We start from the raw sequence: 71,510 nt of genomic DNA, 5'->3' as shown, positions 1-71,510 counted from the left end.
ATATGAGGGACGCACAACACTGTCTAACCCAGAGGTTAGCGGTGTGAACTTACACCCTCAAGGACCCTTGTGCCCACAGACGCCACAGCAGGATCTACCACATTAATGTGGTAGAATCTGGTGAAAGTATGCGGCGTAGCCCAGCTAGCCGCAGTACAAATATCAGGCATCGAAGCGCCCTTAAAAAGGGCCCAAGATGTAGTCAACCCTCTAGTTGAATGCGCAGCTACTCTACCAGGTGGGGGTAAACCTGCACCATTATATGCAGTTGACACTGTGTCCGCAATCCAGTGTGACAGATGCTGCTTAGAGAGGGGCTATCCAATAGTCTGTGTACCATAACAAACAAAAAGCTGGTCCGATTTACGCAAAGCTTTCGTCTTAAGTACATAATACCTTAATACCCGCACTGAGCAGAGGAAGTTTAGCCTCTCATCCTCCGATGAAGTAAATGGAGGCGGATGAAAAGACTGCAGTTCCACCGATTGGTTAATATGAAAAGCTGTGATCACCTTGGGGAGGAAATTGGGGTTGGTGCGCAGCGAAACTCTGCTTCCATCCTCCCACACACGCATGCAGGAGCTGTGCACGGACAGCGCCTGCAGCTCACTGATCCGCTTAGCAGAGGCGATAGCTAAAAGGAAGGCTGTCTTCATAGACAGGTACTTCAGCTCTATGGAGTCGAAAGGCTCAAACGGGGCATTTGTAAGAGCCTCCAGTACAATGTTAAGACTTCACTCGGGAAGAACAGACCTCCTAGGAGGATGTAATCTCCATGCGCCTTTAAGAAAGCGCGTAGCCAAAATATGTGCACCCGGGGACATAGAATCTACGGGGGCATGACAAGCAGATATAGCTGCCAGATACACTTTTAACGTGGAAGGGGACCTTACAGCGTCAAGCAATTCCTGCAGGAACTGCAATATAACTGGCAACGGGCAAGTAACAGGGTCATGGTTCCTAGCCAGGCACCAGGCTTGAAAACACTTCCACTTGTAGGTATACACCGACCTAGTGGAGTCTGCCCTAGCATTCTGCATGGTGCTCACAACCGCGTCCGATAGCCCTAGGGCTAACCAGCGGTCCCTTTCAGGGGCCAGACCCACAACTGGAACCTGCCTGGATCCGTGTGCCAAAGGGAGCCCTGTGCCTGAGTGAGGAGATCCAGACGAAGCGGGATCTCCCAAGGCTGGCCGTACAGCAGCTGGCACAGGGTTGCAAACCATATTCTCCTGGGCCACCTGGGGGCCACTAGGAGGACTGATGCTTTCTCTGACCGGACTTTCTCCAGAAAAGCCGGCAACAATGGTATAGGAGGAAAGGTGTACAAAAACGCTTTGGGCCAAACGTGCGTTAGGGCATCTATGCCGAGTGGACCGCCTAAGCATTGGAGGGAGTACCATAGGGGGCAAAGTGTCGTCTCAGCCGAAGCGAGTCCGACCAGGATCCGCGGACTCCCCTGCCCTCTCAGACTGCTCCCCAACCTGCGCCTTCCTGAACAGTTCCCAAATACGCTCCACCGTCACTCTGACGGATGCGGACCTCTCCTGGAGAGGAGATCCGCTGCCAAGTTCGCCACTCCCAGAATGTGCGTTGCCCGCATGGACAGCAGGTTAGCCTGGGCCCATACTAATAGCCTGAAAGCTATGCGATGCAACCCCGGAGACCGAAGGCCTCCCTGGTGGTTGATATTCGCTACTACTGTTGTGCTGCCCGTCCGGATCAACACATGTGTGCCGCTCAGCACTGGAAGAAAGTGCTGGAGAGCAAGGAACACCTCCTGCAATTCCAGCATGGGGTGCCCAGCGGTCCGACCAGGATCCGCGGACTCCCCTGCCCTCTCAGACTGCTCCCCAACCCTGGTTGGAGGCGTCTGTTGTCACCGCTTGGCGATTTAATACTACTCCCATTTGCACCCCTCTGCGCAGGTGAGAGGGAACCCTCCACCAGCATAGGGCTGCTGAGCATGTGTGAGACACAGTCAACCTGCAGTGTTTGTCGCGTTTGGCGTTGAGATGAAATGCATTGAGCCACGCTTGCAGCGGGCGTATGCGAAGCAGACCCAGTTAGATCGCTACTGTGGCTGCGGCCATCAGACCCAGTAGTTTCTGGCACACCCTGAGGGTTACCTGCGATCCCTATAGCTGCTACCCTGTCATCCGAATAGCTGCTACCCTGTCGTCCGACAGGTATACGCGCATTGCATTGGAGTCCAGCCGGAGCCCCAAATACGTGGTGCATTGCACTGGTGCGAGCCGACTCTTTGCATCGTTCAAGGCTAAACCCAGTCTGACCAGATGCTCCGTCACAATTGCTGTGTGGGCTAGAGCTCCCTCTCGAGACTGGGAACAGATCAACCAGTCGTCGAGATAGTTTAAAACTCTGATCCCCTGCAGCCGCAGGGGAGCCAGTATAGCGTCTATGCACTTTGAAAATGTACGTGGAGCTAGAGAGAGACCGAACGGCAGCACAGCAAACTCGTACGGGTTTCCTTGAAAGGAAAAGTGCAGAAACTTCCTGTGCTCTGGACGAATGGGAATATGAAAGTATGCGTCCCGTAAGTCCACAGTTGTGAACCAGTCGCCCGGCCGGACAGACTGGAGGATGTGACAGTGTGTCAGCATTCGGAACCTCCTTTCTTTCAGAAACCCGTTCAGGAGCCTCAGATCTAAGATGGGGCGAACCCCTCCATTTCTTTTGGGTACCAGAAAGTATCTTGAGTAGTACCCCTCCTCCTGGGAGAAGGGGTCTACTCGACGAATGGCTTGCTTGCGCAGCAAGGCAGCCACTTCTTCCTGAAGTACCAAGGCCTGAAAGGGGTCTGGCACGAAGGTGCTTATGACACCTCGAAAGGGAGGAGGTCCCGAGCGAAACTGAAGCGCATAGCCGGTTTGCACGGTAGTGAGCACCCAGGTATCTGTGGTGCAAGCGCGCCAGTACTGCAGCTGTTGTGCCTAAAAGGGGGTCTGAGGCCGCCAGCATTCAGGGGCCCTGCTGGGGCTGCTGAGGCTGGGGCTGAGCAGTTTGGGGTGAGCGCGTAGCGTGCTGGCCCTGAAAACGACCCCTGAGACGCTGGTATGTGGATCGACCACGACCTGCGTTTCCTCTACCTGCTGGTTGGGCTCTGTTACCTTGAAGGCGATGCCTTAGGTCACCCCGCGGGGCTGTGGGGACTGGAACTGTTCTGGTAACAGTTTGAGTCTGGGGAGCCCACCAATGGCCCAACCTAGTCCACGCCGGAGCGCGGGGAGGGAGCAGTGCAGCCACCTGACGGGAAGCTTCCCGTTCCCGAAGAGATTTCTGCAGAATCTCTTCCACAGCTGGCCCAAACGTATGTTCCGGGGATATGGGCGCACCCAGCAGCGCAGCTTTATCTGCGTCAGGGACCCTGGCTTGTGACAGCCACAGCTGTCTATGTGCCACAATTAAGCCCGCCAGGCTTCGGCCCAGGGCTTGCCCCTGCAGACCGGAGATCTGCAGCAGTGTATCGGACAGGAGACGCAGCTCTGAGGCCACCGGCTCCGGAAGCGGGGCCTCGCGCAACACTCCATCCAAATACGCAGTCAGCACACTCACTGTGTTAGCCGAGCGGGTTGCCTGTGCCTCTGCTGTGTACACCTGCTTTAAATGCGTCTCTGTCACCCTGCACTGAGGGTTAGGACACATCGGGTCTCTAGCGAGCCCCCCCACCGGCGGGGCCTCACCAGGGCCGCGATGGTGGAGTCTACCGGGGGAAACCCCGTCAGGCCAAGCTTATCTGCGCCCTCCAAGGAGGAGAGCGGTGTAGCCTGCTTGGAGACGCTGGGAGCCGAAGCTGGTCTATCCCAGGAGGAGCGTACTTCCTCCACAAAGTCTGGGAAGGCTGGGAAACACTGCGGGTGGGGATGCTGGCGTTACAGGTCGTACAGGCATGGAACCCCGGCATGGGTCTGTTCATGTGCATAGTTCCCATTTTTTTATTTTTTATTTATGGGGGCTAGTGAGTAACAGGCTATGCCTGCACTGTTTACCGTGCGGCACCACGAGGTATGCGCTAGTGGCACAGTGCCTACGCAACGACAGCAACGTGCACAGCACTGCTTGCCTTGTCGAATGTTCCAGTGGGAGCGTAGACTGTGTACCCTGCACTCTGTGCGTAACTTGACTAGGAAGGAGTAACGAGCACCTGCGGCTGACTGCACATAGCGCTGTGAATATCGCTCTGCGTATACTGCGTACTGGGGAGACACCAAGTACCGTGTTACGCTGTACTCCTATGCTGGCGTTGGATAATACGCAGCCTGCATTCAAGAGAGAATCAGGCTATGCATGCACCGCGGTACCGTAGCACCGGAGAGGACGCTACACAAAGTGCGTACCCAGACCGCGTGGTCAACACACACACCTGGTCAGCACGGAGCGTATACCAGGGGCGGACAAAGGCCGAAGCCGCGGTGGGTGAAGTTCTTTCAGCAAAAATGTAACACTTTTTATAAGAAGGAAGGAAAGTGAGAGAGAGTACACCGAATGCACACGAACCGACTCACCGCAGCGGTCAGGTTCGGCCGGCGGCTCCGCTTGGACGGGGATACGGCAGTACCTAGCCCCAAGGAAGGGAGCGCAGCTGGGTCACTCGACAGCGGGGATACGGCCAGGCCTGGCTCCGAGGAGGATACTTGTGTAACTCTCAGGTAAAGACAACTCACTCGCGGGTGACTGCACAGACAGCCGCTCACATACGACAGACAGTAAAAAAGAGAGCGGCTCACCAAGGGGGGCTGCTGAAAGACAGAAAGATAAAAGAACTTGGTCTTTTTTCAAGAGTCGTTGATTCCAGGAAAGCGGCAAGCCAGCTTTCAGCATGAATGCTAGGGAAATACAACTGACCCGATTCGACTCGAGGGCTCTTCCTATCAACACGCTCAGTCTAGACACAGAGGTCCTACCTTACCGTCTTGAGAAGGAAAAAGAGGGAGATCTTCCGGTAAGTGACGGTTTTGTACCTTCGGTAGGCGGGACCGAGTGCATCATCACAGGAAGGGGCCTTCGGCAGCTCTGATATAGAGAGGTCAGTATTACCTACCTCTAGGGCAGGGAATATCCCATACTTAATGTTGGTGGTCGTCTTCGACTTGAAAGGGAACATGTATGCATTGATACCTGTACATTTGTTATGAAATGTAACATGTATACATTGTACATTTGTTGTCCAGTTGATATCTTTTGACCATGCGTTTTGCTTAAAAGGTGTGTAACATTGTAGTACCACTGATCAAGTGTTTTACAGTTACAGACAACGTAGTGACTATTCGCGTATCAAACATTTTCTTTTTTGACAGTGAAAATAAAGTAAAAGTAGTAAAACCAGAAGAGCACAAGCAAGTACAGCAAAGTAAAGTGCAGCCAGTAACACAAGGTAAGGACTGTGTTAGTGTCAATGAACTAATATGGGTTCAATACCTAATCTGTATATATTTTGGGTCAGTATGGCTGCTGAAACCTCCCCCTCCTGTGCATTAGAATGAACCCTGAACTAAACCTTCACAGAGACTAGAATAGAAATCATTGAAACGCTTCGTTTGGCATTCACGTGACTTGCTTTAAAATGTATCAATTGAATTTAATGATGTTGTTTTATGTTCTTTTAAATTGTCTCGTATTAAAGTTTGTACTTTTTCTGTAGTTTCAAGCTAGGATTCCCAAATGCAATTACAAGACCCCCATTGCACAAAGACCACTTTTCCTAATTATTTGAGTAGCTTTTACCCCAGGTTGGATTGCTTACACCTAAACACGCACACTTATTTACAGAGCAGTTCTGGTCAAGTGCTTCACAGGACATCATGGATTTGCTCAAGAAAACCAAGACGGATATTAAAGCCGGTAGGTAATGCTGTCTGTGTAATGTAAACACGTACAGTATATACCCAGTATGGTCTTCTAGCCAAGCTTTTCCATGTGTGTTCAAATCTTATTAGAACAGCATCGCTCTCACTATCATTCAGATGAAGCTCGTCGATCTTTTAGTTCACTTCCTGTATAGCAAGTGTTGGTAGCGGTGAGGTAATTTTAAATTGGAGGCTTGCTGTAAATCTTGGGGTGAGCTTCAGCCTGCTATGCTGTCCTTATTGATAAGGCTGTATTTATTTTTTTCATGGTTTCTCATTGCCGTGTAATATGCAGTTCCCTTGAAAATGCCCATTTCTGAAGGCATAGTGTAAATATACATACAGTATATTTATCACTTAAAAACAAATCCAGCAAATGTTGCACTGCATTTAGGAACCTGGCAGCCAGTTTAGTTTACTTCTGGTAAATGATTGAACACACATTGCATAGAGCTGCACGATTTCTTTAAAATGTCTCCAACGAAAAAGATACCAGATCAAAAATATGTCTGTAAAGATTGCTCTGTCCAGTACAAGAAAGGAACATATTACGTGTCTGTTGGTATTTTTAAATGTGTTTATTTATTTTGTTTGACAATTCACTGATGCTGAAAATAGAATGTCTTTAAATTCTACAATTTTGCATTTACTGTTTTTCAGGTAAGCATTTACATATTTAGGAACATTTGTGGTGTAGAGAAAATTATCAGTTTTGAATGGGAAAATGCTATTTTTTTCTGCTTTAATAAATATTATGTTTAATCGTGAAATACCTATTGTTATACCTTGAAATGCAGTGAAATAAGTCATTTTTACAGTGTGCAACAAGAGCTGGCAGAAACTAAAACTGTGAGTGTCTGTGTCTTCAATGTTGTAGTGCAGGTGACACTGTCTGTTTCATTTAAAGGTACATAGCAAGAAGAGAAAGACAGAGCTGTTTGTGACCTGTCTTTTGAAATACAGGATAGCAAAACAGGAGAAAGACATTCTTGCTGAAAGGGAGGATACAATTAAAGAAGAGCTGAGAAGAAGTAAAACTACAGAGAAGGCGCCTAGTGAGGTGTGACAGTTTATCAGATCAGCAACATGAGCTGGGTTGATTGGGTTTATATAGGCACTGCTATATGAAAGTTCACAGCTGCTGCCTCAAGTAGAGTATTTAACTTTCAATATTAACTTGCCTCCACAGTGCCACCCAGTGGCCCAGTGGTGTAAACATAGTTATGTGCAATGGCTCCAAAAACATTCAATAAAAAGCAATATTTGGGCAATAAAGCAAATATAAATAATTAAACATCTGTTGTTTCAGGATTAGCACACCAATTAAACAGTTATGGTTATTAACTAATATCAAGATCATGTTAAACTTTTAAACTGTTGATATACAGTATATATGGGACTACAGCATTGTAATTAAACCACTGATTGTGTGACTTGTGGTCCTCATAATACATGGGGTCCTGTGGTGTCTCCTGGTAAACTGTAGACATACTGTCATGAATTTGAATGTTGAAAGAATAGTTTGTCTGTCCTTCTGTAATAGGAAGAAGTGAAAACTGATTTTAACAGTTTTGAGAAAAAGTAGTCTTAGCGCAGTGGCCTTCAACAACGTTGTTATTACTAATGCGCCTCTCCTCAGTTTTTTACTGAGGGCCACTAGATGTGTGTAGACCCTAGATGAAAGTTTGCAATAGGACTATCTTTACATACTAATAAAAAGTAATACAAAAAAACTATGGTAACTGTCTGCAGTTCTTTGATGCTAACAGCAGTTATCTTTTTGACTGTTGTCTGTCTGTTTTTGTTGTTTTTGGCGTTTCTTAAAAGCTGCTATAAGGATACTGGCATCTTAATTAAAATGTAATCCTGTTAGTTGTGGTATTAGTTTTCTAAGTTTCTGTTTACAACCGTGCCGTAGGTACAGGCTCAAGCAAGCATCCTCGAAGCAGAGAAGCAGCAGGACCAAAAGGAGCTGAAAGCTGTTAAAATGGTAAGAAGCTAAACATTTAAATACATTTCCGTATTAAAAAGCAGGGCCAGCGTTTAAATATGACTGTCTTTGTTCTTTACATCATGCCTTTCGTGATTCCCTGTGTGTCTCTTTCTGTTTAGGAAAAAGCGATGTTGCAGAGAATGATTGCATGATTGATCAAACATTAGCATTTTAACACGATATTACAATTATACAGATAGAAAAAATTAGTCTTTTGGAAAGCAATAAAAAAAACACAGAGGAAAGCATCCTGAAACGTGCTTGTGATCTAACTGAAGAAAAAATGGAGAATATCAGGGCGACGGCCAGCGTTACAGAACAAATCACGTACCCTGCTTCTGTAGTTTCTTCTCAGGCAACCACCCCAGACTTGCCCATCGCAGTACTAAAGTAAGATTGATACTATCCTTTATAAAGATTACTGTGGTCCACCATAGTAAAAGTTTAGACAAACCCAGTAAATATAGTGAAAGTTAGGTAAATCATTGCAAATAATGACGTAATTGCAGCTGCAGTTTACTTCTGTAGCTTTGTCTTTTAAATATATGCATATTCCATTTTTAAGTATAAAATAGAAGCAAAAAAAAACCAAAGCTAATGATGTGTAATTACACATCCCGTTTTTTTTTTTTGTATGGTACTATAGTGATGGTCGGAAAAGCAGTAAAGAAGAACAAGATTTTCAGATTCAGAAGGTAACGAAGCAATAGTCATCAATTGCTGTGCAGGTAATTCATTTAATCATTTCCTGTGTATTTTCAGCCCTCATTATAGAGGTGGTGAGGCCATTTGGGGGCAGTTATCTCTAAAGCATCCACTGGAGTCACATTGGCTAAACCGCTGTCTGAATTCTTGTTCTGAAATGTGCTCTTCATTGCTTCTCTTTCCTCATGCGACATGTTGGTCTCAATACATATACCATATTTATTGTTTACTTCTTACATTTTTGTGAATAGTTTATCTTATACAATGGCCAAGTTAATGTAATGTTAGTTCAAAGGAGGATAAAACTGGAATTACATTTAAGAAGAGTAGACAATATTTCTCCATTACTCCAGCGTATGTGATATAATGGTACCACTTCAAATTCATCATTTTAATTATGTGTTTTTTCCGTCAATGTATGCTGTTCTCTGGTGTCATACCAGGCCAGCAGTGTAAAGAAGATATAAATGACCAGAACTCAATTGTAACTGCCGTGTAACAGATAGATATGTGACCAATGGAACTCATTTTGATTCTGCAGGAAAAGAAAATTGCGTTGCTTGAGAGAGAGAATGAAATGCTTAAGGAGCAACTGAGCAAATACTCAAAGTGAGGTTGCTTTAATATCATTACCTTGGAAAAACTACAAGTAAACTGGAGACATTTTTCAGCTTTATGCATTTATCGGTGTCATGTAATATAAACAATTATTTGCTGGACAGAGTAAAATTGTATTTCTTCTGTTAAAACAGTAATAGTAGTTCTATTTTAAAGTTTATATTCTTTTTTTTTTTGAGAAGCTTTGCTTTCGTTAAATATTTGTTTTATGGTTTTTAGTTTATTAAAAATATACAAGTTATTTCATTAGTCTGTATTTCATTGGAAGTTGACATATCTTAACCCCTCCACACATAAGATGAAAATAAATATATGTAGGATAAATTGTTATGTTTCAGAAATCTCTGAAGTAGCAAAAATTCTACTCTGTGTGTAGTAAACTGTATATTATAATTCATAGTCAGGTAACAACAGAATTATTTTTTTGTTAATTTGGGAGACCGGTGTCATGTCTGAGAGGTAGTGTCCATTAAAAATGAAAGCAAAGTAACCAATGGGAAGAAGCTTGCTGGAAAGTTATCAGTGAAGAGATATAAACAAGTTCAGAAGAGGGACCAGTCAGAGGAGCTACAGACCACAGCTACCAGCACTAAAGAGTCTGAGGCAGAGATGAAAACTGCTGAGGCAAAGGAAGAAAGTACCAGAGAGGCAGAAACAAAGGTATCAAAAAAGCTAAAAGAAGTAACCGAGGAAAGACCCAAACAACCAAAGGTTAAGGATGAAGCAGAACCCAAAGAGGTCACTCAGAAAACAGGTACTCAAGAGAAAGCTGGTGATTCCAGAGGCAAGGGTGATCTTTCGAAACTCGGGGAGAGACAGAAAAGAAAAACAAGTCTTTCTGAGCAGGAGAGTCCACCTCAAACAAAAACCTCTCCTGCATTGGAAGAGAAAGCGAAAGGAATTGCCCCACAGAGTGCAGTGCCTGTGGATTCTGTAGTCTCACTTGAAACCATTTCGTCTGACAGAGACGTGAATCCAGCAGTGGAAGAAAAAACTAAAGTAATTTCACCAGAAACTGCAGGGCTTGAGGAAGAATCTCAATTTGAAAAGGAAGAAAAAACTTCAGGACTAACTAAACAGCTTATAGAAACAGAAGAATCTCATAAACTGAAGGAGAAAGCAAAAAGTGGAATGTCTTTAGAAAAAAAAGAAAAAGGGAAAGCAGGAGGAGATGTTTCGAAGCAAAAAAAGGAAAAGGTGGAAATTCCACTTGAGAAAGAGGAATTTTGGGATCAGAAGGAGAAAAAGACAAGTGAAATCCTGATCACAAATATAGAAAGAGAACACCAGCTTGATAAAGAGAAATCTCCTGTACACAAAAAAGAAAAGGACGAAATTCCACCAGAGAAGAAAGAGGAATCTCGGGAACAGAAGGGAGAAAAGACAAGTGAAGCGAAAGAAAAAGATCTGCAGGCTGATAGAGAGAAATCTCTGGAACACAAGAAGGAAAAAGACCCACTTGTGAAAGAGGAATCTGAGAAACAAAATGAGAAGAAAATTTGTGAAACAGAAAAAGATATTCAGGCTGAAAATGATAAAAAGGAAATCTTGGGAAAGGAAGGAGACGAGTGAAAAGAAAGAAACAGAAAGGATGCTGGATGGAAATGGAGATATCTCTGGAACTGAAGGAGAAGCAAAAAGGGAGTGTCCCAGAACGTAAAGAAAAACTGAGCAACGTTCAGAGTGACTGAGAAGAAACCCCAGAACCATTAGCTGCAGTAATTACTGATCAAGAGCCTAAAGGAGGCGAGGAAAGCAAAGAGAAATACGAGGGATGTGTCCAGAGCTCGGTTTCAATTGAACACTCAGAAGAGGAGGAACAGTTTAGAGCAAGCCCTGAGAAGACGAGCATTGCCAAAACCAAACAACCAGCAGAGAAAGAAACTGGTAGACAACATGTGGAGCAACAATCCACTGCAGAAAGACAGGCTTCTTCAGAACTGGCATTCCCCATCGCAATTTTAGTAATGGTAGTGTTTTTTTTTGTTTGTACTTTTTTACTTTTTTTTCCATATGGTGATAGTTATTTTTAAAGTACAGAGCTAACAATATAATTCCAGTTGATCTTATTTAATATTTATTGCCATCATTTCATAGCTCTCACATTCTCCTATAGGAAACACGCTCATGCTGTTAGATAAAAATGATCAATTTTTGAGTCAGTCAAGATTGAAAACATGTCCTTCATAAGAACAGTGGAAGACATGTAAATGTGTGAAGCTTCTGGGAGTTTGAGTTCTGCTAAAGGAAATACATAGCGAACATTTAGAATGTCTACATCTAGACAATGTGAAGAAGCTATAAAAAAAGCCAACAAAATGCTTGGATATATAGTCAAAAGTGATGAATTTAAATCAAGGGAAGTAATGTTAAAACTTTATAATGCATTAGTAAGACCTCACCTAGAATATTGTGTTCAGTTCTGGTCAGCTCGCTACAAAAGGATATTGCTGCTCTAGAAAGAGTGCAAAGAAGAGCGACCAGAATTATTCCGGGTTTAAAAGGCACGTCATATGCAGACAGGTTAAAATAATTGAATCTATTCAGTCTTGAACAAAGAATTCTACGCGGCAATCTGATTCAAGCATTCAAAATTCTAAAAGGTATTGACAATGTCGACCCAGGGGACTTTTTCGACCTGAAAAAAGAAACAAGGACCAGGGGTCACAAATGGAGATTAGATAAAGGGGCATTCAGAACAGAATATAGGAGGCACTTTTTTACACAGAGAATTGTGAGGGTCTGGAACCAACTCCCCAGTAATGTCGTTGAAGCTGACATCCTGGGATCCTAACAACAAGCTACTAACAACCAAACGACCAAGATGGGCCGAATAGCCTCCTCTCGTTTGTAAACTTTCTTATGTTCTTATGTAAAATCGGTGTAAATGTGATTGTGTAATGTGGCACCAGGTCATGTAAGTTTTCTTTTCTAAGTTTAAAACTAGTATAACAAGCAAAACGGAAGCAAGCCGTTGCGTATGTACGCGCATGTCCTGCCTGCGCCATTCTGAAATGTGCAATTATTGAACAGCAAGTAAATGTCGAAACATCCACACGATGAGCACTCTTAAAAGAAAATGTGCGCTTATCAAAAAAGATGAACGTTTACCAGAACCAACCCAAAAAGAGCTAAGTAAAAATAGCCGGGCAAATCGTTTCCTTAAATCCTGTAGCAGGCAGGCACAGTACGAACAAGGGAACGTCTTTCGATTTAGAATGGTTTAAACAGACTCATGCTAAACACAGGTAAAGATTTTTTTTAGGTACAGTATTTGATTTTTTACAGTAAATCCAGCACACGGTTGCAAAGTGAAACATATCAATAATGTGCAAACGTAGTGTGATCTGGCTGTCTGGAAGCAGAGATTGCATGCAAGCATTTGGTTCTGAATCAGTCACTGAGGCTCAGTTTGTTTGTTGGTGCATTCTTGCAATCATATAAATAATTATATTTAAATATGCAGTTGTATAGATATGTTTGCAGACATATTGGCCTTAAATCTTATTAGTTTAATATTGATCAAGGTTTTATGGATCAGCGAAGAGTTACTGTTACTATTTCTGCAGTATTGAAGTATTTAAGTATTCTTTGCAATAAACTTGTATGTATTTATTTATTTTCAGATATCATCTATCTTTCCGAACTTCTTGTTATCTCAGTTATCGCTTGCCACCCTGAAAGACAGCATATTTATGTGAGAGAATCGCACAGAACGCACACAGCAGGATATGTAGATGATATAAACTCCTTAAGCAAAACCCTTACCCTTTCATACTTGTATGAAAACAAATTCCCATTTAAAACAGCACAAAGGTCTGTAATACTTGGCTTGTCAGAAGTAATTCCAAAGCAATGAGTTTGGGATAAACAGAACTCTTGCAGACCAGGATTAATATCTTGGATGTTTCCTTAGGTAAATTAGTCCGAGATTGGAGCTGATCGGGTCTGTGAAAGAAAACTTCAGCTAGATTGAACCCAGGCCTGATGAAAGGCACGGCTTGGGAATGAATCTGCTGCACCGCCATGTCGCCTTCATTTAATGAACTCCGTTTGGTTGTCTCAGTGATTTCTGAAATGTTCTTACCAGCAGGTGGATTCAATCATATTGAAATCGCTGAAGAGCAAATCTCTTGTTTACAAGAAACTTCCTGTTTCTGTAAGAACTGCAGAGGTCATCAGATTAAGGATGCAACTCTCCTTGTGTTGTAGACAGAGGAACTAAGCCCCAATGTTATGATCAACAAGAAGGTCACATAAAGAATATGAAGAATAGCCTTGTCAAGTTATTTGTGAAACTGAAGCCGCTGATTTTACAGACGGTTTGGAGTTTGTTTTTTCAACAAACTATAGTCAAAGCTTATCGAACTGGACACATAGTTGTTATTTAATGGGTTTTTAGGGGCAGGCATTTTAAATATCATAGCATCATAAATATCAAAGTAAAGCATGGAAGAGGTAGGCATTGTTTGGGTTCCCACTTGCTTTTCTCGCAGCATGAACTTGGACTTGATTGCCTCTGTAGTGACCGTCACATACAAAGTGGACCCAACACTCATCTTGGTCTTTCTCTTTGCACGTGTGAGCGCTGTCGCTCTGGCCTGCCTGTGGCAGCTCCCTTCGGTCCTCCACCAGCGTCAGGTTGAAGTAAATACAGTCGCTGTCACACTCTTCATTGGTTTTACCCTTATTGAAGACCCTGCAGAGGACACATGCCCTACACAGAACACATTGCAGTTAGCATATTGCCTGTGTGTTAAGAATGGAAATACGATTTTTTGAGAGTATAGGTTGAATTGTTATGTGCAGTGCACAAGTTATTTACGATAGGCAATGACAGCCAGCATATTTTGTTAGAAGCATCTAATCACATAATCAAAATTGGTAAATGTATAAAAAGGCACAAAACACTGATTGCAATAACTTTATGTACAGTATGCAATATACAGCTGCCTTATGCCCAATGTGCTGTTATTGTTATTGGACTGCCTTTAATTATAGTTTAAATCTAAAAAGTAAGCCACTGATAACAGAATGCAAGACAGGGTTAAGAAGGGACTATTCACTGCAGTTTCTATTTTACAAATGCTCTTACTCTGATGAGATTGTTTCTAGTTCTTTCTGACAAGCTGGAGGTGGTTCCAGTAACATGTTGTTAGTCTCCTGGCGTTCAGCCAAACAGATCCAAGCTGTTTGAAAAGAACATTTCAGAGATGGTGTCAGAAGAGCGTTTTTACACATCAACAGGGTATTATATAAAGGATATTTACTGTGTCCCTGCCACTCTCTGGGCTACCTCACGCTCCCCAAGTGAACGCCTTAACCGCAGTGCAAAAGGGTCCAGCACAACTCGTTCATCCGTAAATTAAATAATTAAACCCTGTTATGTTATTTTTTATCTCTAATTCTTGATATACAGTGTATATCACCATCTAGTGGTGGACAAACAGTTCCATATTCCTTCGAATTTAAGAAACACGTTAAACCAATTTTTTCTTCTCAAAAATGGTCTGCGTCTTAAATTCGAGCAGTGATGCGTATATTAAAATTGCCAACAAAGGATGTGACTGCCCGAGTACACAAACAGCAACGTAACTGAGAAAAGACGAACCAAAATGATACTGCCCGATCTCGAATCATCCATTACATACGGCATCCATTTACAAAGAAGTGTCATTCGCTTTTACAATGTCAGCGTTTCATTATTAGGCTCTGTTCTAACAAACAGTACCAGTGTGGACAGATCGGAAATGCCAAGCAATACCACAGTTGACAAAAAGGGAGAAAAACAGATGTAAGTAATCATGACTGGAAATGAGAAGCAGTGCATAACTGTAATGATCTGCTGAATACATCAATTTTCTCATATTTGTAAATGCATCTTTATTTGGTGTTTTATTTTTTCCTCAACTTGAGGGTGGGAAATTTGGTCTGCATCTAAATTCGAAAGAATACGGTACTTGTTTCTAAAGGAATTCATGTGCTTTTGTGCATCTTTTTTGCTGGTGGCAATACTTGCATTTTTGCACACATAAGTGCTAAATTTGGAATACTGGCTAATGGTGTACTGTAAGACTGATGTTCCTACAAGTAATATTGCTGTTAAAAAGAGGCTAAGCTTTATACAGTGTGGAGTAGTGGTTAGGGCTCTGGACTCTTGACCGGAGGGTCATTGGTTCAATCACAGGTGGGGGACACTGCTGCTGTACCCGTGAGCAAGGTACTTTACCTTGATTGCTCCAGTAAAAACCCAACTGTATAAATGGGTAATTGTATGTAACCCAACGCTTATAAAAGGGTTTACCAGTACAATTAGCCGTTCCAAAACCTTTTTACTACTTTGCAACGCCTTCTAGAAAATATTAAAGTTCACGGTGACAATAGATGGTTTTTGAAAGATTGCTCAATCTTACAAAATGCTGCCCTCTAGTGGATGCTATAGACAACAACATTCTAGTCCATCACCCTGTTTCTGACACCACCCCCCACCCCCATTTTGAACATCTTACTGGAGTTGCTCTCAGATCTTTGGCAGAGCTACTTTCTGATAAATGTAAAAAAGACTGCCCTCAGTACCCAATATTGTTCGATTGAATGTGATCAATATCAAATTCTCATAGAATTTTGTGGTTTTCAATTTATGGTTCATGCATAGTTCTTTTTTTTGGTGTGATGCATGCGCTCTCTTCATACAGAAAACAGATACTGTGGCCCGAGACCTGGTCTACTGAAACCAAGTTCCATAGAGGTCAGGCAAGACCTCAAATGCATGCCTTAAACAAACAAATACAATGTATATCAATAAATGTTTATAGCACAATTTGAGTGATTCTCAATATTTTCATATTCTCCAGAAACTCTTATTCTCCAATCTAGAATGTTAATACCAAGTTTCATGACCATTGGAGAAGCAGTTCATGCAAAAGTGCAAGTGTGGCATGCAGTTGAGCTGCTGTATAGACAGAGACAAACTCCCGACCCCAAGTCAGTACTTGCTTCATTTAGCATAAGTTATTGAGAATATCAAAGTCCCATGACAACTGGATAAGTGGTTCTCCAGATATATGGAAGAATGCATGTGCGACACACAGATGGGCAGATAAATGTACAGACAAACCCACACTGTATAGAGATCTACCCAGAATACTAGTGTCTCAATAACAGTGATGTGAATATCAAGTTGCCTACTGGCAACGTGTTCACATGCCTCCACTAGATCTCCGTCACAGGGGATTTCATGCCTAGCAGGGGATAATGAGAGAGTGGCATTTCCAAAGTACATCCAGATTGGAGTCCAGGAATGGATACAGAATTGTGAATCAGAACACTCTTGAGGTTCTCCATTATGAGCTGCTTTACTTTGCATAGTGGATAAACTGTATTGTAATAAGATAAGGAAACCAAACACAGGTATATTTAGTTTTAAAAAGAAAAAAAGAATGAAGCATTTATGGTAATTTTTGGTACTTTAATAAATAATTTCAGAAACAGTATTGCAAAAGTGAACATGATGCTAAAATAAAAAGGCACTTAAAGATGTAACATGTAGTACATGAGACGCTTTAAAATGATTCCAGAGGCCATTTTCTAATGCTGTTTCTTGCATGACATGTCCAAAACAAAATAGTGTTGCTAATCCTTTTGTGTGGATCATTTGTATGCAAGGCTGCACTGTAACCTCTGCTTATATACATACAAATACAAGGAACAAATGTGTATGGAGGATTTCTTTTAAAATAAATTGTTAATACAATAAAAAAAAAAAAACATATGCAAGCTCAGTCAACAAAATCGTTAATCCCGCAAAATACAGTTATGTTACTTAACAGCAAAAAAAAAAAAAAAAAACTAAAACAAACTAAAGCTTTTTGTAATAAGGCATTTTTTTTTTTTTTTTTTTTTTTTTTGGGCATTAAAGAGTTGATCAGGGCTTGAATTTCAGGAACGCACCTTCAAGCTACTTGCAGATAATTTAATTAGCTGGTATTAAACTGAACAAGCCTATCAGTAGCTACATTTACAAGCACATCTTTCAGAAGCACATTTCATCTTCCTTTAGTACAGTATTAGACTAACTTTTCACCTGCACATAGTATCTTTCTTCTGCACATTTCCCACTCCTAAACCAACAGTCCATTACACTACTTGCACATAACATTCCTAAGGATAGAAAGCATCTTACAACAAAATACAAATACTGCAATAACCCTTTGTAAATTCAAGCCCTGGAAGGCACCGTAACAATGGCTATAAAAAAAAAAAAAAAAAAAAAAAAAAAAACTATGCAAACAGCCCCATGTTTGTGGGTTGCTTGAAATGAAAGGCAAAATCTGACCTTGTAATAAATCAAAAGACCTCTTGTGGCATCAACAATTTTAGATAGAAAAAAAATTACTACATTGTACATTTTCAAACTGCATAGTGAAAAAAATGGTTAGTAAAAAAAACAATAGTGGCCCATCATAATGAAAAACTTACAAAATAAAAACAAAAACTTAAATTAAAACCCATTGCTGCAGCCGCCCCCCATCCCCTCCCAAAGAATTTTGCATACAGTGTTGTAATAAAAGAAAAGTAACACATGTCTGATTATTTGCCCTCATACTTAGGATTGATCACAGTTGTCACTGCACTCTTGTAGATGGGATTTTCACCCTGGAAAACAAAAAGAAAATGTACAATTAGAATCCATTTCCTTCTATATCCACAATGTCTTTCTTCAATACCTTTCAACACATCCTATTGCCCTTGCCTATCTTCATAATTTATAATCCATAAAAAAATAGTGCTTCAGTGTTCCTGCGATGCAACCAATTTGCTCAGTGGGCATCCTCCAATCCCATGACCGAGCCAGCTTTCTCTTACACCCAGGAACTCGAGAGCGGATGTCAGCGAGCTACTGGCCTCTGAAGGACAAAGGCCAGCCCTGCAGGTGTCCACGTTTGAGCTCACCGAGTGCCTGGCCAGTAGGGTTTGCTGTAGTGACTTCCCTTCAGAATCGCCTGTGAAGACCGGTGACTGCACAGCCAGGACATCAACCTGCCCTGAAAGACACCCTGCACACCACGCGGCTGTGTTTTTACCAGGAGAGCCACTCTGTGACCCCAGACAGCAATAAGGAAAGCCCACACCCTGCTGATATGACTATGATATACATCTGTGATTTTATTTCCACAGTGATAACGATTAGGCGATTTAGGGTCCTTGGAGTAATACAATGAATACATTTGCTTAACAAGGTCCAGTTACTGTTAATTTGTGCACCATGAGCTCATCATACAGAACCTTCCTTTTTGAGTTCAAAGTACAAGCCTAGAACTACTAATAAATGCTGCCAAATGTTACACATCTATGGGCAGTCAGTCTAAACAGTTTCCATATTAATTTATTTCAATTGAAACTGGCCTTACAAACCAACCACTAAAAGCACACAGGGCAAAAATGTGGCTCACTCCTTAACACCACTGTCATGCTATCATTTACACCCCCCAAAACACACACTGTAGCAACGTAATTTAGCATTAAGCCAATTAAAGCTCCATGTAGGTTGAGATTAACAAAACTGTTTAGAAAATCAAAATCAACATGCAAATTAAAATGTTAAAAAGGTTCAAGCATGCAGGACCATTTTCTTAGGGTTGTATTTTACTTAAGTTAATATTCTGTAATGTTACAGTACATCTGAGGGTGCTAAAAATATTGATGGTCATTTTGTGTGTTGCTAAGCTAGCATAATTGTCTGTGAACTTTGAACTTAAGGTTGTGGTACAGGTGAGAATTGTGACATTCTACAATGTAAAAATAAAGCCCAATAGAAGAATTGCATAAAAGCAATGACTGGGGTGATGCTACCAGAATGGAAGGACTGGGACAGATAAGTGGAACTGCTGCCAGGGTGATGTGAAACTGCAAGAATATAAAGGAAGAAAGCTACAAGACAATTTTTGGAAGACGTCGACCCTACAGAGGACACACACCTGCAGCAGCCGCTCCACAGCTTGGCCTAAGATGCGATTAATTCACTTCTTTGGCTGCCTGGCAATACTGTCTAAGTGAACTGTCTGCTCTGTATTTTGCATTTTGTAACATTAAAAAAAAGTTGTTAAACTTGTTTGAGCCTCTATATCTGGATTCACTCTGGGTCAATTGCAACGAACTGAAAGCAGGGGATGATCTCGTGGTTAGTACGGAAGATGTGTACTAGTCTAGTACGGAAGTTAGTACCTATTGCAACAAACTTAGCAAATGAAGATGATCTGCAGGTACGTATTAAATTTGTTCCCAATTGCAACAAACCTGTACTAAAGGAATTGCGCCCCTAGAGGAGACTAAGTATCATACCAACGCAGTCCAGCAACCTCTTTAGACTAAGGTCTGTTCCATCGTATCAACTCGAGCAAGAACGAAGAAATGTCAAATGTATTGCTAAGTATTCATTAATTAGGTTTATCATTAAAACAACATTTTATATTATATATATATATATATAGCAACGTAATTTAGTGTGTGTGTGTGGATGGATAGTGAAAATCATGTCAATAATTATATATATATATATATATATATATATATATATATATATATATATATATATATATATATATATATATAAAATCACACAGGTCAACCCTCTTCATACTGCCAGGTAAGGGCCATGGGCAAAAAACGGGCAATAAGCGAAGGTGGCATTATAGTGAAGGTCAACAAAACACATAACCTTCTATGGTTTGCAATGAATTCAAACATTTTAATTATACAATTGCAGTATCTCCAGGCCACTTTAATAAAACTTGTATGAAATATACATGGTTACTTTTGAGGAACAGTTTATACTTAAATAAAAAAAGCTACTAATTTAGTTTCAAATCACCCAAACAATTTTTTTTCCTGTACTGTCATTTGAACTTCACTGTTTGTGGCACGACTGTAAGCCTGCGAAAAAGTAAAAAAAAAAATTCTGCTGTTTACAAAACTGAAGCTTTAGTTTAAGTTAGCCTTCATTTGTGTAAAACTTGCACGTAAACAAACAAACAAACAATTATTATTTTTTTTTTTAACATTTACTGTGGTTTATGAAAGTCACTTACTTTAGACTACGTCAAGCATTTTCAGGTAAAACAAAATCGACCCGTTCCATCAAGGTAAGCCATTTGTTTTTATCTATTAGAATGTCTCCAGTTGTCCTTCTATTAACAGTATATGCCTCACTTAGGCGAGAAAACATTTGCGATGCCTTGCTGACTTGCTTTCTTATTTTCATGCAGATTTCATACATGCAGATTTTTTTCTTTTGCTCTGATGTTAAATGCAGCGGACAGCGGGGTGGTGATATAACAGGTACAAATAGCACAGTTTTTACATTGGTGACATTTGTTCAGAGAGGATAGGTGGCGGTATGCGAGGGTGGCGTTATAAAGGAGGTGGTATAATGCAGGACAACTGTGTGTGTGTGTGTGGGTGTGTGTATGTATGTGTGTATGTATGTGTGTGGATGGATTGTGAAAATCATGTCTAAAATTAAAAAGTCTGCAATATATCATTCAAAAACATTCAGGTGTCTGCAAACCTGGCCCTGGAGAGCCACAATCCTACATGTTAACTTATTGGCAGTTTTAAATTGACAACGAGCAGAGATCTGGGAAGCACCTGAACTCCTCCTAATTAAGCAACTGAATGATCCAATCAAAAAAATGATTTTTTTTATACTTTGCTGTTTGTAATTAGTCATTAAAATGTGTTTGCATCTTTTCATTATTTGTTTATTTATTATTTGTTTATTTAGCAGACGCCTTTATCCAAGGCGACTTACAGAGACTAGGGTGTGTGATATATGCATCAGCTGCAGAGTCACTTACAAATACGTCTCACAAGGAGGTGAAGTGACTTGCTTAGGGTCACACAATGAGTCAGTGGCGGAGGTGGGATTTGAACCGGGAACCTCCTGGTTACAAGCACTTTTCTTTAACCACACAGCCTCCTGTGAGCTTCATGATTACACCTGTATTGTTTGAACGGAATAATCGGCTAATATTGCAGTTTACCTGTTATAAAATGTATTAACTCACAAATACGTTCCTACAGAAGCGTATTGTTGCCACCAGAAAAAAAAAAAGACATATATATATATATATATATTTTTTTTTTCTCCTTCCTTAATGGCAGCATTTTTCTGTTTTAAAAATCTGGGTATTTGTTTCCCGTGGCAGCAATACGCTTCCGTACGATCCGATCATTTTCTCAGATTTTTTTAATTTCCCACCCCCCAATTCTGATTCAGACAATAAGATCGGTGTACCATACTAACGCCGTGATCGGATAATCCCCAACGTTGTTCCTGATCTTTTTTCGTTGCAATTGGGACTAACTTGTAAACGCAGCTGGAGATAGTTCTGTACTAACCAGGGTAGAGTTTAGTACGCAGTTCCGTACTAACTCTGCAAGTTCATTGCAATTGACCCTCTGTCTAAAATGCACAAGGTTTTTTTTATTTATTATTATTCAGTTCTCATTTAAAGTGATCTGTTAATAATGCACAATTTTCCATACAAAGTTCCGCCAATGAAACTCAATCCTGGCCAGTGCAACCACTTCTGCTTTTTAGTTCTCTCCCAACCAGATAATGCCACGTGGGCATCGTTGTGATGTTCATGTACTGTTATCTCTTCTACATCTATACTTAAAAATAAATAAATAATTGGGCCACTTAGTAGTGGGGAGGAAGCTGCAAAAACAGAACAAATTGAACAGAGAAAGATGTGCACGAAAAGATTGCTGTGTAACACGTTAGCAAACAAAGGGTCAGATGAAGTCCATGCAGAAAAAAAAAGTGGAGAGGAAAAAGAAATACAAACTGAGATTTAGAGAGCAGCAGCTTTACGTCCATAGCTTGGATTCTTGAACTTATTAATAGGACTCTTGTAAATTGGATTCTCTTGCTGGAGTAGAAAATATGATAGATGTATAAAAAGAATACATGAATAAAGCAAGGTATGAAGCATGGATAGTTAGAGAGAACATGAACATTACAAACTAAGCAAAAGATAATATAAAGTTCCAGATAAATCTTTGTATAGCTGACAAGACTGAAGGCACAGGAGTTACAATACAGGAAACGTTGGGTTATCATAACCATGGTTCCCTTGGTAATAACCCAAACTTCCCTATCAAGTATGAAACGTAACCATTCCCGAATGGGTGAGTGTACCAAAGCCGTCAAGGCAATATTGCAGAACGGCCGGACTGCTACAAGGATACAAGGCTGTGCCTTGTGCGTTACCAGTCGCAATCCCAGTAACATGTAGCTAGGGCTCTATAATGGATGGAGAACTCACCTCTATGTTACGTTGTAAGGGATGATTCTGAAACCACCCTCAACACTCTAGTTCCAAAGCCAGGGTTTTGGAGATCCATGACATTGTCGATAGAATCTTGTAAAGTTTTGGGGAGTAGCCCAAACCACTGCATTGCAAAGGTCATTGACAGATGCACACAGAAACAAAGCCCACAAAGTTGCCATGCCCCAGATGGAATGAGCAGCGAGCTTTTCTGGGGGGGCAAGTTGGCTTGCTCATAGGCCGTCCTGACTGTCCGTTATCCATTTTGATAGCCTCTGTTTAGACAGGGCTTGCCCATGGGACTTAAACCCATAATAGACAAAAAACTGTTCGGACCACCTCCAACTTTGTGTCCTGTCCACATAATAAGCTAGTGCCCGCATAGGGCAGAGGGTATGGAGCTGTCGATCCATGTCAAACTGGAAAGGAGGTGGACGGAAAGCCTCCAACTCCACAGACTGGTTGATGTGGAATGCCGAGATGATTGGTAAGAAGCATAACCTTTGTCCTAGCTTCTGAAAAAATTAAGCAGGCTTTAGCAATTGAAAATGCTTGCATCTCACTCAACTTGCATAGCAGAGGTGATTGCAAGCAAGAAAGCCGCTTTAAGTGACAAATTTCAGCTCGGCTGAATATAAGGGCTCAAATGGAGGTTTCATGGAGTGCCTCAAGCACTATGTTAAGCCTCCAGCAAGGAACAATATCCTTCAGGAGGTGGCCGAAGCCACCAAGCTCCTTTCAAAAATTGTCCCGCCAGGAAGTGAACACCTGGGGAGACAAAGTCAATTTTGACATGGCAAGCAGCCGTTCAGGGGCCAGACCCAGGAGGTGTAGGCTCGATGGGTCAGGATGCCATAAGGTTCCCTGCGCCTGACTGAGCAGATTGCGGCGATTGGGCAGGCTCCAAGGCTGGTTGCTCAGGAGCTGCATCAGAGATGAAAACCAAAGTCTCCTGGGCCAGTAAGGGGCTACTAATAGCACCCTGGCCTGGTCTTGCCTGATTTGTTCTAGACAGAGCGGGAGCATGGCGAGCAGTGGGAAGGCATACAACAGTTACCTCGGCCACTGGTGTGCCAAGGCATCTATAGCCAGCGGGTCCCAGTCTCCTGTTATGGAGAACCAAAGGGGGCAGTGGGTCGATTCCGGGGAGGCAAAGAGATCTATTTCTGCTCTCCCATACCTGCCCCAAAAGAGGCTCACCACTTCAGGGTGAAGCCTCCACTCTGAGGCGCTGGGAACTCTCCTGGAAAGGAGGTCCGCCGCCCAGTTTACCACCCTGGGCAGGTGTGCCGCCCGCAGTGAGAGGAGATGTTTGTGTGCCCAGAACAGCTTTTGGGCCACACAATGGAGACTGGGAGACCTGAGGCTGCACTGGTGGTTTATATAAGCCACCTTGGTAGTGTTGCCTGTGGGCAAGCATGTGTCTTCCTTGAACCTCCTGTAAAAAAATTCTGCAGGGCAAGATAAACTGCCTGCAGCTCCAAAAGATTTATGTTCCATAGCCCCTGTGCACCCCTGCCATTCCACACAGCGCCCCAGCCGTGGCTGGACGCGTCCGTGGTGATGACCTCTCTTCTGGTGACCCTGCCCACTGTTATGCCTAGACATAGATGGGCAGGTTGCGTCCACCAAGAGCGCGCCTTTAGACAGTGGCGAGACACTATCACTAGGTGGCCCAGGTTCAATATGGGCTGAAAAACTCCGTTACTGAACAAGGCTTGGAGAGGGCGCATGTGCAGGAGACCCAAAGGAAGGGTCTGGGAAGCTGCTGCTATCAAGCCCAGAAGTCTCTAGATGTCACTACTGCAAGTGTTGTATTGAGCTGAAAAAGCTTCAAACAGGTGGCTATTGTCTGCACTCTGTCCGATAGAGTGGACAGCATGGACTTGGAGTCCAATTGCACTCCTAGATAGGAGGCTATCTGTATAGATGTAAGCTGGTTCTTTGTCCAATTCACCGTCAGGCCCAACCAATGAAGGGGGCGGTGACGAGTTCCGTGTGGGCCTCTGCCTGTGCCTGTGCTGGAGACTGGGCACAAAATGAGCCAGTCGTCCAGGTAATTCAGCACTCTGATGCCTCAGAGTCTCAATGAAGCCAGGATAGCTTCCATGCACTTTGAAAAGACACAGAGAGCTAGAGAGGCCAAATGGCAGTACACGGAACTCGTACACTGTTCCTTGAGAAGCGAACCGCAGGTACCTCCTGTGCCCTGGCTTTATGGGGATGTGGAAATAAGCGTTCTTTAAGTCCACCATGGTGAACCAGGTAGCCTGGCCTGATTGACTGCAACAGCTGTTGTATGGTCAACATTTTGAACCTCTGTCGACTCAGATACAGGTTGACCTGCCTGAGGTCAAGGATTGCTCTGATTCCGCCATCCTTCTTGGGCACCAGGAAGTACTTGGGAGTAGAACCCTTCCATCAAGTGGAGGGGTTGTACTGTGCAAATAGCTCGTTTTTGAAGCAGAGCTGTCACCTCCCGAGAAAGTACTGTAGCGTCTTGTGGGTCTGTGACTAATGTTGTAGTCACGCCCCGAAAGGGAGGGGGACCGTGCTTGAATTGGAAAGAATAGCCGGTCTGTACAGTAGAAAGCATCCAGATGTCTGTGGTGCACTAATGCCAATACTCCAGGTGGTTCCCTGAAAAGAAACCCTGGGCTTGTGGCAATAAGGCCCTAGGGCCGCTGCCGGACTTGTGGCTTGGCTTGCGATCTTAGCTTCTGAGGCTGGTGGCGGAACTTGTTAAAAGTTGCCACGGTGCGCAGCTTCGGGCCGGTTATGAAAACCCCCTCTGGCTGTTGCAGCAGCCAGCTGTGCCGGTCTCTGAGGCTGCTGGGGCCTTGGGCGCCAGTTTGTCGCTGGTTTGTGCACCTGGGGTGGCTGCTTGGGAAGCAGACGCACCAGTTCCTTTGTGGATTCCCGTGCACAGTGAGCACTGCAGCATCTCATCCACCGCAGGACCAAAGGTATGTCCTGGTGTAATGGGGGCATCTAACAGCAGTGCTTTATCCCTGTCAGACACTCATGCCTGGGAAAGCCAAAGCTGTCTTCTTGCAGCTACCAAAGCAGCAAGATTCATGCCCACAGCCTGTCCATTCAGTTTGGAGATATGGAGCAGGTTTTTATTCAGGGTGAGGGTCTGTGACTCTAAGAGCCTTCAATAAACAGGTCTGGTAGGCTACCAATATGTTGTTATATATAGTTACCCAGCCGTCGAGTAGCAACACCCCTGTACAGAATGCAACAGGGCAATAATGCACAATACTGTGAAAAAAAGAATCCAACAACTGCCACCTCAGTCCGCTCAGCACCGATGTACAGAATGTAACAGGGCAGTATACAGGACTGAAGACTGGCCAGTAAACTGAACAGCTACAGAACCTTGGGTGCGGTACACGTGTGGTGACTTGCACTGGGCGAGTACGGTACCCGTGGTACAGTACACGTGTGGTGACTTGCACCGGGTCAGTACGGTACTTGTGCAGTAACCTTGCCCTGCATTACCGCAAGCAGCAGTATACAGGGACTGTATAGCTTCTGGCAAACCCACAGTTGGAACAACTGAGGAAAGTCTGCTGTTAGCCTAAACAGCCTTCGTAATGGTGCTGCAAGCAGCCACCAAAACGGCAGTGATATACTGTGACAGACTGAAACAATCTACCAAAAGCGCATCAACGCTGAGCCCAGCAGCTGTAACCGTGTTATTTGGTATTTATTTATTTTAAACCAAAAGTACACACACAACAAAGAGAATCTTTAATTAGTTAATGCAGAGCTGCTGAGCCCAGCAGCTGTGCTCCTCTTCTGTGCAAGACAGGAAAGACACACACCAGAGAAACTCACAAAACAGTAATAACAATTACAGTTCAGCAATAAGAATATTGTTCCTAATGAAACAAATGTAACCATTAATCTTCGAGGTCACTGCGTCCATGATTGCAGCATGTTTGAAGGAAAAATTATACAAGTACCCGTGTCTGTAGCCCTCTTATGCTCTCCGGGGCGAGCATGGCTACATCACGGGCGCTTGGTGCAGCTTTGATATTCTGTTCAGGTTCTGGGATCTTTACAGGTATAACACCCATTCGGTAATGGTTACATTTTGTACTTGATAGGGAACCTATTCTCAGGCCTATACAGAAACAAAGGCTATGAATCTTCAAAAACATGGTAGAACCCTGTTGCATCAGCAACCTATCAGACAAGTTATTTCCAGCATAGCAAGCCAATCTCCATATTAAGTAATCAAATCATATTTTGTCAAAAATATTGTAATGAAATTAAGATATATAATGACCCATTCAACTTTTAACAAGCAATGCTTTTGAAAATGTAAAACCAGTGTTGCTCACCGTGTCCCATTTAGCATTCATCTTTTCTTTTTCAAACTTAGCAAACTCCCTTCTGTCGTGGATGATCATGAGCAGCTTCCAGATGAGCAGGAGAGCGAGACCAATCAGCACGATGCCAGCGACCACACCAGCCACAATCGGGATGATGTCCGGTCCAGTAGGACACTCTGTTTACATGGGAGCAGGAAGGAAAAAAGAATGGCATTTTAAATAATATGGGGAGGAATGGATCCGTGGGTTTGATTCTATCAATACAGCAGAGCTTTTGTACGGTAACTTCTGGGCCTTTTGTGTACACATGCATTCTAGCTTAGGGTATTTTGTTTCACCACATTGAAGGACAGACTCCACTTAAAAACAGATGCACGCAAAAATAGATCAAATAATTCATTAAGTTAGTCAGAGTTTACAGTAGTTTTAAATTGAACGAAAAGTTTGAGATTCAGATTGGTTCCATTCCTAGAAGACTACAGAATCTGGGGTTTCAACTGAACCCACCACACTTTGTATTCACAGCACTCACCTAGTACGTCAACAACGTGCACATGGATGTCGTTTTCTGTGTTGTTGACACCGTAGGTGAAGTAAAACCAGCAGTCGCTCGCATCCCTCTCTTTACAGTGAGTGAGTGCTGTGGCCTGGCCCGGCTGGGGCAGCTTGTCCCGATCGTTCACCTTGGTGAGGTTGAAATACGAGCAGTCCGCCTCGCAGGTGTCTTTCTTCTCTCCTGTACCGAAGGTTCTGCACTGTACACACTCCCTGCAGATGCAACGGAACACGATTTAATAAGCTTGCAACAGTCGTGCTTATTCAGTGTTGAGGAGACAACAAAAACAATTATTATTACCCCCCCCCCCCCCCCCCCCCCCCCCCCCCCCCCCCCCAATATTTAAAAAACTAACTCAACTTCAAAAAAATAATTCTTGGCTTTGGAGCCAGGCAACAAATGAGTCTCTTTCTGATATTCAGCATTTCAATTTACCTACACTGAAATGCACTGAAAGACTCACTTATGCTCGGCACACACTCCTGGGCACGTGGGGCAGATCTCACAGGTTGGTCCCTGGAATTTTGGATCTGTGCATTTGCAGGTGCCGCATTCACAATTTCCTCTGCCATTGCAGATCTGTCCATTCTTTGCTAAACATGTGGATGTATTCAGTGAGCAGTCACAGGCACTGCCAGTATAGTTGGGGGAGCATTTGCATACCCTACAGACACATTCGCCATTTCCTGCAAATCAGAGCACAAGTAGTTAAAAATCCCAAGACTTATTCAAAGCAATTTAAAAGTCTTCTTGTAAATGCACAAAATCGCTATACAGTATAGCTAATATTAACACTGTATCGATCTTCTTACCACCACAAATCATGTTGTTTGACCGGTCACAGTTGAAGTTGTCACACTCGCAGTATTTGCCGGAGTAGATCTCGTTGGGGTTATCCCTCTTTTTGCAAACACATTCTCCACAGATACAGTCTCCATTGGTACTGCAGATATCAGTGCCATTGTCCCGTCGACAGTTAGCATCCAGGTCATCACTGTTCACTTCTTCTGTGCTGCACTCGCAAAGCCTACCAATACGGCCTTCATTACACCTGCAAAACGATTTATTGCAAAACAAGTTCTGAGCACACACTAGACAGTATGTTTTGTCTAGGTAAGACACGCACATTTAACAATGCATACAGTAAAAATGTAATTATGGGGAGGGGATAGTTTTCCTTTTAAAATATTTCAATAAAATACTTAATAGCCCCTCCGATATAATTTAGACTTGGAAATTTTTTATAACCATCAACAAAGGCTTTGCGAAGCAGCTGTGTTTAATTTGGAATGCAATTCTTTCTGGTTGTCTGGCTAGAAGACAATTGCAAAGCAGTATGGAGTGCAATTGTGGGCTGGAACAAGATTAAAGACCACAACTAAAACAGCCAAGCAACTGAAACGTTCATTGGTGTGGTTCTCAATGTCCTGTATTCTTGAGTTTGTAAGTAAACAGCTACACACCCAATATATTGTGTAATTAAAGCAGAAATTGACATGCATTGCCTTTTTTTTTTTGTTTAGCAAATGCGGATAGAACGCTAAACTTTTCCCTTTTTTTCCCCCTACCTGCAGGCACCACACTCAAATGTCCCGTTGCCATCGTTGCATTTTGGGCTGTTTGGAATTCCCTTGTCGTGGCACTCGCACTCGCAGATAAACTTAAGTTTGATTTCAACTTCTTCCGTGAAGCCCAGTGGTTTGATCTTGATTGTTTCATCCTGGCCTTTCTTTGGACATTTGTGTGCAGTAATACTGATATTAAACATGACCTTGAAAAAACAGCAAGCAAAACAGATTGGGAGAAAAATCCCTACAGCCAGAGTAAACTGTATTGCTTGAAAGCAACATGTGCCAGTTATCTACAAAAGAGCATAAAAAGCTGTGGTCTAATCACTCGTCATCCTATATATTATAAATATTCAACAGCTGCAGATATATTTTGCCAAAACCAGTCAGGAAGCCTCAGTTGCACGAGTTGGGGCCTTGGTTCACATAAACAGTGTCGAGCAAGAAATCAAGTGCATGTTGGCCGGGCAGACCTGCAGAAATATGTTATTGCTAAGAAGAAATTCAAACTGAAAACAGACAGTGAACATTCATGCAAGTATGAATTACATAGATCTAAAGGACTGCAATAAAAAACTAGCATGAATTTAATTTGTATGATTAAAAAAAAAAAAAATCATCTTCCTACTTCATCTCCAATGGAAATGTTGGAGCATTTTCTTCCGTTTTCTCCAGTGTTGACGAGCCCGTTCTTGCAATGTGAAACATAATTAATAGTCACCCCCTCTGGAAGCTTGCTGTTCTCAAGGATTACCTCTGAAGACAGAGACTGCAAAACAAAGGGAAATAGTTATATAATGCATAAGCGCACTGTTCCTAAGAGAAGAAAAATTAAAATTACAAAACAAAACACAAAACAACCCATAAAAACAGACAATGCTGGCATCCGGTCTCACAGACCACACCAGTCTAACAATGTCTCTTCAATTGCTTTGTGTATAAAACTGGATTTTAAGGCTGGTTACCCATTAAGGCAGATCCGTGCACAAAAGGCAGCTGGCTGGGTACAAGATAAGATCAAGCGAGGCGAGGGGGGTAATGTCTCATTTCCACTCCTCACCATTAGGGCAATGAGACTTGAACCACTCATACTTACATTATAAGCATCGATAATCAGCTTGATTACATTGCTGGAGTTGGAAGAGAGAGTTCCTACAGCAGACTTTGGAATGAGATTCTTCAGTTCCTAGAAAAACAAGCCATACATACAAACTTCATATCTGAAATACATCTCTCACATTCATTAACAGGCCTAGATCACACATCAATTTTTTGGTCAAGACAACTTACATTTTCCACTGCTAAAGTGTCTACAATTACACCCTAAAAACTCAGGAATACACTTCTAAAGAAACAAGGTCACAAAAACAGTCCGACATTTAAAAGTGTTATTACTGTATGACTGAAGTTAGAATCCACCCAGAGTACATTCTTGTATTTAATTCTTTTATTCAGTACATAAACAACCAGAGATGCTTCAGACAGTCATGAGAAGGGATGTGGTCACGTCGGTCACAGAACCTGTGAATTTTGACATTTGTTCCCACGCAGCTTGTTCACTTCTGAATTGGTTTCAGTGCAAAGTTAAAAGCAGTTAGCAAACGTCAAAGGTGAATACTTACACAGAACTATAAAAAAAGTGGAAAAATTAAGTTCTAAGCAACTAGCAGAGCAATATTCCAAACAATTTCATGAAAGCAGAGGGAGCAGCTTTAAAAGGAGATACAAACTTCAAAATGAACCAAAGCCTTTTTTTTCACATCAGGTGTTAAGAAAACACATTAAATACATGTTAAATACATTAAATACATGTTTACTTTGCACAAATACTAAATTACAGTATATTACATACAGTTCAAATCTTCGTAGCTGTGACCATTCCGTGATATTGTCTATTTTTAGCCGTGACTGTGCCATGATTTTTTCTTACTGAGACAAAATCACATCCCTAGGTCAGGACAAACATTTTAATTCAAAGCGGATGCTGCAGATTATCAAAACCCAACAATTCTTCAGCGCTGCCTGTTTCCAAAGATCGTGCATGCAAGTTCACATTATTTATTGTAAACAGGATATACTGTAGCGGCCGCGCCCAAATGATCCTGTAATACTGTCTTTTTTTTTTTTTTTTTACAGAAAATACTCAATGAGTCTGTACACAATGTCAATTTACCTTGTAAACAGGCTGGAATTCTTCTGTCACAGCAAAGATGGTCTGGATGTTGTTGTCACTTAATTTCTGTACAAGGTGGGCAATAGATGGATAGTCCTAGAGAACAGAGTCTAAACTAAATAAACAGCATAACAGAAGAGCAATTTCACAAAAAAATATTTGTGTAATACAAAAACAAAAATAGATTCTGAAAGCTATTCATAATGTAAAACTGATTTTTACTTTCTGGAAGGAACAATTTAAACCTTTTTCTTCCCTTCCTCATTTGATAATGAAGCCCAAAGTCTGCTGTGTAACCAAAGGTAGTAAATACAATTTAAAAAGCCAAGTTTAATATACAGAAGAGGGAAAGAGCAATGGCCAACGTAAGAAACCCTCAGATTTAAAAAAAAAAACAAAAAAAAAACACAACACTTAGGTGTAGAAACCTGTGTCTACAAAAAGCACAAAAAAGAAACCTTGTCTAAATTTTATTTTGTGCTACTGAATATCTTCTTGCTTACATAGTAATGACTCATGGTGTACATGCCGTTTTCCAGATGGCACTTTCCATCATTTGGCAGAACTATTCCACCCAGTTTCCCATCTCCAGCAAAGTGGAATCCTGCATCAGTGGAGAACACCAACAATCTGGTGACATTTCGCCAGCCAATATGCTCCTATAAAATAAAAATGCAAAAATTAAACAATATCTGCATCTGCTTGTTCAGGCTGTTCCTGATTTTGCATGTTAACATGAATCAAACAATGCAATCTGGAAACATTTCCTGCCATGGCCAACACCCTGAGCTATACAGCTCTTACCCCCCGCTGGGTATTAAATCCCCTGTAAAAAGGAGATATAGTACAGGCGGTCGTACATATGTGCACTTCACAGATTTCTCCATAGACCTGGAAAACTGCTTATCCAGTTGTCATGAAACGTGGTATTGACATTAAGCACAAGTTACTGAGAGTATCAGATGGGGCAGTGGTGTTTTACTGACATACTTGTTTAACTGATAATCTTACCTCTCCCAACTACCCAAAATCAGGCAGCACTGAAAGACATACTTACACCACAGACAGCAACCTGCATTATGGCATCAAAACCACCTTCAGGAGAATCCAAGTTTCCAGAAATCTGCTGCTGTCCTACAAGAGTATTGAACTGGTTTCCATTGTTGGTGAGCTTGAGGACATTTTTGTAGCTGAAGGGGCTGGTACAGTTTTGGTCGCCAGTGCAAGGGTTCAGCAGCTTGGCTGGGGTAGTGCTGATGTAGGGCATCACAGTTTTCTCCACAAAGGAGCCGAAACCTAAAAGCAAGACAATACATGACCGACCTAAAATGAGCCAATGGTACAAGCTATATAGCAGCGGTTTTCGGTTTTCTTTTCAAAAACTAGTACCTCGTTTCCATGGACAGCCAACTCTAGTGCACTTGAATTGGTCCAAATTCTCTCCGAACTCAAGTTGATGGTGAAAAAAGGAGACGTTTCCATGCTTTTCCGAGTTACCCAAGGGCAGCAGTGTGGAGTAGTGGTTAGGGCTCTGGACTCTTGACCGGAGGGTCGTGGGTTCAATCCCACGTGGGGGGACACTGCTGCTGTACCCTTGAGCAAGGTACTTTACCTAGATTGCTCCAGTAAAAACCCAACTGTATAAATGGGTAATTGTATGTAAAAATAATGTGATATCTTGTAACAATTGTAAGTCGCCCTGGATAAGGGCGTCTGCTAAGAAATAAATAATAATAATAATAATAATATAAAAAGTTTACAAACGAGGAGGCCATTCGGCCCATCTTGCTCGTTTGGTTGTTAGTAGCTTATTGATCCCAGAATCTCATCAAGCAGCTTCTTGAAGGATTCCGGCGTGTCAGCTTCAACAACATTACTGGGGAGTTGGTTCCAGACCCTCACAATTCTCTGTGTAAAAAAAGTGCCTCCTATTTTCTGTTCTGAATGTCCCTTTATCTAATTTTTATTTGTGACCCCTGGTCCTTGTTTCTTTTTTCAGGTTGAAAAAGTCCCCTGGGTCGGCATTGTCAATACCTTTTAGAATTCTGATTGCTTGAATCAGATTGCAGCGTAGTTTCTTTTTTGTTCAAGACTGAATGGATTCAATTCTTTAAGTCTGTCTGCATATGACATGCCTTTTAAACCCGGAACAATTCTGGTTGCTCTTCTTTGCACTCTCTAAAGCAGCAATATCCTTTTTGTAGCGAGGTGACCAAAACTGAACACAATATTCTAGATGAGGTCTTACTAATGCATTGTAAAGTTTTAACATTACTTCCCTTGATTTAAATAATTCAACACTACTATATATCTGAGCATCTTGTTGGCCTTTTTTATAGCTTCCCCACATTGTCTAAATGAAGACATTTCTGAGTCAACATAAACTCCTAGGTCTTTCATAGATTTCTTCTTCAATTTCAGTATCTCCCATATGTTATTTATAATTAGGGCTTCTGATTTTCGGTTTTAACTAATAAAGCACCTCCAAAAATTAAAAAAATTAAAAATCGGTGGATAGCCAATAAACGCCACACCACCAGAAAAACTGGAAATGGTTAATCTATTCATGGTGACTACTCTTTTCCCGGGATTACAGGATTTAAAGCTGTATTACAGTTAAGATACAGAGGATTTAAAACAGAATTGTGGCGAAATGTACAAAAATGTCTACACACAAAAACCCCAGAAAAATGTGCCCGTGACCATAGGGATTTTGTTTTAGGAGACAGCAAAGGAAAGAAGGTACAACTTAAGTGTGCAAACACTGTCGACTTACTATACATATTGACAGAAAAAAACCCCCCAAAAACCGCTCAAGCACTTTGAAAGTAACCGAAAACACTAATTAGGAGGCTATGTGGTCCAGTGGTTAAAGAAAAGGGTTTGTAACCAGAAGGTCCCCGGTTCAAATCCCACCTCAGCCACCGACTCATTGTGTGACCCTGAGCAAGTCACTTAACCTCCTTGTTCTCCGTCTTTCGGGTGAGACGTAGTTGTAAGTGACTCTGCAGCTGATACATAGTTCACACACCCTAGTCTCTGTAAGTCGTCTTGGATAAAGGCGTCTGCTAAATAAACCTTTTTTTTTTTTTCATACAGTACATCAAAAAACGAAAGCCCTGAAAAAACCTGATTTACATAACTCAAATAGCTAAAAATAAGCACAGAAAAATACAATTAATAAAACCCAAAAAACAGAAGCCCTATTTATAATGCACGTATACACTTTTCTCTATTAAATGTCATTTGCCATGTGTCTGCCCAGGTTTTAAGTACTGTCTAGATAATTTTGAATGACCTTTGCTGCTGCAACATTGTTTGCCACTCCTCCTATTTTTGTGTCGTCTGCAAATCACGTGAGTTGGGCAGGAAATACTTGCGAGTTAAAGGTCAAGACATGCGTTCACTGCAGATGGTATTACAGTCTAATTGTCAATAATTTAAAAGACAAATCAATCTGAATATTCCTTCACATTTGTTTCATGCAGTACATATACCTCTGGCAGATTGGTATGCAGAATTGGGAAAGAAGCACTGGACAAGGGAAATAATGTGTCGGATGTCAAAGTGAATATGAGAATGACAGTTATGAAGCCAATTTACTTGAAAACATTACAAGAACCGGACATTTCCATCAAAGGATTTAAATCTGCAAGTGATCTAATGCAATCAGAAACCCAGAGGCACTGTAAACAGCGCCCGTTACTGTAGTAGGACTGTTATGTGAAGCATTTTTCATGTTCTTTTATTTTATTCTTTGCAAGGGTTTAATTATTAAGTAACAGCCACAATTGTTTATGCCAGACATGTTAGAAAGTCTAACAAAATGGTTGATTGTTATTGTCGATACATTGTAGATATCAAAAGACACCCACCGTGCAGGTATCGCAAAGTCCATAAACAAAACATTAAAATAAATTAGTTCAGCACAGTATAAAAACGGAGATGATTTTACCAGTGCTTGCTAGTCTAACTGATTAGAAGGCCTTTTTTATTCTCCAAGTTGCTGCAATGACATTGTAGATCCTAGTATGAGGAGTTACTGTAAATGATACTGGTTTAGCAGACAAATTTCATTAAGTAAACATTTTTTAATCTTTTTGGAATTAAAAATATGCAATGCAGTTTGGCATTTTGTTCTTCTTTATGACTGGCAATTTCTCAAGGTAGCAAATCCGCTGAATTTAATACCAGCCAAAATGTCCCGTTATACGGTATGTTCCCGCCTCTTACAACATTTTTGATTGACATTTAGTGATGTAATTTCCTACCAAATTCAGACTTTAGAATTCAGGCCAGCCGGAGGAGTGAAATCGGACCAAAGAATTCGGGCTCCAGTCCTAACTGGGAGCCAACTCAAGTCATTTAAAAACATGGAAACCGAGGGGTGTGTGTGTGTGAAAGGGGGGGGGACGGGGACTCAAGCATGTACCCAAGTTATGTGGTTCATGAAAACATGGTAGAAGTAAGTGTTATTCACGTTGGTCAATAGCCTTAGGTTTGATATGTTTGGGACATGCACATTCATTCAGCATGCCTGATCTTGATGAATTCTTACCAATTCTAAAATCAGAAGTAATGTCTTGCATTTCACGCATCAGATTAGTTCCGAGATTCTTCACATTTTCCAAATCATCCTTCATGGAGAATGAGAGATCCATAAGGTAATAGAGATCAATGGGGTAGTCCTCTGCTCTCTTGAATTTCAGTTCAAAGGTCTGTGGTTCACCTGTAAAAAAAGAAAGAGAACATTATGGAGTTTAACATACCTCCTGTATCTCTGCCCCCCCCCTTTATGTTTAAATAAGGTGTTGCTGCCAGGATCGTACTGGGGACACCCAAATACAGAATACCCAGCAATACACTGTACAGACCTCCTACAAGACTGACAAGCAGCACTGACAGCTCTGCAAAAAAGCAAGACATTGCTGAAACAATGCAACACCCCTACTGGGAGCAATGGTTGACGGGTCTGAAGACCAACAATAGGTTTGAAACGTATGCTGTACCTTTAGCAGCCTGCATTTACAAAAAAAAAATAACAAAGTATAAAATAAGATCAATTACTAAACAAGAGTTTTGCAACATGCAATAGGCTCTCAATGGTAATGTACTGATCTGACATAGTGTCATATATAGTTACCTGATCGCAGGGTTAAAGCCATTTTCTGCGGCTGAATCTGCGTGATATCTTCTGGTTTACGTTCGTCTGTGCCATGACTGCGGTTCGTTACTGCCTTGTTCAGAAGCACTGTTTTATCGCCTCTGGGGTTTTCAATCTCTGTACACCGTTTTTTGAGAGATTCAAGAACATCACACCTTGCCGAGGTCGGCTCCCCTTGTTTTAAAAAATCCTACAGGGTACAAAAACAGGCAATGAAAAATTATATAAGGAAACTTGGGAGTGGTTTGAATGTCCCTTTTATTTCTCTTTCAGACTTTTTTGCTGTGTTTAGCCAATTAGAAAAAAACACAAATTTAAGGGATTGTATTTGTTTTCAAATGCAATTGTTGGAAAACATGGAACAAGTATTGAATAGCAGTTTGCTACGCATGAGCAATGACAGCTGTATTCATGTTATTTTTCTGAAAAGTGATTTAACATTGGATAGAAAAAATTTTAGTTCCAAAAATGCAAGCACTGATGTAATAGATGAAGGCTGGCAATACACTCTGGGTATATAGATACTTGCACTGCATTGACTCCGAGCAAGCAAGAAATAATAGCAGCTTCATTGAGCAATGGATGGTAGCAGAGAGCTGAGAAACACCAAGTTAACATATATTTAACTACATTTAAACAACTGCACATTAGAAGTAAATTGAAGGCAATATGGTAGAGAAGTTACCCTGAAGTTATGACAACTGAAAAGGATTCTTTTGTGTCAAAGCAAATGACTGGCCAGCAGCACAAGGCTGTACAAACAAGTCCTTTGACCTCCAGCCCTGACATGAAAGACGTTCGGGGAGTCCACTGGGGTATAAAACTAATTCTTAGAATATACAGCTGGTTTATGAAGGGGTCATAAAGCTAGTCTTCAAGGGGACCAGAAGGGGTCAGGCTCTAAGACTTCAGAGAGATCCAAAGAGTTAATGCCACTGGACTCAAAGGGTCTCAGGCAAAACGGAGAGATAGGAACAAGGAAGATGACAAAAACCAGATGTATGGACCTTTTTTGGGGCACCACCAGGGGTCTGAAGAATGCACTGAGTTCAGAGGTCGTCACACTAGATTACACACACAGACACACACACACACACTCACACTAAATGAAATATATGGTAATAGGATAATGAGTTGTACCTTTTCTATTGGTTAAGTGTCAGAGAAAGAGGAGGTGGACCATCTATACAGAAGGGTATTTAATGTCATGCAACAATTGTAAGATCGAGTATTTTGTTTGTCCTGTACCTGGGACCAGGCTCCCTGCATATTTCAATAAACCTAACAACTGATTGAAGAAAAGGACTCTGTGCAGTTTCTTGAATCTACTTACTCACCATCCTTTTTTTTTAAGTTACATCAGCAATATTTTTTCATAAGGAGGGAGATCATGTAATAGTTTAAAAAAGGGGCAGAAATCAAATTCCCTTACCACAGAACACTTGCATTTACAACAGTCGGTCTTGTTTTTAAAGCTGGTCGAGGAACAGGCAAACACATGATACTATTGGTAGTGCACTGGACTGGCCCATATCCCCAAAAACAAACAAATCAGTTGAGAACTGCAAGAGATGCTGCCAACACAACTTTACCCAGGCAGAATGGATACTTAAGAGAAAAATCCCTTATGATTGGTTTAAATCAACCAAGTCTTCAATTTAGATGCAACGTAACATTTAAAAAGGCACTTACTGGTTCAGTACACCATCCACAATTTGCACCAACTTGTATACACTCTCCACATGACTTTGCATTGGCTTTAATACAGTCATTTCCATCTGTAAAAACATTCATAGAATATTAAACAATAATAAATTGGCACTTTAACAAGTTTTTTATTGAAATAAACTTGCAATGCTTTTATGAATAAACACATACATTACTTGTTTTTTTTTTTTAAACCAACCCCCCCCCCCCCCCCCCAAAAAGGTAAAATAAATTAATAGGAATTACCTTGTTGAGCATTAATGTAACACAGCAAACACCCCAGTAGCGTGCATATAAAAAGGGATTTTAAATCCATCTGAAAATAGAAAGGAAAAGAAACAAACAAATAAAAGTTAGAAGTACAAAACAAATAAACAACCTAAAACAAAGTCAGTCATGTTTAATACAAAACTGTACCAAAATAGATTTCACACTTGCACTGGAAGCATTCCAACAAAACCACAGTAGTTTGAGAACACTCTCAATGGGTTAAATTATTCCAAAACCAGCAGGGGTTCCATTTCAAGATGACTTACTCATTCCGCATGCAAGCACTATGAAACTAAATCTAATTCTGTCCCGATGGGAGTCAGCACAGCAACTATGGGGATGTTAAATGTAGTAAAGTAGATCATTTGACAACTATTTTATCTTACTGTGCAATTATATAAAACTGCATTACACTTAAATTGGCATGTTAGAAAGCTGCAACTAATCTCAGGAGAGTCACAAGGTGCTGAAGGGGTCTTTCTAGCAAAAGCGGACCACATTCTGGGGAGCTGTTTTCTTCATTTTTGGATGTACAGCACAATGCATGTGATGGAGAAAAAAAGTGTTCCAGTGTACAGTAGTTGTCAAGTGTATTTAAGAGAGTTGTGTTAAAGCACACAGGTCTGAAGCTTGCAATAATGGGCATTTTGATTACCTTTGCTCTAATATATTTCTCTGTGGGGTTTGACCTTTCCACAAGAAAAAAGTATGCTTTTAAACTTACATGACCAAAGTATTAATAACCCCTTTCACTGTGAGAATTAATAAAATAACCTAAAAAAAACCCACCACACACACACTCCCAGTGCAGTTGGGCAATGTCCCTCCTTCCTGACTTGTGTGTATATATTATATATATATATATATATATATATATATATATATATATATATAACTGATTCGTTCTGAATACTTTAAACCCACCCGAACAACTGAGTGCCAACAAATTCTTACATTTCTATTGGAGGATTGTTAACACGCTTGCAAGGCTTAATTAGATTACAATTAGAAACTGAGCATTGTTCTTGCTTCTGAGATTTAAAACTTAACGTATTTATATATATATTAAAAAGAAAAAAGCCTAAAAAACACACACAAAGCCCAGAAGAATATGCCAGTGATTATAAAGATTTTGTTGAGGAAGACAGCAAAGGAAAGACGGTACAATTGAAGTGAGGTCGAGTTACTATACACATTGTGACGGAAGAAATTTGGAAAGTAATCAAAAATAATTTCATGCAGTATATAAAAAGCGAAAGAACCCCCCCAAAAAACAATATAACAACTCAAATAGCTAAAAAATAAAATAACAAAATTAATAAAAACAGAAGCCCTAGGTATATATACTGTAAGTGTCTCTCAGCTTTGGTTGATCTGTTTATATGTAGGACAGCAGTGTGGAGTAGTGGTTAGGGCTCTGGACTCTTGACTGGAGGGTCGTGGGTTCAATCCCTGGTGGGTAACACTGCTGCTGTACCCTTGAGCAAGGTACTTTACCTAGATTGCTCCAGTAAAAACCCAACTGTATAAATGGGTAATTGTATGTAAAAATAATGTGATATCTTGTAACAATTGTAAGTTGCCCTGGATAAGGGCGTCGGCTAAGAAATAAATAATAATAATAATAATAAGTATGGTACTACATTTTTTAATAGAATGAATACAGACTACAAAAAAAAGTTAAACCTGACAATGCAATACAATGTGTACTACAACCATGTTGCTCTACAAATATACAGGATAGTATAATGTGTAACAAATGCAAGTTTGGTTTAACACATACGGAAGGATCTACTTTAGTACAGGTTAAAAGAAGCCGCAAGATTTGGGGTTGACTATATAGCACAGTGAATTCAAATTTGCTGGAAAATGAATGTACAGTACTATAAGATTCTGTTACTAAAAGTACAAAGAAAACAAGTCTCATTGGTCAACAAATGATACGACAGTACCAGGCACTGAGGTCCCACATTGTTTGAACTGTCACTGGAGGTTTTCAGCCTGTTTCAAAGTCTTGAACCAAAACCTGCTTCACAGCAAAGGACAAAAGCCACATCATAATTAGCAGAGCTGAACCAAAGAACAGTTTATTTTCTACATCTCAGCAATAAAACAGCTACAGTAAACAATTCCTGTTTTTCAATTCCAATTAACTTCCAATCCTTCAGAAGAACTGGAATTGATATTTTAGATGTTTTTGAGATTATAACTGCTTTAATTTCAAGCCGAATTAACTGGCCAACAGTGACTTCAATGTGGGCTAGGGCTGTCAGTTAAGCCTCAAAATAGCAATCGATTAATTGGGCACACAAAATATAATCATTCGAGTAAATATCGATGATTGCACTCCTCTTCTCGCGATGTTATTTAATATCATTGCAGTTAAGTAAAAGCTTGTGCACAACAATTGAATGTGATGTGTAATTATACCTTGGTAGCGTCAGGAGAAAAAAATAAATAAATAACACATTCGCGACAAGGCTAAAGCAAGTTTAACATACTACATAAGTGTTACTAAAATATATATATATATATATATATATATATATATATATATATATATATATATATATATATATATATATATATATATATATATATATATTCCAAACAGATTACAATACTTTGGAATGTAATCTATATAAAACTAGACAAGAGTTTATGAAAACTGTTTTATTCAGTGACAGCTGCAGCATCATGCATTGCATCTTGTTAATACTGTACCACCTAACCTTCACTATCTGTGAAACACACAATGTGAAAATCCCTGCCTAATAATAATAATAATAATAATAATAATAATAATAATACATTGATTTACTTACACCATGCATACCCGCTAGCTGATCGTTACTCCAAAATTGCGTTTAACATCACTATCGTTTATTTATTTATTTTTAACGTTATTGAATATTGTTAAATATTCATTATATAACAACTAATTTTGAAACTCCAAAGAAGCGCAAAACTATATACACACAGTTTTCTTCAATGTGCACAATTTATTTACAGGCTGTTTGCCTGGAACACAAGCCTGTTGTCCTGCTCTGGACACAAGGTGGCGCACTTTTTGATTTGTTTATACAGTCAGAACTGACCCCAAACCTGACAGGAACAGCTCTCTGTGCTGTTGGGAAGGTCTCTCCTTCACAAGAACACCAGCTACTTTACAGTGATCACCTGGAACAGGAGACACTTGTACATGTGTGTACAGCAGAGTACAAGATATAGCTTCAAACAAAGAATGATACAGCTATGGACAAAAGTTTTGCATCACCCTATAGAATTAACTCATTTTACTTCATAAAGTCGAACTAAACCTACTGAATAATGTTACGTTAACATATTCATGAACATACAGCTTTGTAGTTTCATATACTTTACGACAAACATATAGAAAAATGTGACATTTTGATTTAACATGAAATACTACTATTATGGCTTCTGGTAGACACTTGCAATATCCTTTTGTAGTTTTTTTGACTACATGATGTTAAATAGAAGACATTCATATAGGTTTTATTCAGCGGTCCAGATAAGCTGCGTAAAAGCAGCAGGTATGCATTACAAATCTGAAATAAGCACTACATTTAAAATTTAATGTGTAACAATATGCACAACAATTTTGCTGCACAGCTTGTTTGCCTCCCCTCCCACCTCCACTAACTACATTTCCCAGAATACAATGTTTTCAGTTACTAGGAAACTATACACAACAAAAACCAACCCAAAAACATTTTCCAATCTCAGGCTAGCCACAGTAAGAACAGGAAACATTCAAAGCTACACAGGTTAGCATAAAACCCTCAGTCCAGCTACAAATCCAACTGGAACCATCGTCAGACGCAACCGCTATAAAAAGGTGCCTAGAATATTAAACTGTTTTAACATGTTCACCGAGTTTAAGAATTTAATTTTAAAATATAAGTCCTGTTTCTGCGCTTATCTTCATATATATGTTATTTCTGTACTTATCTTCAAAGTCTTATTGGCTATGGTCAATTAAGCAAAAAATAGCTGTTGTCTCTGATTTTATTTGAATACTAAGTTTTTGTACAGTAGTTCAAAGTCACATTGCAGTTAAAACTGAAGGCTCTTTTTAATGCCTACCCATTACCGTTAAAGATTGTACAGTATTTATCAAGATTACTCATGACTTGAGGGCAATGTTGCATTTTACTTGCTGAAAATACATTGTTAAATTAAATTAGAAGGTAAGATACTCCCAGACCCAAAACCTTACCTGGAGCACTGGTTTTATTATTATTATTATTATTATTATTATTATTATTATTATTATTATTATTGTCTCAAATCCTAAAATTGTAGGTGATGCAAAACTTTTGGCCACAGCTGTAGATCAACAGATACAACATTTGGTGAAATCCCACCATTTACGGGGAAGCAGGTTTTTAGAAACATGCTTTGTTCAAGTTTGTTTAAGGGAGCATTTGGGAGTTCTAAAATGGTGGAAAGGTTAAATATAGCACGGTGCCACTGCGATCTTACTGCATGTCATATAGAAACAAGATGGTTCTGTGTAGAACAGGCCAGGCTGCTGCTACACTATGAATGCGCAGGTTATACAATTGGCTGGCTGGCATATTTCCTGCAATTATGGGAAAAAGAAATGGATCTATAATACATGAGTAAGTACAGGAACATGTGTGAAAACAGGAGTAATTGTAAGAGCCCTGCTGTGTGATACAGTAAGCCTACAAGGGAACTTCCATATCCCAATATGAATGGAACACAGATACAGTAGACTGCAGATCACACAAGATAGCAGGCATCTAATCTGCACAATCACATGTAGTTCTTCTTGCCAGGATGGTTATCAATATAGAAGAAGATCTAAAGAACCACAAGTTACTTCAAAAGAGAAGTTACAGCAACTTTCAATAGTGAATGTTTGCAAATATTATACTCTACTTGAAATGTGAATTCCATTGTCTACAAGCAAACAATACTACAGTACAACAGAAGATATCTGTGTGTGTGAAGCGTTATCCTAGGGATCTTTAAAGCGAATCGTCAGTAAGGTTTCTTTTCCCCCCATCTATTAATTATTAATTTGCTTTTATTATAAAGCAGTCATAATACGGTTGGATTGTAAAATGTAGGCTACAGGTGAGGATAGGGTGGTTAGCAAACAGACTTGTTTCTTCAGAGTTCAGTCGGACAGCTTTTACAGCATTTCAGTAAGTAAAAGGGAAGGATTGAAACATAACACAGTGCGAGGCGGGGAATGCAGGGGAGAAGGCGTTAAAGTCTTAAGGTTTCAGACCGCACTACAGTACGTATTTCACAAGAAACAAAGAACATGCTTGATATTGTTTATTTACACCATCTGCAGTACATGTTTTCTTCAGGGTGTGACCTTCTACTGTAAATGCTCTTTTCTTTCAGCACCATGCTGCGTAAAAGGGGAATATGGAGTGGGAGGTCAAAATGGTGGCTTCAGTGCCAATAGCTTTGAGTTTTATCTAGTATGCATATTTAAAGCATCCCAACAGTAGCAGAGCGATTTATTTTTGTATTCATCTGGAAAAACACTGACTTAATGTTAACAAATCATACAACGCCTGAATGAGAAATACATACAGTATATATTTTTAGACACAACATAAATGAATAATTAAGTCTAAATAAAACTTAAGGTTTTACTTGAGTAAATCATTTGCTATGTCAAAAATATTTCATAGTAAAGTACTGTAAACCAGGTCCACTTTCAGGCTATTCCCATATGCTTGTATCACATTTTCCTTTACATACTGCCCACCAGGGTGTGACTAATGATAAACACTCTATCTTCTGTAGACAGCCAAACTGCAAAATCCCAACAGTGTTTATAAGTAAGAGTAATGACATACAGAGTAACGCATGGCTAAAAAGGTTCGGAACACCCAAACATTCCTCTGGGATGGAATCTTTAGGAAGATCTGGACAAGCACTGCCTTGCATTACAGACATAAGAGCAAAGTGGATCTGTTCCCATATATGGTGATGTCATTACTGGCCTACTCTCAATAACTCACCCCTACCCCTCCTCTCCTGTCGATTACTCGTTTCCGTTAACCGCTCATCAGTCTACATCCTGAGGCTATTTAACTGAGAGAGTGCACACACCTTTACAACTGGAGTATATTTAAATGGTGAAATGGTTGCTAAAGTACCTGTATGAATACTGTATAATTTACTGTTTTTCTGGTTTTGGATATTTCTTGCATGTTCGTGTTTGTACAACTAAAAGAACATTACTGGTACTGAAACACCACCTTTAAAAAACAGACCAGTATTAATCTGAAAATGATGAGTAAATCTCCAGGAAAAATACAAGCCATACCAGTAGAAGTGTTTGTAGAAGTAAAATCAACATTTAAAAGAAGTAGATGCTTTGTGTCAGAGATCTGGTTGCTTACTGTACACACTACAGGTGCATAAACAAATAACTGATACAGTAGAAAATTACTGAAAGGTATTATGAGACCTACACTTTACTTCAGTCTCTCAAACTGTGTTCCAGGTTCCATATAATGTACTGTACACATTATTTACAGAGACAGCTTGTGGAATCAATAGAATGATAAACTAAACTACCTTACATTTTAAAAGGGTTAAAATGCACAATTGAACCGAGGTGTACTAGGTTTATACCAGAAGTATGTATTTTACACACAACAAAGGGAATTGAATGTACCGTGGGACACTGTTTTGCAGCTTTATCTTTTACGTTAGTCTTCCAGTGTAACCTTGTACTGCCCTTCCACCCCCCCAGGACTGCTAATGGAAAGCAGAAAATCACCCACATATCACTCTGTACTCTTCAGCATGTTCCCAGTATAAAATTAATTGAAGCGAGCCGACAGCATAATGGTTCTTTAATAGAAGCATCAAGCAGCACTGTGGTGTGAGTGCAACAGGAAAACTGGAGGAGAATATTAAACAGCCTCTCTAAAACGAACAAACAAAGGACAATAAAGACGTCCTTGCTCTGAAGAAGTCCTCTGCTCTCTATGCTGCTCTATACTGTTATGAACATAGACAATCTGCCTACTATATTAGGACATCTTGCAGCTCATTTCAATCTGCTACTGTGTGTTATCCATTAATTGGGACAAGTGGAACAACCAGACATTTAAATCACCCAGTACAGAAATAGAGTTGTATTTCGTTTGATCTCAAAACAAATTACAACTACAGTAGACGGATGTTTGTTTGGGGTGTACTGGGGGGGGAAAAAGAGGTTATAAAAATCTGTAACCATGCCTGTTTTATTCCAAAGAAGATGTACAGAACAGTATATGCACTGTGTATTCAGCTACGGGAGCGCACAATTAAAGATGTACAGAACAGCACTGTGCATTCAGCTACCGGAATGCACAATTAAAGAAGATGTACAGAACAGTGTGTACACTGTGCATTCAGCTACGGGAGCACACAATTAAAGAAGATGTACAGAACAGTATATGCACTGTGCATTCAGCTACGGGAACGCACATAATTAAAGAAGATGTACAGAACAGTATATGCACTGTACATTCAGCTACGGGAACGCACATAATTAAAGATGATGTACAGAACAGTATATGCACTGTACATTCAGCTACGGGAGCGCACATAATTAAAGATGATGTACAGAACAGTATATGCACTGTACATTCAGCTACGGGAGCGCACATAATTAAAGATGATGTACAGAACAGTATATGCACTGTACATTCAGCTACGGGAGCGCACATAATTAAAGAAGATGTACAGAACAGTATATGCACTGTGCATTCAGGCTAGGGGAACGCACATAATTAAAGATGATGTACAGAACAGCACTGTACATTCAGCTACGGGAACGCACATAATTAAAGATGATGTACAGAACAGTATATGCACTGTACATTCAGCTACGGGAGCGCACATAATTAAAGATGATGTACAGAACAGTATATGCACTGTGCATTCAGCTACGGGAGCGCACATAATTAAAGAAGATGTACAGAACAGTATATGCACTGTACATTCAGCTACGGGAACGCACATAATTAAAGATGATGTACAGAACAGTATATGCACTGTGCATTCAGCTACGGGAGCGCACATAATTAAAGATGATGTACAGAACAGTATATGCACTGTACATTCAGCTACGGGAACGCACATAATTAAAGAAGATGTACAGAACAGTATATGCACTGTGCATTCAGGCTACAGGAACGCACATAATTAAAGATGTACAGAACAGTATACGCACTGTACATTCAGCTACGGGAACACACATAATTAAAGATGATGTACAGAACAGTATATGCACTGTACATTCAGCTACGGGAGCGCACATAATTAAAGATGATGTACAGAACAGTATATGCACTGTGCATTCAGCTACGGGAACGCACATAATTAAAGATGATGTACAGAACAGTATATGCACTGTACATTCAGCTACGGGAACGCACATAATTAAAGATGATGTACAGAACAGTATATGCACTGTACATTCAGCTACGGGAGCGCACATAATTAAAGAAGATGTACAGAACAGTATATGCACTGTGCATTCAGGCTAGGGGAACGCACATAATTAAAGATGATGTACAGAACAGCTACGGGAGCGCACATAATTAAAGATGATGTACAGAACAGTATATGCACTGTACATTCAGCTACGGGAACGCACATAATTAAAGATGATGTACAGAACAGTATATGCACTGTACATTCAGCTACGGGAGCGCACAATTAAAGATGATGTACAGAACAGTATATGCACTGTGCATTCAGCTGCGGGAACGCACATAATTAAAGATGATGTACAGAACAGCACTGTGCATTCAGCTACGGGAGCGCACATAATTAAAGATGATGTACAGAACAGCACTGTACATTCAGCTACGGGAACGCACATAATTAAAGAAGATGTACAGAACAGTATATGCACTGTGCATTCAGGCTACAGGAATGCACATAATTAAAGATGATGTACAGAACAGCACTGTGCATTCAGGCTACGGGAACGCACATAATTAAAGAAGATGTACAGAACAGCACTGTGCATTCAGCTACGGGAACGCACATAATTAAAGAAGATGTACAGAACAGTATGTGCACTGTGCATTCAGCTACGGGAGCGCACATAATTAAAGATGATGTACAGAACAGCACTGTGCATTCAGGCTAGGGGAACGCACATAATTAAAGATGATGTACAGAACAGCACTGTGTATTCAGCTACGGGAACGCACATAATTAAAGAAGATGTACAGAACAGTATATGCACTGTGCATTCAGGCTATAGGAACGCACATAATTAAAGATGATGTACAGAACAGCACCGTGCATTCAGGCTACGGGAACGCACATAATTAAAGAAGATGTACAGAACAGCACTGTGCATTCAGCTACGAGAACGCTCATAATTAAAGATGATGTATAGAACAGCACTGTGCATTCAGGCTAGGGGAACGCACATAATTGAAGATGATGTACAGAACAGCACTGTGCATTCAGCTACGAGAACGCTCATAATTAAAAGAGGATGCTCTGACTTTTGAGGTGTGAAGAATGTATGAAACTAGCCCAACCACAAGCAACACATCTATCTTTCTAGAAGTAGAATAATTTGTACCACATTTAGAGCACTGATAAGCATGGTTCGAAATGACACTCTGGTGCACTTGTTAATGATTAGCTTTTATTATCAAGCACACTCCATGATCTTGCCAATAAGGGTTACACCCTCCTAAACTGCTATCTTTGTTTGCATAGTAGAATAAAGTTCTGAAAAACATTCCTCCTGTTTTCAGGCTTGTCTTTTCCAGAAATACAGAATTTATAACAAATTGTGTTTGACCTCCACGTTCAAGCAATTACTTATTATGAAACGCACACGCGACCCGCTTTGAAAGGATCCATCTGTAAGCACAAAAACAGTTTGCAGCAGCCATGCTTTTATGGTTTTTGAACATGCCACCAAAATTCACATGTAGCGCAGGCATAACCACATGCTGTCGTATTTTCAGTTATTATGGCAACAAACACTTAAGTTATGTTCCAGTAACCAGGAAACTGCCTGCTGAACATCATCTTTCTATCTGCCAGCTGGTTGTCCCTTCCTCCCAGCAAGCTGGTCAGGAAACTCATCTGAATCACACATGAAATGAGTGCTACAGTACAGTCTACTTAAAAGCAAGATGGAGAGACGTTTAATTTGGGAAAACTAATATTCAGCTAAACTGTAGTCATGGATTGTCACAGAGTTCTGTTGGATAGCCTGATGTGCAAGGACTGTAGTTTGCTAAGGGTTGTCTGCAGGTTTATGCTTTAGAACCTGGATACTGCATTACACCTTAGTTACAAATTCAAATACTAAAAAGATACCCAGCTGTACAGTAGGTCAGCGAATTCAGTAAGAGCACCACTTTAAAGTTTTACAAAAAAAAAAAAAATGCAAAATGTGTTTTTGTTCACAAAAACATCCCCATGGCCCTCATCTAAGCAGAATGGTTTAGTTAACAAAAAAAAACACCCAAAAGAAGATGTAAAGTGAATTTCATGCTGTAACGCAGAACTTTGTGCAGTAACACCAAAAGATTTAGTACTCTTAACACTGCATGCAGACTCCAGTACAGCAGCTTCCACTGGCAGAGCTGGAATCTAACACGTTCAGGCTGTGTCACTCGCAGGCTTGTTTGTCCCGGTCCTGTGAAGTGTTGAGGGCAATCAGACTACTGTACTTTAGCCAGGCCTTGACAAGGCAGAGTAATCCTTCCAGCACCTCCATGTCCATATTCATGATTAATCAGTTGTCATATTCACCAGCAGCCACGTGGCGAGCTGTGCTGTAATCACAGTACAAGTAGTCAGACAGCAAGAACTCCATTAGAGAACCGTCAGACACGCACGTCTAATATTGTTCTGTCTGATCCATCTGGATCAACCTGTTTAAATAGCATCCACGCACAACCTTTAGATTTGTGTTTTATATTTATTTCTAGATTGTTACAGTATAGCCACAATGTACTGTTCCAAAAGCCAGCTATCAAATATTTTGATAAGACAAAATATGACCACAGTATGAAACTCTTCTAATGTAAAGTAATTGGTGGGTACAGCACAGTAGCCTGCTGTTTTGTCAGTTTCTGTAAACAGCCAATGGGTCCAGTAAGTACTTTTACTAGCACCACATGTTTTCATTTTAGACCAAACCATAAACATAAATGAGTAAATACAAAAATAAATGTTGGCATGTTGGAATTTAAAATTAAGAAAAAAATAAAATAAATAAAACTGTACAGTAGCTGTGTTAAAACTGGATAACAAGACTCACTTTACCAACACGAATTCCATGTAGCCCACAAATTACCTACGCTGTTACAGCTAGCCTGGGCTTGTTCACTCCTCTCCAGTATTATCAATGGAGCCACGTACTGTACAGCAACAAACACCCTGATACTAAAATATCTTCCAGGAGAGGAGCAGGGAGCCACCTCCAGGAAACATATTGCAGGCTATCTTGGCTGTCAGTCTCACCTGAAGGCCAAAAGTACTTTGTTTGCTCTGTTCCAGATTTGCCTGCGCTACAAAACCATTTTAACAGTGAAGACAGTACTTTAACAGATCTTGTTGAAATGTTTGTGTTAGAAGACATGTGGTATTTTACAAATCAAACGGTTTAGAATTATTGGTGAACTACCCACAGTAAGATGTATAACAAATGGAGGTCTGTTCGGGCCTAAATTTAAAACTCGATCCGAACCCCACCAAACAAATCCGACCCGATACCTTTAAAATATTTGCATACCTGACCGACCATCTTCAGAAATAGAATAATTCTACACATACGCTTTTGAAACCTTCCGTGTAGAGTCTATTCCCGATTTCCAGTTAAAACAAATAAAGAAAAAAAATCTCTCGATCATATGACTTACTTCCTTTCCGAATAATCCAATACTGCATGATTCTAAAAGATGACAACAGGCTTCTTCAAAACTTTACCATAAATAGCCACACATTAAGATGCTCTTGTAAATTCACACACTCATTTTGGTCAAGTCTATATAATTTCTAACCGCAAAATTAATGTTCAACAAATATATTACACCACGACTATGGCTTTTAAAACAGCTACAGGATGAATACATCCCTTTTCAGTGCGCCACTGCAGAGATGAATTTATATTGATATTTTTTTACTCCATTAGCCTCTATTTTTTGACGTACAAAATCTCCTTCGTACAAATTTTTGGTTAACGGGCATGAATGCTAGAAGTCCTCGCCACTCACACGAGATATTTTTAGATAGGCAAAAAAGGAAGCAGGAAGTGAGTTTTAAGAAGCACACAGATGAAAAATACTCAATTTAAAAAAACAATCCTCTCGCTGATAACACACTGACCCAACCCCAAACTATAATATACAAACTACACCCGATCCGACACTTCTTGTCGGGTCCCGTCGGGCTCGTTCGGGTAGCAAGGCTCCAATAACAAGTGCTTTTCAACATTCGATCATCAAGAATGAAAATGGCCTCTCCAGGGTAAACAGTTTTCAGAAATCTTTTCCACAGTCTTTACTATTCAATTTCTGCTGGGATAATAACTTACATTTTCCTTAAATACAGAAAGTTATGTTCAATTAAAATAAGTGCAATAAAAGTTGTCTACACAGTATATCCTGGAGACAAGTGTACAGACACCTCCAGTACTGTATATCTGTGTCAGTACTGGGATATAGTTACAGTATGCACCCTTGCAGGAATAGAAAAGATACAGTAGAAAAGCTACTTCCCCTTAACAGGAACATTTTTAAAACCCAAAATATCCACAATATTTTGTGTGAAGACAAGGCTATGTATAGCATCGCACCACTGTGATTAGGCAAGCAAGTTACCACGTTGCTGAACTTTAGTATAACACAATCTCTGTTCAACGCCAGTTCAGCTGCAGTCAGATCTTTTACTTGAACATTTTCCATGCATCCCTTGCAACAATTAGCTTTTTTTTTTTTGGTCCTTAGCCACATACCAAGACTGTCTATATACAACATATCAAATATCGAAATGTAGTAAATGTCATAATTAACTGATGTGAGCAACTGGTCAAACACAGGTTGCGCTATCCATGTCACCAAACTGGTTTATTGTATAGCAGCTAATGGGTGCATAATAAAGTCGTGAGAAGCTGAAACAGGCACTGAAAACAGATGCAAACCCCCTGTGGGCAACAAGATGGTGTTTGCTGCCTTAACCAACAAATTAACATGTACGGTATCCCCTTAATGCACAATTTTATTGGAAGGAAAAATCACTCACTGGATGAGTGGATTGCTGCATGACCTAATTTTCACTGAAATTTTAAAAAAGCATTTGTCCTGGCAGCGAGAGCATAATAAGTGGCTGCAGGACTTGAGGGTTTCTTCAGGGGAACACATGTAAGTGAACACATCCGAGAGCATGCAAGCTTACAGCTCCTATACTAGTGTGATGCATCTTTGCTTAAATAATGAAAAAAATAGTCACTTGGCTAGTGAATATAGGTGGGCTAAAATGTCCCTTCAAGTTTGATCCAGTTACAAAAATGTGTGTATTACACATATATATATATATATATATATATATATATATATATAAAACAGAGTCAAATACCTCCTTATTTTAAAACTCACGCATCTTTAAATTTAACAGCTCAATAAAATGCTAATGCCATCCAAAGTTGCATCACTGTACTCCAATCATTTTGTTAGACATCGTGTTTATGCTGCTGCATTTTCTCTGGCCAAAGCCGTCACTGTGGTGACAAGCCAATTAGGAGGCTTGTGTGTTAGACAAGCTGTGAAAAAACATAAAAAGCACACATTTCACATCTGTGTTACTGTTACAGTCTCACTGCCGAGGGATCACCGTCTGCTTAATATTTTACTGAAAAAAAACAGAGCTTCAGCTTATACAACAAGGCACCAATATCCAACACCAGGCACACATGTGAAGGCCATCCTATGTATACAGCTGGCATGACTCATTGCCCTTTCATTTCAATTACATTTCCTAGCAGGTTGAACATTACAGTGCGTCAATTGCCTTAATTTAAGTAACTCCTAAACAGAAACAATACCTTAGTGAGGTCTCATCAAGACTGGTTTGAAAAGGGCTCTGGATAGACCTGCGTTCAATCCCTGGTAGGGGACACTGCTGCTGTACCCTTGAGCAAGGTACTTTACCTAAATTGCTCCAGTAAAAGCCCAACTGTATAAATGGGTATTTGTATGTAAAAAATAATGTGATATCTTGTAACAATTGTAAGTCGCGTCTGCTAAGAAATAAATAATAATAATAATAATAATAATAATAATAATAATAGTAATAAACAATCTTACTTGACTCACTTTTCTGGGTTTGTTTACACTCCGCCAGGTTCTTTAGAGTTCACAGGGGGTCACCATGCTGTTTTCTGTAGCATATAACTGATGAAGCTGGAGTAATAGGCATTCAAAGAGAATCAAACAGTCAATAGAACTGGGTTCCAGGTGAAGATGGTGCACAGTGTAAACCTCAAGTGGAACATGGTACATTACCCCAGAGTTACTGGAACAGATTCAGAAATGCCAAAAAATGGGACGGGGGTGGGGGGGGAATTTTCAAGGCTGATTTACCCTATTCAGACATCTTGCACGCTAAATATATTGGAATTCTTAAATAAAATTGTCCCATCTTTAAATAAATGTAAAAGATTTTGAATTATGTTCCTCTGGTTAACTACACCCTTCATGTTTAATGTTGTTGAAGCTGACACCCTGGGATCCTTCAAGAAGCTGCTTGATGAAATTCTGGGATCAATAAGCTACTAACAACCAAATGAGTAAGATGGGGCGAATGGCCTCCTCTTGTTTGTAAACTTTGTTATGTCATGTGTTTTCACTGTGTCTAAACCACATAGATTGGGGAAATAGATCCACACGGCCATATGAATGAAACAAGAAAACGACTACGATTAGAAATAACCAACATCCTACTCAGTGTTGAGTGAAAGCCATTTTGCATTCAGCAACAAACACACACACAATAAGCAGAAATTAAAAGGTTTATATATTAAGCTATGGAAAAAGGTGAAGAAATAAAAGTGCCATGTAGTTAACCACTAATCTTTTGCAGCTTTTGTCAATGTACAATACACCCACCGGGCACACTTTTAGAAAACGATTCAAACAAGAGAGCCACACCTAGGCATTAGTTACAGGATACCGCTCTGGGTGTTTGCAAAAAGTTAAATAACCCTTTAGAATGCAAGCCCTTAAGGAATCAAGTACCTTGGTAAGCCACACAAAGAATAAAGAGTGTTGAGCCTGCAGTTTCCACAATGGAATGAAATCACTACCAAACCAGCTAACTACTACTGAGAAACCATAAACAATTACTAGCCATTGTTAACATGTTAGTCAATTAAATTGTTCAACTGATTTCATTTGAAGCCAATCACAACTCTTATGACTACTTCAAAACACACACACAGTAGGCTACTGTATATCCTGGGCTCATAAGCCTGTTCTCTCTTGCTCGTTGAGAGGTTTGGATGGTATTTAAGAGGAGGGAGATGCACCTTTCAGCAAAGTATAAAACACTCTGTACCATGTCTTAACCCACAGTAACAAGCTTTGCCACATAACAAGAAAGTTTACAAACGAGAAGAGGCCATTCGGCCCATCTTGCTCATTTGGATGCTTCAAAACAGGAACTGAAAACACAACAGCCAGTACATTTTAAATGCACTTTGCCCTTTTAGTTTGAAATTCTTGATGAAACATGAATGCCAGTCCTGAATTCCTCATGAATCATCATACAGGAAACGAAGGGGTGTGCTCGGCAGTCAACCCACAGACTGTGACTAAACTGACCGGGGGAGAATGGGATGTACAGTACAGTAGCCCCCGCCCCACCTCCTCATCATCAGGCTGACTGTACAGGAACACAATACAATAAACACATCGCCATTGGGGTACTGAAGGAAGCTTACTTTATTGTAACGCTCCAGATTTTATCACAATGAAGAAAGGGCTTTATAAAATTAAGTTACGGTACAGGGTTTACTATTTACTAGACTAGACCAATATATGGTAAAACAACGTATGTTCTCGATGGACAACAGCCCAGGCCTTCATTAAAGAACCCCCCTGACAAGTGTATAATGGGACAAAATACATAACCTGAAGCTGTGAAGCAAAAAGTGTGCTTAAAAAGGTCTAGTCTCATTACATGTTGGCAAACGCCAAAAATAAATGCGAAATGTACACTCGCAACTATCTGCATGTCCTGATTGCCTTTCTCTAAAAATTGTGCCCTTTTATGTACAAACAGGAAGACTGCATAGGAAAGCCAGTGCAAAGATTTTTAAACCTGTGCGGACTTGTTAATTGAAATTAGTTCTCCATTCAACAATTCAGCCAAAACCTGAATCTGAATTTTTAAATGCTTTTCTACGGGCCATTAATATCCTATGGAGCAAGCTTCTACAGTGCCTATAGAAAGTCTACACCCCCTTTCAAAATTTTCACCTTTTGTTGCCTGGAATTGAAATGCATTAAAATATATATATTTTTTTCATTTATCTACACATCCTACCCCACAACTTCCAAGTGAACAAAATATTCTAGAAATTTGTAGAAAATTGATTAAAAATAAAAACTGAAATAGCTTGGTTGGATAAGTGTCCACCCCCCTTGTAATAGCAATCCTAAATTAGCTCAGGTGTAACCAATCACCTTCAGAATCACACACCAAGTTAAATGGCCTCCACCTGTGTTAAATTGTAGTGATTCACAGGATTTCAGGATAAATTCAGCAGTTCCCTCTGCTGGGTAGTACATTTCAAAGCAAAGACTCAACCATGGGCACCGAGGCGCTAAAAAAAAAAAAAAAGATCAAAGGCCTTGAATATCCCTTGGAAAACGGTCAATACAATTATTAAGAAGTGGAATGTGTACGGCACCACCACGACCCTGCCTATATCAGGTTGTCCCTCCAAACTGGATGACCGAGCAAGAAGGAGACTGATCAGAGAGGCTACCAAGAGGCCAGTGGCAACTTTGCAAGAGCTACAGGCTTTTATGGCCAAGACTGGTCAAAGTGTGCATGTGACAACAATATCCCAAGCACTCCACAAATCTGGCCTGTATGGTAGGGTAGCAAGAAGGGAGCTATTACTCAAGAAAGCCCACCTTGAATCCCGTTTGAAGTATGCAAAAAAAAACTCAGAAGATTCTGTAGCCATGTGGCAAAGTTTTGTGGTCTGATGAAACTAAAATGGAACTTTTTGGCCAAAATGCAAAGCGTTATGTTTGGCGCACACCCAACACAGCGCATCACCCAAAGAACACCATCCCTACTGTGAAGCATGGTGGTGGCAGCATCATGTTATGGGGATGTTTCTCATCGGCAGGGACTGGTGCACTTGCCAGGATAGAAGGGAAAAGGAATGGAGCAAAGTACAGAGAAGTCCTTGAGGAAAACTCTCTACAAGAAAGCTGAAACTGGGATGGAAGTTTACCTTTCAGCATGACACCGACCCAAAGCACACAGCAAAAGCTACACTGGAGTGGATAAGAAACAAAAAGGTGAATGTCCTTGAGTGGCCCAGTCACAGCCCCGATCTAAATCCAATCGAAAATTTGTGGCATGACTTGAAGATTGCTGTCCATCAACACTCCCCAAGGAACTTGACAGAGTTTGAACAGTTTTGTAAAGAAGAATGGTCAAATATTGCCAAAGTTGGTAGAGACCTATCCCAACAGACTCACAGCTGTAATTTCTGCCAAAGGTGCTTCCACCAAGTATTAACTCAGGGGGGTGGAGACTTATCCAATTATGATCTTTCAGTTTTGTATTTTTAATATATAACTTTTTTTCCCCTTAACAGTGTGGAGTATGGTGTGGTGATAAGTGGCACTGACACAACAAAATGTGAAAAAAGTTCAAGGGCGTGTAGACTTTCTATAGGCACTGTATGTTCAAATATCTGAGTTGTAGTGGTGCTGAAACAGAAAAAGTTTAACAGCCTGCTCATCCGCGGTGGTTCCCAGTCTGGTGTGGAGGTGAACTCCTGACTGCACTGCAGTCATTTTCCAGGGAATTTCTGGGTGGCAAGATGCTGCCGTTATTCGTGTTACTATACTCTTAAGGTGCTGCACATATGCTTACACAAAAGTATAAATGCAAGTATACCAAAACAGAAGTGCTAGGTTAACTCAAGATATAAATATAATCCAAACGAGGCGGCTGCCTTTAAAGATCATCTGAAGCAGTCAACTCTTTTTTTAGTTCTCTCGTCAGTAGGTCTGTGGATTCAACCCCAGCACAGTCCACAAACAAAGATGGAAAAATTGAACAATATTTATGAAGTCTACTTTCTTTCTTATATTCACAAATTGTTATAAATATTGCTTTTGATTTATTATTACGAAAGACCAGCTACCTTTGGCACCAATCGGTACTTGCAGAGTCTTTTGCAAAGTCAGGGATAGGGTTCTCAATTTTTATTTGATGCAAATCAAACATTTACTCTAAACTACAGTGGGGTTTTTTGTTTGTTTTACTGTTAACAGTACAGATTTATTTTCTTCAGAAGCAGCTTCAGCTACTAGCTATCTGTACAGTATAAATATTTATTTTTTCATTCTGTTCATATCCAAATAGCCTAAACCTTAATTCCCCGTGTGTTGTTTAAATCCGACATTACAACTATTATCATCCGTATAATTTAAACAGTTATTTGCGACTGAAGCTAAATAATCAGTAATTAATAAATTGATGGGTCACATTGAATAGGCAGCAGTTAATAAATATATCAAGTTGCCCATTACAGTATGCAACGAGTAATATGCAACTAAATTGACGAATACTAATTTATGAATAGCTTCAGTATCAAAAGATAAATTAAATTAAGGATAATCTCTGAATTACAATATTTAAACTACTGTAGATTATATATGGATGTTTACATTCTTCCCTAGTTCAGCTATCTGTGCACTCAACTTCTCTAGAATGCATATTTTGCTTACATTCCAATTTGTTTATAACTTCCACAGGTCATTTTTAGTGGGGTGATCCCACAGCTTTGCACACTACTCTGTATAACGTGTGTGATTTAAAGCAGTAGGGGTATATTTAAGTTGAGTGAAATATTTTTTTGCATTAGAGTATTCATTGATTTTCTTAGCAAATACCAGTTATTTTTCCAGCCAGTCTTGTACTGCAGGGGCCTTGTTGATCCTAAAGTGCATTGTTCTTCTTGTTGGTCTTGCCTTGCTGTGAGCAGTGCTGAAATAAAGTTCCTTCATTGCACTAATGGAGTACTTTGTCAGACACTACAAGCAGACCACTAATCTAGAACATGGTTAAACCATGCAACAATGTGCCAGAATGCACCATTTGTATCCCTTTTTTCAAAATTCCCAGTGGGAGGTTCGACACCCACACTCCCCCCCCCCCCCCCCCTCACTGCAATGCGCCTCTGACATTGGTGCCCTTTACTACCTTGTAAGTGCCACATACTTCAAAATGAATTGAAAACCCTGAACAGCATTTGCTCTACAATTAAGTTGCCAAGTGCTGCAAGACTGGCAGACACAAGTACTGTACTAGATGCTATACAGTAGGCCAGAGCAATGCCAACTGGATCAGAACAGGAAGGAGAGCAAGGACAAGCTTCTTGGGACAGACAGACACTGTAGCACAAACACCCATCCATAACCTTGAGGTCCAGGTTTAACTATTAACCTAAATCTTGTGTTTTAGCTTACCAAGTAAAATGGATATGGCTAAATATCTCGTGTATTTTGGGGGTTAAAAAAATGCAGTAGGTAGTATTGTTGCTATTTTGCTTCTTTAAAAGACTCCTGAATTTAGCCAAGGCTAAAATGACTGATATTGCTTGAGATTTTTTCCTGTTTAAAAACATGAATCCCTTTAACCTTACTCAGAACCCACTACTCATAATAATAATAATAATAATAATAATAATAGTCTTGCAGTAGTAGTGTGAGGTTATAGATATTAAATTATAAAAGACAAAGAAACAAACATACAAAGACATTACTTTCAATAACTTATGTTCAATAACTTTCAATTCTTATCCCACGTTTAAGTTTTAAAGTTTTTCTGACCTGCCAAATAAGTTAATTCAAAACGTTGTCTAGCTCCAATAGCTAAATAAATTGTGTTTGTTTATATCCGAGTGCAATGTATCTGGTTTTATACGCAAGCTCCTTGTGTGAAGAAGTTTACCACTCATGTCCTTCTGTTCTGCCTATTTAAAAAAAGCATGGCCCGGGGCTCCACAGTGACACTCCCTAAATAAAGTAATTAGAAAAATAGTTTAAATAGAAAAAAGGTTTCTTAAAATGTGAATGTGGTGTCATCGTTCATCGTGGCTTTTGTATATTATCTGTGTAACTGGTCACAAAGCATTTTTACACGAGGTTTGTTTTTTGTTTGTTTTCAAGACAAAGGAAACTACTGGAAAAAAAGAAAATAATTCCAACCTTCGGGGCATTAATGACGACTACGATCAGTTACTTTGATTTTAATCATACAATTTCTTTCACGCGAAGTTTTTTTTTTTTAATAGAAAAGCTGTTATAAGATTAGTGACGCGATTTACGGTACAACACTAGATTTCTAAATAAGGAGACAGCCCTTTGGTTTTTCCATTTTTTTACGGAGTCGTTCTGGAATCTGGGCCTGGTCCCAAAACATGCCTCAAGCGGCGAAACAAAACAGATACAAAACGTCCTATCACCCCCATTAAACACAACAGTAGCCGCTTTAGAGAACACGACTGGTTACATTTCATACACGTCGCTTTAAAAATAATAAATAACAAAAAACATTTCAGGAATTGAAAAATCCGTTCACCAGTTCGCTCTCCACCCCACCCAAAAATAACCACCGCATTCCCGGGACCTTTTTTGCACAGCAGGGTCTGTGTGAGTTAGTAGTAGTAAAGTTGTTTAGTTAGTTTAATACCTGTGAATTCTGTTTTTTCAAAGAGTTTACATAACAAATAAACATTACATCCTTCTTGCTGAATGTTTTTTTTTTTTTAAATAATACAAACGGCTTTGGATGTATTTACAATTTTTTTTCATAAGACACACATAACACAAATACAAACACATATATACATAACTAAAAAGTAAAATCAGTCTGTTCATTACCTTTGCGTGTTATTTACAATTAAGCAAGGCTGTTTGTTGTTCTTCAAAGCCGCATACGTCGGATATGTCTGAGACAGTACCGTACCCCTGTTGCTTAAAAAAAACCTCCGACCGGCCTGTCCTCGGCAACAGCTACAACCCTAATAACACTGTGCTCTTGATTCTTAACTAAATCTTTCATATAACAAGCCGCTGAACTGTCTATAAAATTGATTAAACCCACATTATTTGGTGGACCAGTTTAAACACTGTTCAAACGTCCTCGATACACATGAAAAAAAGTGAGCACTGGGTTATTACACCCTTCAATCCAACTGCTGCTCCTTTTTTCCCGAATCAAATTGATTGAAACGCGCTACAGTCAGCAGCCACCCTGCCATCCTACGATCCGCCCCCACAGGAAATGCCGTACATGTCACGCCTGAGCCTTCTCAGCTGAGATGCACAGTGCAATGTTCAAGCATACTGTTAGTGAACGGCCGGGGTACAGCCTGTGCGACCACAGAAGGTTTGTTCAGTTGTAATCACATTGAACCACACTCCTTAAGCACTGAGAGAAAGTCTGTGCTTATAGTGTCCCAATACATCTTGGATGTACCCCCTTTGATTTTGTAGAGACCTGGGTTTGGGCATTTAAAGGTGGTTTCATACAATATACAAGCAGAGGCCAATCATAGGTAATGAAGGGTACTAACAGGATGAAAAAGTGATCTGAGAAAAAAAAAAAAAAAAAGTGAAACAGAGGAGGCTGCTGCTTTAATGTATTCAATTCAAATCCTCGTTCAAAATTAGATTGGCTAATAGTCACCCTAGGAATTTATGAAAGTTGTAGTTTTGCTCATGAACTCATTTTTCATTTTGTGAAAGATTTGGTGTTTTTCAGTTTAGTATAACAGTTTACATGGGAAAATCTAATTTAGACTGGATTTACATTCCCTGACTTCTGTTGCCCCAGTTAACTATAACTTTTATTTCAATCATGGTACACCACTTGTGTTTTCAGTTTGTATATATGTATGTTCTGCACCCTTTTAGAAGTTTACCTTGGTATTTTCTGCAGTTTTACCATGTTTTTTTCCCTTGGTTATACTATGCATTTACCACAGTTTACTCTGGTTTGCCATGTTTATTAATATGCTTTTCCATACTTACCTGGTCTTTGTCATGCTTACTCATGCTTTACCAAGCTTCCACTATGCTTTATTACACTTTGTTATGCTTTTGTATAGCCTCTAATGAGTCCTGGCTCGCTCTCATGAGTAAGAGATGCTTGCTTCTTCCTACTGGAAAATGACTTTGCAGTGCGGCCAATAGTTCAAAATATATGCAAAATACTTTCAGTACCTCAACCCAACTTGAGAAGGATATTAGAATAGATTAAACTAGACAAGCCAGTTTGACCTGTTAATTACACAGTAGACAGATATAAGGATGTATTTTTTATAAAGTTTACATTTTACTGTTACCATTAGGTTTGTATCTACAAGTGAGCAAAATGTATATTTAATAAATTACTGGTCCTTTAATTTAACATGTTAGCGCTCAGACTAATTTTACCATTGCTTTCCTGTAAGAATTCTCTTTCAATGACAATTGTGCAAACACACACTCCTGCCACTTTATTAGAAATCCACTCTCCATGGTTTGGCACAATGCTGATTTCTTCCCTTACCCATCCTGTGACTCAAATTACTTTATAAGAACATACGAACATAAGAAGATTACAAACGAGAGGAGGCCATTCGGCCCATCTTGCTCGTTTGTTTGTTAGTAGCTTATTGATCCCAGAATCTCATCAAGCAGCTTCTTGAAGGATCCCAGGGTGTCAGCTTCAACAACATTACTGGGGAGTTGGTTCCAGACCCTCACAATTCTCTGTGTAAAAAAAGTGCCTCCTATTTTCTGTTCTGAATGCCCCTTTATCAAATTGCCATTTGTGACACCTGGTCCTTTATCTTTTTTCGGGTCAAAAAAGTCCCCTGGGTCGACATTGTCTATACCTTTTAGAATTTTGAATGCTTGAATCAGATCACCGTGTAGTCTTCTTTGTTCAAGACTGAATAGATTCAATTATTTTAGCCTGTCTGCATATGACATGCCTTTTAAACCCGGGATAATTCTGGTTGCTCTTCTTTGCACTCTTTCTAGAGCAGCAATATCCTTTTTGTAATGAGGTGACCAGAACTAAACACAATATTCTAGATGAGGTCTTACTAATGCATTGTAAAGTTTTAACATTACTTCCCTTGATTTAAATTCAACACTTTTCACAATATATCCGAGCATCTTGTTGGCTTTTTTATAGCTTCCCCACATTGTCTAGATGAAGACATTTCTGAGTCAACATGAACTCCTAGGTCTTTTTCAAAGATTCCTTCTTCAATTTCAGTATCTCCCATATGATATTTATAATGCACATTTTTATTGCCTGCGTGCAGTACCTTACACGTTTCTCTATTAAATTTCATTTGCCATGTGTCTGCCCAGTTCTAAATGCTGTCTAGATCATTTTGAATGACCTTTGCTGCTGCAACAGTGTTTGCCACTCCTCCCATTTTGGTGTTGTATGCAAATTTAACAAGTTTGCTTACTATACCAGAATCTAAATCATTAATGTAGATTAGGAATAGCAGAGGACCTAATATTGATCCCTGTAGTACACCACTGGTTACATCGCTCCATTTTGAGGTTTCTCCTCTAATCAGTACTTTCTGTTTTCTACATGTTAACCACTCCCTAATCCATGTGCATGCATTTCCTTGAATCCCTACTGCGTTCAGTTTGAGAATTAATCTTTTATGCTGGACTTTGTCAAAAGCTTTCTGGAAATCTAAATAAACCATGTCGTGTGCTTTGCAATTATCCATTGTCGATGTTGCATCCTCAAAATATCTTAAATAAATAAGATCTGTAGAATAACATCAACCACAACACTGTCTGGAACATCACTTGCCTCTGTGTCAAAAGCCTGCCCTGCCATGTTGGCAGCACAGAAAACAGCACATACTGTACAGTAGGAGAACAGTTAGAAAATGTTATAATGGGGATGGACCATTGTGTGGTGTTGATAGCCTGAATTTATAATTACAGATGACATTTATAATATTGGAAAGGTGAATGATGCAGCCTGAGGAAAATGGGAGTGAAAAACAAGGTGGTGTATAAAAAAAGCCAGGCCAAAACTGGTCCTTTCATTTCACCTTGTGCTAACATTGGGAGCATATTTTACTATGCAGTGTAACTGAGCCCAGTAACAGGGACAGTGTTCAGACACTGGCTTCTCAGGTATGTTTGCAGGCCAGATGCTCCGTTTGTTTACAAGGAATCGCTGCTGGAGATTGGTCGGCTGCGGTTCCTTTACTGGCTGGTAGGAGTGTCTTGCTATAAAAAGGAGCCCCTGACACACCCCCTTGCCAGGACCAAACAAGTCACGACTACCATGAGGACAAAGGCGCCTTGTTGGAGCAAACACCAAAGAAAAGAATGGCTTACCTTTGTTATTTTTTTTTTTTTTTAATAAATACTTAAATACACTATTCCAAAAAATTAAAGGATCAAACATTAAATAAGGCATTGCTCTAGTTACTTTTCTGATCATCAGTAGTGTCTGCTCAGGTAATAACATCGTTTGTTGTTGTTGCTTTGAGAATCATGGCTTCTAATGATGACTGGTGGTGGCAAAAAAACTTTTTTTTGACTGAAGTCCAGCCTGCCAGAGCCTTTCCAATGCTGGAATCTGGAGATACGCACAGATATGTAGCTTGTCAATGTGGTGTGACCCCTTCTGTTGTTTCCAGATTGTGGACACATTATCAAACCACAGGTCACTAGACAATGGCGAGAAAGAGAAAGCACGTTCAGTATTCCACTATTGTAACTCTTAGAATATAAGTTCTGAGCTATAAAGGTCTTGGGTTAAAGAAAATGGGTTGAACTTGTAATGCTGCACGAACGATATGTTTTAAAGTGAGTATGATTCTGCTTGTTGTGAAACTGAGGTTTGCATGTTATCTAATGATTAATGTACAGAAATTTAGAATGTGTTAAACAAAACTGGAGGTACTTGAATTAATTGTACAATCAGCTTGAACAATTTTTAAATGAATGTTGTACGTAAATGGAGAGATGATCACTCTCACAGCCTGGTTTAGGACTGTTTGATTCAGGAGGGAGGTCATTTGGGCTAAATTGCATTCCTGGTGTCCTGAGGTATGTACTGAGTGCTGCTACCTGTAGGGGAGCAGGAGCTTTTCAATGTACCATCCTGTATACAATAGAGGGTTTGGTGGTGATTGGCTGCTCATGTAGGCAAAAGCTAAGTCAGTGAAATGGCGCCATTCAGGTAAGGGGAGAATTGGTAGTGCTGTGCTTGGCTGCCTGGGGCCATCCCGGCTATAAGTGCTTATATGCCCCCCTCAGGATATCAGGACCCTAGCCATCGGGGTGGGAAGTGATTGGTGCTTTTTAAATGTACTAATTTACAGGAGACTGTTACTATTTATTGCTAGTGATTGTTGCTACCTATTTGAAATACTATGCTGTGTTAATTATTGATATCTATTGAAACGTTTTTTGATGTGATTTAATTATTATTATTATTTATTTCTTAGCAGATGCCCTTATCCAGGGCGACTTACAATTGTTACAAGATATCACATTATTTTTACATACAATTACCCATTTATACAGATGGGTTTTTACTGGAGGACTCTAGGTAAAGCACCTTGCTCAAGGGTACAGCAGCAGTGTCACCCACCTGGGATTGAACCCATGACCCTCCGGTCAAGAGTCCAGAGCCCTAACCACTACTCCACACTGCTGCCCATACTAATATACAGTACTGGTGTGCAATATGATGATTAATTAATGATTATTGATATCTATTGAAATACTATCTGTCAATCGTTGATACTTGTTGAAGTATTATTCAATGCTGCTAATAATTACCTGTTCATATATCGGTCATGGTATAATTGCTGAGAAACACTTGCTGTTAGAACTGGCTTACTTTTTAAATATTATGGTACTGGGACAACAATAAATATTGTTTCAATTTTAACAAACTTGTGGGTGTGGTAAACTCCTTTCTGTGGGTGTGGTGAGTGTCCATCTGCTCTTCCAAATAAAAGAACCTCTGTGTGTGTGGAACTACTTTATTCTGGTTTGCCTTTATAGTTGGGAGTAATTAATTAGACATTTTAGGGGATCTCTCACCTCTATATAAAAACTAAAGAGTGTGGCGTAGTCGGGACTACAATTATTACTTGCTGTTAACCGTAATAGTAATGATGACATTGAAAGGTTAGTTCATAATAAAAATAGTATGTATAGTATGTATATATTTTTTTTATTTGGTAGCAGGGCGGGCTCCGCTTGTGTATCGTACCACCACCGCCCCCCCCCCCCCCACCTCCCCCCCATCTCCCGCGGGTCCCCTGTTACAAGATCACTGGTTACTGCCTGCAGAGACATGTAGGCATTTTGATTTCCAAGGTTCTTGTGTTCAGACACGAGTCACTTATGTGACTCACATAATAAAATACAGTTCAAGTTTGTTTGCTGTTTTCCCAGACGGTTTACTCAAAGGTGTGTTGTGGCTGTGTTTCACTTTGATATGACTGTATTGTGGAAACAAGGCTGTCTTGTTAAGCATTGCTTTAAACTAGGGCTTGGCTTGCTAGCACAGTGTGACTTAAGTGGAGTCCTTCCATCGAGATTACTATATAAACACATATGAAGTCATAGACAGGGGGAATACATCACCATGCTGTGACTGTACAAGGTCAAGGACATTCAAACAGCCAACCACACAGATCAGGACTCATGTTATTTAGTTAAAACTCTGACTAATAAATACAGGATATTTAATTTCATTAGGACCAAAGATGTGTAGTTTTCATGAACTGTGTTTTTCAGAGAGCAAGAGGAAAATTAATTCCTAGCTCATTTCAGGTCCTTAAAAGACTGCAGTTAATTTCAACAAAAAATAACCTTTTTTTTTAAAACGTCCTATTTTCTAGTGATATCCCTGTAGTCACAGCAAATAGGTACATTCTTGCAAATTTGTTCTAAAGCTGAAAAATATTTCAAAGAAACTGCCTCCCCCAACCCCCCATCCAAAACACCATTAGACCTGCATAGTACATGAAACTGAGTACTGAGATATACGAAGGGAAAGCATATATTATATGAGATAATATCAGGTTATTATCATTGGTTTATTTGAAACCCTTTAACCCTGGAATGAAACTGCTCAGTGTATGTGATTTTTTTTTGCAACACTGTGATAATAACCAACATGAGAACAAAACGTAATAGCAGGAAAAGGCCATTAGCCTAAACTAGCCCTATCATTCTGTTTCATTTTCCTGTTTGTACTCCACACCCCATCTCTCCTCTCACTGTCTTGCAGTTGCAATTCAACCACCAATACAAACGACATGTATTTGGTAAATAAATCAAGATAATATTACTGCTAAATTAATTGGCTGTCAATTCTATTGTAGTATTATCAATACTACTTATTGGATGACTGTAGGATTTCTAGAGAATTTTAACTTTTCACCACCCCCCCTTCTACTCAGATGTCCTGGTTTTTTGTACCTCAGAGGTGGCAAACCTAGTTCTTCTTAAATAAACACACTTCACACACAATTTTGGTAACACTATGGTACTTTTAGAGGCACTGGTTATTGTAGTATTGTTATTGTTATAGGTGTTTGTAAAACCTATTACTTTGGAGAATTGAATTATAACAGTAAAATAATCAAGAAATCTCCAATAATAATTACAATACCTTAAATTATATAAAATCCAGTACTAAATTTGGATAACACTATGTAACACAATTTTTGTTCCTGGGTAGTAAGTGTTATTTCCTAATTGCTTATGCCTCAAAAGTATAGAAAATGGCTATTATTCCCCACAAACTTTGCTTTTGTGACCAGGACAGTGATATTTTGAAATTTACCTATTTCCAATGAGAAAACGGGCGAATTTGTGTCTTTTCGTTCATATAAAGTCAGAAAAAAACAACATATGAATCCAAATTAACATGTATTTATACTAAAGTAATACAAAAATGACTACAAAAGATTTAGAAGTGAGTAGTTTTTCGAGATTTACGATTATACTGTAAATCACTTTCACGAATCAGCCCCCAAATGTAGTCTCCCATCATGTTTTCGTTATACTGTCCTTGGTAGCGGCGTTCAAAGTCCAGTATATCCTGGTGGAAGTGCTCGCCTTGCTCCTCCGAGTACGCTCCCATGTTCTCCTTGAATTTATCAAGATGAGCATCAAGGATATGGACTTTGAGGGACATCCTACAGCCCATTGTGCCGTAGTTCTTCACCAGAGTCTCAACCAGTTCCACATAGTTTTCGGCCTTGTGATTGCCCAGGAAGCCCCGAACCACTGCGACAAAGCTGTTCCAAGCCGCTTTCTCCTTACTAGTGAGCTTCTTGGGGAATTCATTGCACTCCAGGATCTTCTTTATCTGTGGTCCGACGAAGACACCGGCTTTGACCTTTGCCTCAGACAGCTTAGGGAAGAAGTCTTGAAGGTACTTGAAGGCTGCCGACTCCTTATCTAGAGCTCTGACAAATTGTTTCATAAGGCCCAATTTGATGTGCAGTGGTGGCACCAGCACCTTCCGGGGGTCCACCAGTGGCTCCCACTTGACGTTGTTCCTCCCCACAGAGAACTCGGTCCGCTGTGGCCAGTCCCGCCTGTGGTAGTGCGCCTTGGTGTCCCTGCTGTCCCAAAGGCAAAGATAGCAGGGAAACTTGGTAAAACCGCCTTGGAGACCCATCAGGAATGCCACCATTTTGAAGTCTCCTATGACCTCCCAGCCGTACTCATCATACTTCAAGGCGTCCAGCAAGGTCTTGATGCTGTTGTAATCTTCTTTGAGGTGCACCGAGTGAGCCAGGGGAAGAGACGGGTACTTGTTACCATTATGGAGCAGCACGGCTTTGAGGCTCCTGGATGAGCTGTCAATAAAGAGGCGCCACTCATTCTGGTTACAGGCGATTCCGATTGCCTCAACAGACTGGTCACATTGTGGCAGAAGCAGAGCCCATCTTGACGGGTGAAGAAGCTGGAAAAAGCAGCTGGAACTAAACTGAACTGGTGGGCTTAAGGCCCCTGTATTTATACTACTATTTATATTACTGGAAAGTTCTAGAAAGTTCTAGAAGTTACTACTAGTTTACTCAGCACTGAATCTATCTGGAATGTTCTGGAAAATAGGTAAATTTCAAAATATCACTGTCCTGGTCACAAAAGCAAAGTTTGTGGGGAATAATAGCCATTTTCTATACTTTTGAGGCATAAGCAATTAGGAAATAACACTTACTACCCAGGAACCAAAAAAAAAATAATTTGTTACACCGTGTAATCAAGTTTTTACTGTACAAGGTAATGCTGTTGATACTTCTGGTGGCAATATTTGTTTCACTGCCCTCCCCTGGTAGTTGCAACTGGTCCACAAACATATATCAATATTGTGCAGTTCCTGTGTTATTTTGTTGAAACCACTTGTTGTTGCAGTGTTTACTTTAGCTGTCAATAGTAGGTAACGAATCCCTCCATAACACAGGGGTGTTGGCCTTGAATGATAAGCACCTCTCTCTGGTGACGTATGTCTACCATTAACACACCACAGTAGAACTCTGGTATCTTCTACCAAACTATAATAAAGTATACACAGATAGGTAACTCGTTACATAGTCTCTAATTACTGTGTATTTACATAGTAATTACTTGGTAAATACGTGAGTATTTACACATAATTGTAATGTTATTATGCATAGTTACAATGCACTTAATGTGTAAATCATTCTGCACAATATATGCAAGTACACAATTGTATCAGAAAAGGGTTAAGTTTAGGGTTATATCATACAAAAAGATTTCCACATTAAGTACATTGTAGCCATGCATAATAGCACTGTAATGATGTGTAAGTACACATGTATTTACTAAGTATCTACTCTGTTAAGACACAGTAATTAGAGACACTTCATGTGCAATGTTACCAGCAAATACTCTATTAAACACATTGCTAGCAGTCCTGAGAAGTGCTGATTGCTAAAAAAATTAACTTCTCAAGGACTCTACTAAATAACTTTGACAAATACATATTCATTGTGGTTCTGTAAGCACTTATTTATTTTTCAATCAAAATAAATGTACAAGTGAGTTTCCTCTCAGAGGGCACTGGCATCAGAGTGTGTTTTTTGCAGGAAGTGGCTACTCCTTAAAAAACGAAGTGGCTCGGTCTTCCTCTGAGATATAATTAACAAGCTTGTTTTTTATTCTTGATAAAACCTTCTCATTCTGCTGCCAGTAGAAAATGCAGCAGTTCAATGCAATTAACAAGCCTCACAGCTTGTCTGAGAAAAACACTTCACACATGTGAATAATATCACGATAACACAGTTCAAACGTGACCCCCCCACCCCCTCCCAAAAAGAAACAAAACAAAAAAAAACAGTGCAGATAATAAAAAGCAGACACGGAATACAGTGAAAAACCAGGACCTTTTCTTCTTCAATTCATTGAAGCTGCAGCACCTCTGAAGCAGTTCAATTTATTTTATTTTTTTATCAGTTATATAAATAACTGCAACACAACAGGGCCTACTTTAAAATGTTAACTTGGCTGGTGGCACTTCCAAGAAAAAAAACAAACAAAACAGAAACTATACATGATCCAGGAAGTTAAGAGAATCAGAATTATTAAACACAGAATCAGAAATATTAAACAAGTGATGCATATGTTTCTTTATTTTAGTTTTGTATGATAAATTACTGTGCTGTCAACTTGCTGAGCACACTGCTATATACAAAATAGCAAAACTGTGACAAATGATTTTACTGTTTCTGACAAAAAATGAAATCTGGGACAATCACAGTTTTCCTGTGATGTCTGGTAACCCTAATTACTATATACACAAAAGATAATCACTTACATACATTTACAATAATTAAAAAAGGTAACATTTTACATTGTGTCTCCAATTACTGTGTATTTACACAGTAGTTACTTAGTAAATACATGTGTACTTACGTTACAATGTACGTAATGTGTACATTCTTTTGCACAATATAACTGTAAACCTAACCCTAACTCAAACCTAACACTAACCTTAACCCTAACCCTAACCCTAACTCTTTTCTGATACAATTGTCTACTTTCATATATCCTGCAAAAAGAGTTACACATTAAGTACATTGTAACTATACATAATAACATTGTAATTATATGTAAGTGCACATGTATTTACTAAGTAATTACTATATAAATACACAGTAATTAGAGACACTTCATATAAAGTGGTACCAAAAAAAAACATCAAACAAATAAATTAATAATGTGCTTTAGTTGTGGGTAATGCAGTAAACCTTCACATCACAAAACTACCTTGCTATACGGCAGCTTTTATATTTTACTTGCTTGACCATTTACTGACGCATGCCATGGAAGGAAATGTTGATCTATCAGCTCAAGAAACAGCACTTACTCTACCAAGATGAAATTACATCCACTTCAACTTTCAATCATTCAGTTTCCAAGCAACACAGATTCAGCAGTGCCCTCCTGTGGCCAAGCGCTGCCTTGCATCCTAGTTTAATTTCAAAAACTGATTGCATCATAAGGAGTTGTCTAAAGAATTTCTTGGTTGAGCTTGGCTATGACCACATACATTTACATACATTTACATACATTTACATACATTTACATACATTGCAGACTAGGGGATTTTCTAATTATATTTCCCATTAAACCCTTAACTTTTTTTTTAACTTGGAATCGCCAATTATTTTTTCTCATTTTCTCCCCAATTTGGAAAGCCCAATTATTTTTTTTATTTCAACCCGGCTCACCGCTGCCACCCCCGCGCTGACTCGGGAAATATGAAGACGTGTGCCGTCAGCCGTCCGCTTCTTTTCACTCTGCAGGCCTGCATGCAGCCACCTCAGAGCTAGAGGACCACGCAGCTCTGGGCAACTTGCAGACAGGCCCGCAGGCGCCCGGACAGTCCACGGGTGTCGCTGGTGCGCGGTGAGCTGAGGACACCCTGGCCAACCTAAGCCCTCCCCACCCGGGCGGCAGTGGAATAGCCTGGACTTGAACCGGCGATCTCCAGGCTATAGGGCGCAACTTATCTTCTAATCTAACCACTGGTAGCATCTAAATTTGAACCAAGTAGTTTTGTACCAGTAAAAAAACAGAATAGACATACAGACTATTCTCAATAAAGATGAACAAACACACTAGCAGTAGCAGTAATGGCGCATTTAAATGATGCTCAAGCTAACTTCCTTTTCAGATGCTGTTACTCTGTTTAGAGAGAATGTGATTCATGATTCAATAGACAGAGTAGCCTCCAGTTGAAACAATCTTAGCATTGTCCAGGGACTGTTTTGTTTGAATTGCAATGATTCCCAATATTACTCTTTTATCTTGAAATCACTGAGCCTATGAGATTTGTAGATCTAAACTGTACACCTTAACCATAAGACTGCCTAGAAAAACAGCTGTTTAAAAAACTGGAGCTTGTAAAGTGAGTTAAGTGTACATTGGGTACAGCAAAACAGGCGATTGGAATTCACGACCCATTATGTGTAATAGACCACATACAGTATATATTCTCTGTGGGTGAGAAATGTGAAGATTCAGAAAGTAATGGGAAAAAAAAGATAAATAGATCAACCTTCTATTGAGCATTACCAAACAATAGAGTGGGAGCAACAGCTAAAGCAGACGAGAGAAGAGCTGACAGTGTAACAGACAGCGCTGTGTGAAGCACTACTGGAACAGATTGTGGATGAACTTCTTCCTAGGCCATAGCCAGAACATAACAGCACTGGCCTGTGAATGTTACAGTATTTATCATTAGGAGGCTGTGTGGTCCAGTGGTTAAACAAAAGGACTTGTAACCAGGAGGTCCCCAGTTCAAATCCCACCTCAGCCACTGACTCATTGTGTGACCCTGAGCAAGTCACT

The 71,510-nt window shown here is 40.0% G+C and overlaps 1 protein-coding gene across 2 annotated transcripts; it reads right to left on the bottom strand.

The window, feature by feature from the left end:
• Nucleotides 1-16,630: 16,630 nt before the first annotated feature.
• Nucleotides 16,631-59,921, bottom strand: LOC117394292 (integrin beta-1-like). 2 transcript variants are annotated; one of them, XM_059019500.1, is made up of 17 exons: nt 59,496-59,921; nt 38,275-38,344; nt 38,014-38,099; nt 36,301-36,511; nt 35,716-35,886; nt 32,215-32,453; nt 31,661-31,816; nt 31,158-31,253; nt 30,081-30,170; nt 29,613-29,753; nt 28,985-29,187; nt 28,229-28,467; nt 27,880-28,102; nt 27,393-27,628; nt 26,870-27,036; nt 22,035-22,118; nt 16,631-17,838 (listed from the first exon to the last, which is right to left on the bottom strand). In XM_059019500.1, exons 2-16 carry the CDS (start codon nt 38,342-38,344, stop codon nt 22,041-22,043), a joined length of 2,406 nt encoding a protein of 801 aa, XP_058875483.1. In that variant the 5' UTR covers nt 59,496-59,921; the 3' UTR covers nt 16,631-17,838; nt 22,035-22,040. The 2 variants fall into 2 exon arrangements, with proteins under 2 accessions (XP_058875483.1, XP_033848305.1); XM_033992414.3 differs by lacking the exon at nt 22,035-22,118 and having other exon boundaries at nt 59,496-59,918.
• Between the last annotated feature and the right edge of the window lie 11,589 nt (nt 59,922-71,510).

Source organism: Acipenser ruthenus, chromosome 3 (assembly GCF_902713425.1).
Source record: "Acipenser ruthenus chromosome 3, fAciRut3.2 maternal haplotype, whole genome shotgun sequence".
Classification (NCBI taxonomy): domain Eukaryota; kingdom Metazoa; phylum Chordata; class Actinopteri; order Acipenseriformes; family Acipenseridae; genus Acipenser; species Acipenser ruthenus.
Note: the sequence above shows the minus strand (reverse complement) of the source record. Positions and strands in the feature narration are given on the sequence as shown.

What these genes read in the sequence shown, in the direction of transcription:
- LOC117394292 (XM_059019500.1), bottom strand. Translation starts at nt 38,344, where the DNA reads ATGGATTTAAAATCCCTTTTTATATGCACGCTACTGGGGTGTTTGCTG. An exon ending in ACATTTCCATTGGAGATGAA is followed by an intron (nt 29,188 to 29,612) that starts GTAGGAAGATGA and finishes TGTTTTTTCAAG; the next exon opens with GTCATGTTTAATATCAGTAT. An exon ending in AAACAACATGATTTGTGGTG is followed by an intron (nt 28,103 to 28,228) that starts GTAAGAAGATCG and finishes TCTGATTTGCAG; the next exon opens with GAAATGGCGAATGTGTCTGT.